We start from the raw sequence: 72,089 nt of genomic DNA, 5'->3' as shown, positions 1-72,089 counted from the left end.
TGCGTTCGGAGTACGTACCTTGAGGGGGGGGTTATGTCACGTTCCTGACCTGTTTTCTGTTAGTTTTTGTATGTGTTAGCTGGTCAGGACGTGAGTTTGGGTGGGCAGTCTATGTTTTCTGTTTCTATGTTGGTTTGGGTACCTAATATGGTTCTCAATTAGAGGCAGGCGGTTTTCATCTCCTCTGATTGAGAATCATATTATTAAGGTAGGTGGGGTCACATTGTTTGTTTGTGGGTGGTTGTCTCCTGTGTCAGTGTCTGTGTATGTTACGCCACACGGGACTGTTTCGGTTTGGTTTGGTTTTGTTCGTTCGGTTTATGTAGTCTGTTTTCCCTGTTCGTGCGTTCTTCGTGTTTCATGTAAGTTCGTAGTTCAGGTCTGTCTTCATTCGTTTTGTTATTTTGTGTAGTATCAAGTTTAGTTCGTTTTTGTCTTGTTAATAAATATCATGTCTAAGTATCACGCTGCGTCTTGGTTCAATCCATGCTCCTCCTCTTCGGATGAAGAGGAAGAGGAGAACCGTTACAATAATCAAAGTAACACTGGACTAGCGCACTTGCCAGTATTTAGTGTGTCCATCCAATTGACAACAGATTTTCATGGGAATATTCTAACGTCTTCATAAAACAATATACAATTTCAGAGTTTGCTTTACGAAAATGTGTCGACGGACAACATGACCGGGAACATTTTAATTTACCGGACATTTGAGACATTTTATGGACATCTTTATGCATTCAGATCCAACCTGGTGCAGCAAGCGCGATCAAGAAACGAGGGATGTTGGCCAAATTAGCCACATTTACGTCATTAAAAACAGGGTTAGGCTACTTTCCTAAAACAATAATTGTCCACCTCACAGTTCAGCTGTAAGAGATTTGAGCACTAAATATTTCAGGGCATTGACCTATGGGCTTCGACCCGGGTGGCGCAGTGGTCTAGGGCACTGCATCGCAGTGCTAGCTGCGCCATCCAGAGTCTCTGGGTTCGCGCCCAGGCTGGGCTGGGTTCGCGCCCAGGCTCTGTCGCAGCCGGCCGCAACCGGGAGATCCGTGGGGCGACGCACAATTGGCATAGCGTCGTCCGGGTTAGGGAGGGTTTGGCCGGTAGGGAGGGTTTGGCCGGTAGGGATATCCTTGTCTCAGTATGTAAAAAAATGTAATAAAATGTATGCACTCTACTGTAAGTCGCTCTGGATAAGAGCGTCTGCTAAATGACTAAAATGTAAAAAAAAATGGGCTTAGGTGTCGACTGTATCTTACATTTTACATTCTGTAAGACTTTCCCTTGAACTGCAAAAACACTTTTTTCAGCTTGTGCAAACAGGTTGATATGGGGACAGATTACATTTAGTTGTCAACTCTGCATTATATACAGTACCAGTCAAACGTTTGGACATACCTACTCATTCAAGGGTTTTTCCTTATTTGACTATTTTCTACATTGTAGAGTAATAGTGAAGACATTAAAACTATTAAATAACACATATAGAATCATGTAGCAACCAAATATTTTATATTTGAGATTCTTCAAAGCAGTCACCCTTTGCCTTGATGACAGCTTTGCACACTCTTGGCTTTCTCTCAACCAGCTTCATGAGGAATGCTTTTCCAACAGTCCTGAAGGGGTTCCAATTGCTGAGCACTTGTTGGTTGCTTTTCCTTCACTCTGCGGTCCAACTCATCCCAAACCATCTCAATTGGGTTGAGGTCGGGTGATTGTGGAGGCCAGGTCATCTGATGCAGCACTCCATCACTCTCCTTCTTGGTCAAATAGCCCTTACACAGCCTGGAGGTGTGTTGGGTCATTGTCCTGTTGAAAAACAAATGCTAGTCCCACTAAGCCCAAACCAGATGGGATGGCGTATCGCTGCAGAATGCTGTGGTAGCCATGCTGGTTAATAAGTGTGCCATGAATTCTAAACAAATCACTAACAGTGTCACCAGCAAAGCACCCCCACACCATCACACCTCCTCATCCATGCTTTACGGTGGGAACCGCACATACGGAGATCATCTGTTCACCTACTCTGCGTCTTACAAAGACACAGCGGTTGGAACCAAAACTCTCAAATTTGGACTCATTAGAGTGTGTGGTTTGAGAAACAAACGCCTCACATGGCCTCAACTGGCAGCGTCATTAAATACTACCCGCAATGCACCAGTCTCAATGTCAACAGTGAAGGGGTGACTCCGGGATGCTGGTCTTCTAGGCAGAGTTGCAAAGAAAGAGCCATATCTCAGACAGGCCAATAAAAATTAAAGATTAAGATGGGCAAAAGAACACAGACACTGGGCAGAGGAACTCTGCCTAGAAGGCCAGCATTCCTGAGTCGTCTCTTCACTGTTGACGTTGAGACTGGTGTTTTGCGGGAACTATTTAATGAAGATGCCAGTTGAGGACTTGTGAGGCGTTTGTTTCTCAAACTAGACACTCTAATGTACTAGTCCTCTTGATCAGTTGTGCACCGGGGTCTCCCACTACTCTTTTTATTCTGGTTAGCGCCAGTTTGCTCTGTTCTTTGAAGGGAGTAGTACACAGCATTGTACGAGATCTTCAGTTTCTTTGCAATTTCTCGCATGGAATAGCCTTCATTTCTCAGAACAAGAATAGACTGACGAGTTTCAGAAGAAAGATTTTTGTTTCTGGCCATTTTGAGCCTGTAATTGAACCCACAAATGCTGATGCTCCAGATACGCAACTAATCTAAAGAAGGCCAGTTTTATTGCTTCTTTAATCAAGACAACAGTTTTCAGCTGCGCTAACATATATGCAAAATGGTTTTCTAATGATCAATTTGCCTTTTAAAATTATAAACTTGGATTAGCTAACACAACGTGCCATTGGGGTTGCTGATAATGGGCCTCTGTATGCCTATGTAGATATTCCATAAAAAATCATCCGTCTCCAGCTACAATAGTCATTTACAACATTAACAATGTCTACACTGTCACGCCCTGGCCTTAGTATTCTTTGTTTTCTTTATTATTTTAGTTAGGTCAGGGTGTGACATGGGGAATGTATGTGTTTTTGGATTGTCTAGGGGATTGTATGTTAAATGGGTCAGTGTCTTGTCTTGGTGTTTGTATGTCTATGGCTGCCTAGATTGGTTCTCAATTAGAGGCAGCTGTGGTTCATTGTCTCTGATTGAGAGCCATATTTAAGGCAGCCATAGGCATTGGGTTTTGTGGGTAATTGTCTATGTAGAACGTTTGTAGCTTTTGTTGTGCACTTACGTTTGTAGCTTCACGGTCGTTTGTTGTTTTGTTTCGTTTTGTTATAAGTGTTCGTTTCGTGTTTCTCTCGTCTCTAAATAAAAGAGAATGTATTTTTCACACGCTGCGCCTTGGTCCACTCCTTATCCTTTTCTCAATATAGGGGGTGCTGTTTCAACGTTACCATTTATCGTTCCCAAATTAAACTGCCTCGTACTCAATTCTTGCTCGTACAATATGCATATTATTATTACTATTGGATAGACAACACTCTCTAGTTTCTAAAACCGTTTGAATTATTTCTCTGAGTGAAACAGAACTCGTTTGGCAGCGAAATTCCTGACGGGTACTGCAAAATCTGAAAATGTTGACCCTGTTCTAGGATCAGTTTAAAACTCTGTATGTATCCTATGGGTCGACATGAACTGCACGCGCCTTCCCCTGGATGTCAGTAACCAATGAGAATTGGAATGGAGTTTCTAGGCAGATCTGAGACCATATAAAAGGCCATGGCATGGGGGGTTGCACTCTTTTCATTGTTCATCATTGCGCAGAGCAGGACCTCAGCATGGCGTTCGGAAAAGCTCAAGTTATCGGCCTTAGATATATCCGTCTGTGATTTAATTCGATATAGGTGTTAGAAACATCATAACGAAGTTATTTTAAACCGAGTTATATCAGTTTATGCGAGTATATTGCGATTTTCGGAATTTCCTTAGTATTGCGTTTTGAAGATTTGGGCATGTCTGCGCCACATAGCTAACGTTAGCTGCTATTTCCAAAGTTGAAGAGGACGTTTTACAACCGAGCAACGATTCTTTTGGACAAAGGACAACTTGCCCAAGATTCTGATGGAAGCTCGTCCAAAAGTAAGAGCTATTTATGATTGAATTCGTATTTATGTGGAAAAATGTAAAAGGATTTGTCCGCCATTAATTTCGGCACTGGTCTGGCTGTAACGCACACTGCATGTCTAGTAACGTTAATTTTAAAAATCTAACACAGCGGTTGCATTAATAACTAATGCATCTTTCATTTGCTGTCCAACCTGTATTTTTTAGTCAAGTTTACGATTATTTATCGATTAGATTAGGTGCCTCTCCAAGATGGCGCCGGCCAGAATGCCTGAAATGTTGCTACTGATCACATTGTATAACCACGATTTGTGCTGCTAAATATGCACATTTTCGAACAAAACCTATATGCATTGTGTAATATGATGTTACAGGACTGTCATCTGATGAAGTTTATCAAGGTTAGTCAAATTATATATCTTTTGCTGGATTGTTACGATCGCTAACCTTTGCTGCTGGTAAATGCGGTTGTGTTTCTGGCTATTGTGGTAAGCTAATATAATGCTATATTGTGTTTTCGCTGTAAAACACTTAAAAAATCTGACATATTGTCACGGTTCATGAATCCACTGCCTCCCTCTCTCTTTCTCTTTCTCTTTTTCTCTCTCTCTCTCTCTCTCTCTCTCTCTCTCCCGTGTTTGTGTGGGCGTGGTTCCCAATCTCGGCCTGATTGTCTGCGCCAGCTGGAATCACTTATCTTCCCTTTATATGTTCTGTAACCAGTGTTTCTTGTTGTCAGATCGTTGTTACTTCCCTGAGGTTGTGTCGTGTGTCCGTGCTCATTCTCTCGCCGCCCTTGTGTGGATTATCTTCTGTGCTCCTTCCTACCCATCCGGACACACTCCCCTGGATTTCTCAGCACGCTATCATCGGAAGATGCGCCCTAGTCCCTGGGTCGGATTCCGTCTGAGTACAGTCTGTCTGTCCTGTTGCTGCTGTAAACTGTATTCATTAAACCATCGTTGCTTGCATCTTGCATCCGCCTCTGTATTGTCACAGAACGATCTGACCAGACCATGGATGCAGCGAGTTCAACGAGTCTGACCGAATTCATTTCCCGCAGTATCACGAGAATGGATCAACAAGAGGAGAACATCTCCAGCACAGGTCGGGCAGTACAAGCCCTTGCGACGCAGGTATCCCAGCTGACCCAACAATTACAACATCTGAGGGGTCTCGCTGCGCCACCTACACCGGCAGTTCAACCCGCCCCGCCAGAGCCGGATTCCCAGCTAGAGCCACGGCTACCGACACCAGAGGGTTATTCAGGTGATCCTGACTATTGCAGAGCTTTTCTTACGAGATGTTCCATGCATTTCTCGTTGCAGCCACGGACCTTCAACCGTGAACAGTCTAAGGTAGCATTCGTACTCACACTGCTATCAGGCAAAGCGGCTCTTTGGGGAACGGCGGTGTGGGCGAACCAGGACCCATGCTGCACCTCTTTCCAGACACTCTCCGAGGAGATGAGAAGGGTCTTCGATCGGGCCGTGGCGGGTAGGGAGGCGGCCAGACTACTCGCTGACCTTCGCCAAGGAGACCGTTCAGTATCGGAATACTCCATCCAATTCCGCACTCTGGCCGCAGAGTGTCAGTGGAACGAGGAGGCGCAGTGGGACATGTTCCTGCATGGGCTGGAGGACCGGATCCAGAAGGAGATTTATGTTCTGGACCTTCCCAGGAGTTTAAATGGACTAGTGGAACTAGCCTTGAGGGTCGACGCTCGTCTGAGTCGTATTGGCCGCCGAGCATGCCCTAACAGACCGTATAACGACACGGAGGGCTGGCATGCCAGCGGCGGGAACACGGCCAGTTCAGCCTCCGCTCACGAACCCATGCAGCTGGGGAGAGCTCGCCTCTCCCGGGAAGAGAGGGAGAGGCGGAGATCCCAAGGACTCTGTCTCTACTGTGGTAGAGCGGGCCACTTTATCCACTCCTGCCCGGTAAAAGATCAGGCCCGGTAGTAAGTATGAGGCTACTATCGGGTGGTGTCACCACAGAGAAGACCTCATCATCTACTCTCCTCCCGGTAAGACTAAGATGGGCCACCCACACGCACGACACCCAAGCCTTACTGGACTCAGGAGCAGAGGGTAATTTTATGGACTTCAAGCTCGCTCACAAACTCCAGATTCCTATCACCTCACTCACGCACAAGATATCCGTCAACGCTCTCAATGGTCAAGAACTCCCCAACATTTCTCACACCACTGAACCTATCACACTCATCACTTCTGGCAATCACACTGAGACACTATCATTTCTACTCATGGACTCACCCCTTGCACCATTAGTTCTCGGCCACCCTTGGCTCACCCAACACAACCCCAGAGTTGACTGGGGTCATAACTCTATATCCATGTGGAGTAACAAGTGTCTTGAGTCCTGTTTAGTGTCTTCTTGTTCATCTGTGTCTGATTCTGTGTTTCTAGAGGAGGCAGTGGATTTGTCTAACGTGCCCGTTGAATACCTCGACCTGAAGGAGGTGTTCAGTAAGTCCCGTGCTGCTTCTCTTCCTCCGCATCGTCCCTATGACTGTGCAATAGAATTATTGCCAGGTGAGTCTCCGCCTAAAGGCAAGTTATATTCACTCTCTGTTCCTGAGAGGGAGGCTATGGAGAGATACATCTCTGATTCTCTGGCCTCTGGATTCATTCGTCCTTCCTCTTCTCCAGCGGGGGCGGGGTTCTTCTTTGTGGGGAAGAAGGACGGATCTCTGCGTCCTTGCATTGATTACCGTGGGTTGAATAACATCACAGTGAAGAATACCTATCCCTTACCGTTGATGTCCTCAGCCTTTGAAAGGTTACAGGGAGCATCCGTGTTCACTAAGTTGGATTTACGTAATGCATATCATTTGGTTCGCATAAGGAGGGGGGACGAATGGAAGACCGCGTTTAACACCCCCAGAGGGCACTTCGAATATTTGGTCATGCCTTTTGGGCTATCCAACTCCCCAGCGGTTTTCCAGGCACTCGTCAATGACGTGCTGAGAGATATGATTGATCAGTTCATATATGTTTACCTGGATGACATACTGATTTTTTCTTCTTCTCTCCAGGAACACGTTCAGCACGTCAGACGAGTGCTTCAGAGGTTGTTGGAGAATGGACTTTTTGTCAAGGCGGAGAAATGCATTTTTCATGCACAATCCGTTCCATTCCTAGGTTACATCGTCTCGACTGAAGGTATTCGCATGGATCCTGACAAGGTTAAGGCTGTGGTGGATTGGCCAAGCCCAGATTCCCGTAAGGCCCTACAGAGGTTTCTGGGATTCGCCAATTTCTACCGGCGTTTCGTTCGCAACTTTAGCCAGATAGTCGCTTCTCTTACCGCCTTAACCTCCCCGAGAGTGACGTTCAGGTGGTCCGATACAGCCGAGGCTGCATTCGCCAAACTCAAGAGCCGCTTTGTTTCGGCCCCCATCCTCATAGCTCCCGATCCCTCGCGTCAGTTCGTGGTGGAGGTGGACGCTTCAGAGGTGGGGGTAGGTGCGGTACTTTCCCAACGTTCCTCTTCTGACGACAAGATGCACCCTTGCGCGTTCCTGTCCCATCGGTTATCACCTGCGGAACGCAATTACGACATTGGCAACAGAGAGTTGTTGGCAGTGAAGTTAGCACTGGAGGAGTGGCGCCATTGGTTAGAGGGTTCGGGGGTACCTTTTATAGTTTGGACCGACCACAAAAATTTGGAATATATCAGAACCGCCAAGCGACTCAACTCCAGGCAGGCGCGGTGGGCACTCTTTTTCGGACGTTTTGACTTCTCTCTCTCGTATCGCCTGGGTTCCAAGAATGTCAAACCCGATTCCCTTTCTCGCATTTTTGACCATTCCGAACGCCCATCCACTCCCGAGTGCATCCTACCCGGGACCCTAGTGGTCTCCACACTCACATGGGAGGTTGAATCGAGGGTCAAAACGGCCTTAGAAGGGGTAAAGCCTCCGCCCGGTTGCCCGCCTAATCGGTTGTTTGTGCCGGAGGGGTGTCGGTCCGATGTTATTCGGTGGGGGCATTGCTCCAACGTAGCGTGTCATCCAGGAGTCAGCCGCACTAGCTTTTTGGTTAAGCAACGCTTTTGGTGGCCACTGATGGCTCGTGACATTCACAGTTTTGTCTTGGCTTGCTCGGTTTGTGCCACTGGGAAGACTTCTAATCGACCTCCAGATGGGTTACTCCAACCGCTGTCGGTCCCTTCGAGACCCTGGTCCCACATCGCGCTAGATTTTGTTACCGCCCTCCCGCCCTCCCAGGGCAAGACGGTTGTTTTGACCGTGGTGGACCGGTTCTCGAAGGCGGCTCATTTTATTCCCTTGCCTAAATTACCATCTGCCAAGGAGACAGCGGTAACTGTCGTGGATCACGTCTTTCGCTTACATGGCCTGCCGATGGACGTAGTTTCTGACAGGGGGCCCCAATTTGTGTCCAAGTTTTGGCAAGAGTTTTGTAGGTTACTGGGAGCGAGTGTCAGTCTGTCTTCAGGGTTTCATCCCCAGAGCAACGGTCAAACGGAGAGGGCCAACCAAGATTTGGAGAGAGTGTTGCGATGTTTGGTTTCTAAGAATCCCTCTTCCTGGAGTCAACAACTCTCTATGGTTGAGTACGCTCACAATTCGTTGCCAGTGGCAGCCACGGGTCTCTCTCCGTTTGAGTGTAGTTTAGGTTACCAGCCACCTATCTTTCCCAGTACGGAGTCCGAGGTCACTGTTCCCTCCGCTCACGCTTTCATCCAGAGGTGCCGTCACGCATGGAGCAGAGCCCGTGAGACTCTTCTCCGGGTGGGGGCGCGCACCAAGGCTAAGGCCGATCGCCGCCGGTCGAAGCCTCCGGTATACGTCGTTGGCCAAGGAGTGTGGCTTTCTACTAAGAACATTCCACTCCGATCCGTTTCGAACAAGCTTGCCCCCAAATTTATCGGCCCGTTCAAAGTCACCAGGATCATTAGTCCGGTGGCGGTCCGGCTCAAGCTTCCTCCGGCGTATAGGAGAATTCATCCTACCTTTCATGTGTCTAAAATAAAACCTGTGTTTCAGGCACGCATTAACCCGCCGGTCCCGGTTCCCCCGCCGCCACGACTTGTTGATGGGGAACCCACCTTTTCTGTCAATCGTATTTTGGACTCTAGAAGGAGGGGACGCGGATTCCAGTACCTGGTGGACTGGGAGGGTTACGGTCCGGAGGAGAGAAGTTGGGTACCTGCTAGGGACATTCTGGATCACTCCCTTATCGATGATTTCAATCGACAGGTAAATTCGCCTGGGAACGCCAAGAGAGGTTCCTAGGGGGGGGGGTATTGTCACGGTTCATGAATCCACTGCCTCCCTCTCTCTTTCTCTTTCTCTTTTTCTCTCTCTCTCTCTCTCTCTCTCTCCCGTGTTTGTGTGGGCGTGGTTCCCAATCTCGGCCTGATTGTCTGCGCCAGCTGGAATCACTTATCTTCCCTTTATATGTTCTGTAACCAGTGTTTCTTGTTGTCAGATCGTTGTTACTTCCCTGAGGTTGTGTCGTGTGTCCGTGCTCATTCTCTCGCCGCCCTTGTGTGGATTATCTTCTGTGCTCCTTCCTACCCATCCGGACACACTCCCCTGGATTTCTCAGCACGCTATCATCGGAAGATGCGCCCTAGTCCCTGGGTCGGATTCCGTCTGAGTACAGTCTGTCTGTCCTGTTGCTGCTGTAAACTGTATTCATTAAACCATCGTTGCTTGCATCTTGCATCCGCCTCTGTATTGTCACACATATTGGCTGGATTCACAAGATGTTGGGCTTTCATTTGCTGTACGCTGTGTATTTTTCAGAAATGATTTATGATGAGTAATTAGGTATTTGACGTTGGTCTCTGTAATTATTCTGGCTGCATCGACGCTATTTCAGATTGCAGCTGCAATGTAGAACTGTGATTTATACCTGAAATATGCAAATTTTTCTAACAAAACATATGCTATACAATAAATATGTTATCAGACTGTCATCTGATGAAGTTATTTCTTGGTTAGTGACTATTTATATCTTTATTTGGTCGAAATTGTGATAGCTACCTATGCAGGAAAAAAATGGTGGGGAAAAAAAGTTGTGTCTTTTGCTATCGTGGTTAGCTAATAGATTTACATATTGTGTCTTCCCTGTAAAACATTTTAAAAATCAGAAACGATGGCTGGATTCACAAGATCTGTATCTTTCATCTGCTGTCTTGGACTTGTGATTTAATGATATTTAGATGCTAGTATTTACTTGTGGCGCTATGCTAGGCTATGCTAGTCAGCTTTTTTTACTGATGGGGGTGCTCCCGGATCTGGGATGCGTAGCAAGTAGAAGTTAACCTCAAGACGATCGTGACAGAATTACCCACCAAACCGGGACCAAGCAGCGTGTCAAGCGGCAGCAGGAACATACACAGGATTTATGGCAATGGGAGCAGGATCTGGACTATACTACGTGGGAGGAGATCGACAGGTGGGCGATCGACAGGTGGGCGAATGCCGGAGCCCGCCTGGGATTCTCTGGAACAGTGCGAGGAGGGATACCGGCGTATGGAGGCAGCACGACGACGCGGGAGGAAGCCTGTGAGTCAGCCCAAAAAATGTCTTGGGGGGGGCTACAAGGGAGTGTGGCGAAGTCAGGTAGGAGACCTGCGCCAACTCCCCGAGCTTACCGTGGAGCGCGAAAGTACGGGCAGACACCGTGTTATGCGGTAGAGCGCACGGTGTCTCCTGTACGTGTGCATAGCCCGGTGCGGGTTATTCCACCTCCCCGCACTGGCAGGGCTAGATTGGGCATTGAGCCAGGTGCCATGAAGCCGGCTCAACGCGTCTGGTCTCCAGAGCGTCTCCTCGGGCCGGCATACATGGCACCAGCCTTACGCATGGTGTCCCCGGTTCGCCTACACAGCCCAGTGCGGGTTATTCCACCTCCCCGCACTGGTCGGGCTACGGGGAGCATACAACCAGGTAAGGTTGGGCAGGCTCAGTGCTCAAGGGAGCCAGTACGCCTGCACGGTCCGGTATTTCCAGCGCCACCTCCCCGCCCCAGCCCAGTACCACCAGTGCCTACACCACGCACCAGGCTTCCTGTGCGTCTCCAGAGCCCTGTTCCTCCTCCACGCACTAGCCCTGTGGTGCGTGTCTCCAGCCTATTACCACCAGTGCCTACACCACGCACCAAGCCTCCTGAGCGTCTCCAGAGTCCTGTGCATCCTGTTGCTGCTCCCCGCACTAGCCCTGAGATGCGTGTCCCCAGCCCGGTACCATCAGTGCCAGCACCACGCACCAGGCCTAATGTGCGTCTCCAGGGTCCAGTATGCCCTGTTCCTGCTCCCCGCACTAGCCCTGAGGGGCGTGTCCCCAGCCCGCTACCACCAGTTCCGGCACCACGCACTAGGCCTAATGTGCGTCTCCAGGGTCCAGTATGCCCTGTTCCTTCTCCCCGCACTAGCCTTCAGGTGCGTGTCCCCAGCCCGGTACCTCCAGTTCCGGTACCACGCACCAAGCCTCCTGTGCGTCTCCGGAGCCCTGTACGCACTGTTCCTTCTCCCCGCACTCGCCCTGAGGTGCGTGCCCTCAGCCCGGTACCACCAGTTCCGGTACCACGCACCAGGCCTATAGTGCGCCTCGAGAATTCAGTGTGCCCTGTTCCTGCTCCCCGCACTAGCCTTGAGGTGCGTGTCTCCAGTCCGGTACCACCAGTTCCGGCACCACACACCAGGCCTACTGTGCGCCTCAGCAGGTCAGAGTCGGCCGTCTGCCCAACGCCGCCTGCACTGCTCGTCTGCCCAGCGCCGTCTGAGCTGTCTGCCTGCCCAGCGCCGTCTGAGCCATCCGTCTGCCCAGCGCCGTCTGAGCCATCCGTCTGCCCAGCGCCATCTGAGCCATCCGTCTGCCCAGCGCCATCTGAGCCATCCGTCTGCCCAGCGCCATCTGAGCCATCCGTCTGCCCAGCGCCATCTGAGCCATCCGTCTGCCCAGAGCCATTAGAGCCGCCCGTCTGTCCCAAGCCGTCAGAGCCGTTCATCAGTCAGGAGCCGCTAGAGCCGCCAGTCAGCCAGGATCTGCCAGAGCCGCCAACCAGCCAGGATCTTCCAGAGCCGCCAGTCAGCCAGGATCTGCCAGAGCCGCCAGTCAGCCAGGATCTGCCAGAGCCACCAGTCAGCCAGGATCTGCCAGAGCCGCCAGTCAGCCAGGATCTGCCAGAGCCGCCAATCAGCCAGGATCTGCCAGAGCCGCCAGCCAGCCATGAGCAGCCAGAGTCGCCAGCCAGCCATGAGCAGCCAGAGTCGCCAGCCAGCCATGAGCAGCCAGAGTCGCCAGCCAGCCATGAGCAGCCAGAGTCGCCAGCCAGCCATGAGCAGCCAGAGTCGCCAGCCAGCCATGAGCAGCCAGAGTCGCCAGCCAGCCATGAGCAGCCAGAGTCGCCAGCCAGCCATGAGCAGCCAGAGTCGCCAGCCAGCCAGAATCTACCAGAGACACCAAAGCTGGTATTGACAATGGTGGAGTGGGGGTCACGTCCCGCACCCGAGCCGCCGCCATAGGAAGGCCCACCCCGGACCCTCCCCTTCTGTGTTAGGTTTTGCGGCCGGAGTCCGCACCTTTGGGGGGGGGTACTGTCACGCCCTGGCCTTAGTATTCTTTGTTTTCTTTATTATTTTAGTTAGGTCAGGGTGTGACATGGGGAATGTATGTGTTTTTGGATTGTCTAGGGGTTTGTATGTTAAATGGGTCAGTGTCTTGTCTAGGTGTTTGTATGTCTATGGCTGCCTAGATTGGTTCTCAATTAGAGGCAGCTGTGGTTCATTGTCTCTGATTGAGAGCCATATTTAAGGCAGCCATAGGCATTGGGTTTTGTGGGTAATTGTCTATGTAGAACGTTTGTAGCTTTTGTAGTGCACTCCGATCCGTTTCGAACAAGCTTGCCCCCAAATTTATCGGCCCGTTCAAAGTCACGGTCGTTTGTTGTTTTGTTTCGTTTTGTTATATATCAAATCAAATCAAGTTTATTTTATATAGCCCTTCGTACATCAGCTAATATCTCGAAGTGCTGTACAGACACCCAGCCTAAAACCCCAAACAGCAAGCAATGCAGGTGTAGAAGCACGGTGGCTAGGAAAAACTCCCTAGAAAGGCCAAAACCTAGGAAGAAACCTAGAGAGGAACCAGGCTATGAGGGGTGGCCAGTCCTCTTCTGGCTGTGCTGGGTGGAGATTATAACAGAACTATGCCAAGATGTTCAAAATGTTCATAAGTGACAAGCATGGTCAAATAATAATCATGAATAATTTTCAGTTGGCTTTTCAGAGCCGATCATCAAGAGTTGAAAATAGCAGGTCCGGGACAGGTGGCGGTTCCATAACCGCAGGCAGAACAGCTGAAACTGGAATAGCAGCAAGGCCAGGTGGACTGGGGACAGCAAGGGGACTGCTACAGGTTATAAGTGTTCGTTTCGTGTTTCTCTCGTCTCTAAATAAAATAATGTATTTTTCACACGCTGCGCCTTCGTCCACTCCTTATCCTCAGGACGATCGTGACATACACTGTATTTCTGATCGATTTTATGTTATTTTAATGGACAAAAAAAAGCTTTTCTTTCAAAAACAAGGACATTTCTAAGTGACCCCAAACTTTTGAACGGTGGTGTAGCTCCATTCTACCGAACTGCTAAGCTGCTTGTCTTATTCCCATTTTAGATTTTGACAACAAACGGCTCCATTCACTCTCACTCTACTTATTCAAGTCTTTTCACGTTGATCTGGATCACTTGTTACTAATAATAGGTGCAAATCCACCACCCAGTTGGCCAAAGTTCATTGAAAGGAGCCTCAGAGAGAGAGTAGGTCAGGTTTCCATTTCAGTCCAGGGCTTTGATTAACCTACTTATGAGTAAATCTGTTGTGCCAATTATCGGCTGCAGTTGCTCTGCTAGCAAGGCTAATACTTACTGGAAATGGTGAGGCTGACGCTGCTTAATGCTATTGTTATATTAAAATCGACCCAATTTCAAGGCAGTGAGTTCGGGGTATTCCTATATGTCTAATCTCCTGGGTCTCCTCTGTTAACCTTTAAGCTGCCTGCAACTAGATGAGATTGCTTCCTGTTGGCACCAACTAAGGTGGGTTAGAATCTAAACAGTTTCGAAGAATTGTACTGTGGTAACACCTTTGGTTATATAATGTTATGTAATGGGGATTATAGGCCCTGACATTTGTTTTCTCAAACAACAGCTGGGTCTACTGAAGCCAACGTACAATGTCTTAGCCACCCCCTAAAAAACAGACCAGACTGCTACAGGTTATCCTCTTAGGTTATCCTCAAAGAGTCGGTTGTCTTAATCTGCCCGTGCAGAGTTGTATAACTATGTTAATTTTGACTGTTTGTGATTGTGAGAGAGTTCACAAGACTCTGGCTATGGGTGCATTCACACTGGGTTCGCATGGTTTCATTTTGTTTCAACAGGTATAATGCATAATGATGTTGTTATAATGTGGAAGACATCATGAGCATGTGACATTTTTCTAATACCCTACTAGTATCATTACCCTCATCATAATACATTATAAGCACATTTGTAATGCCTTGAGCTATACATAATGCATTATAATGTATTATAACTCACTTAATAAGGAAACAAATTGTTAGGCATGTTATGTAATCCGTAAACATTTGATCAATCAATCAATCAAATGTATTCATAAAGCCCCTTTAACATCAGCAGATGTCACAAAGTGCTATACAGAAACCGTGCCTAAAACCCCAATCAGCAAGCAATGCTGATGTAGAAGCACGGTGGCTAGAAAAAACTCCCTAGAAAAGCAGGAACCTAGGAAGAAACCTAGAGAGGAACCAGGCTCTGAACCAGGCTCTGAGGGATGGCCAGTCCTCTTCTGGCTGTACATGGCCATTAAGGCCAGATTGTTCTTCAAGATGTTCAAATGTTAATAGTTGACCAGCAGGGTCAAATAATAATCACAATGGTTTTAGAGTGGGCCACAGATCACTACCTTAGGAGTAAATGTCAGTTGGCTTTTCATAGCCAACCATTCAGAGGTCGAGACAGCAGGTGCGGTAGAGAGAGAAAGAGTCGAAACAGCAGGTCCGGGACAAGTAAGCACGTCCGGGTTTACAGGTCAGGGTTCCATAGCCGCAGGCAGAACAGTTGCAACTGGAGCAGCAGCACGGCCAGGTGGACTGGGGACAGCCAGGAGTCATCAGGCCAGGTAGTCCTGAGTCATGGTCCGATACTCCCGGTCAGGGCCAACCAGGCAGGACCAGGCAGGATAAAACCCCACCCACTTTGCCAAAGCACAGACCTCACCACTAGAGGGATATCAACAGACCACCAACTTACTATCCTGAGACAAGGCTGAGTATAGCCCACAAAGATCTCCTCCACCGCACAAGCCTGAGGGGACGCAAAACCGGACAGGAAGACAATGTCAGTGACTCAAACCACTCAAGTGACGCACCCCTCCCAGGGACGTTATGGAAGAGCACTAGTAAGCCAGTGACTCAGCCCCCGTAATAAGGTCAGAGGCAGAGAATCCCAGTAGAGTTAGGGGAGCCGGCCAGGCAGAGACAGTAGCCAACAGTAGCCTATGTACTTTATTACTGAATGTTAGCAAAGTACTACTATAGTTTACATATTAATACACAGTGTAAACTTGTGTATTATCTCGTGTCAAATGTTTTAATTCCCCCAGTTGGCTTTGAGCGTGAGAAATATTTTCTAATGTCTTTGATGTGTTTCAAACCTCCATGAAACTATTATGTTAGAGTGATTTCCCAACCATTATTATTGCATAATCAAAACAAGCTCCAACCCTGATTACGGGTAGACCAAGTATGTGTTTCTGTCTATTACAATGCCAAGGAGAGGCATTCATGATTTGCAGACCGTTTTTATTTAAAAACTTCAGACGGAAAAGTCTTGTGCTGAAACCACTGTGGTTTGTAATAAGCTTTGTAGCCTACTTTCACTTCATGACCAGCAACAGTTGTTCTCTATGCAATCAGGTTTCTTAGAGCCCCTTGCAAACACAGGCAACACAGCAATGTCAACACTGGCACCACACCAGTGCCATGTCAAACACTTGGCATCAACTTTTATTAACAAAATGAAATCAATGTGCTGTGCGGTAACACATTGTGCAATGCACAAGGCCAACAAGCATGTCACATGAATACCATGGATGTCTTAACCTGGGGTTTTAGTGATAAAATTGACAAAGACATCTTACTATAGTAGTGACTCATTTACTTTTGCCATAAGCATCAGAACTTGAGGCGTGACACTCTCTTCCTTATAAACAATATATTAATTACTGTAAATCCAAAGATAAAAACATCATGTGACGTTAAGCAGACAACAACAATTATACTTTATTTGATGATAAATGTGGTACGAAATGTATTTTTAATTCTCTCCATCAATCAATGCGATATATAAAGTTACATGTCCCTCAGTGCCCAAGACTCACTGCTTTGCCATTATGGGGAAAGACAATCTACCAACGATAATGTCAAATGGGTGGTTTGGTGAATCACGCTTGTGTGATGACTAACAGTGCCTGAGACCTGAAGACTTGCGGTAGTTCTCAGAGCTAATGCCAAGGCTAATGCCTTAGTGCCTCAGCTGCAAGACTGCAACATAATGTTTTCCAGAACCTGCAACACAATGTTTTCCAGAACCTGCAACATAATGTTTTCCAGAACCTGCAACACAATGTTTTCCAGAACCTGCAACACAATGTTTTCCAGAACCTGCAACATAATGTTTTCCAGAACCTGCAACACAATGTTTTCCAGAACCTGCAACACAATGTTTTCCAGAACCTGCAACATAATGTTTTCCAGAACCTGCAACACAATGTTTTCCAGAACCTGCAACACAATGTTTTCCAGAACCTGCAACATAATGTTTTCCAGAACCTGCAACACAATGTTTTCCAGAACCTGCAACACAATGTTTTCCAGAACCTGCAACATAATGTTTTCCAGAACCTGCAACACAATGTTTTCCAGAACCTGCAACACAATGTTTTCCAGAACCTGCAACACAATGTTTTCCAGAATCTGCAACACAATGTTTTCCAGAACCTGCAACACAATGTTTTCCAGAATCTGCAACACAATGTTTTCCAGAACCTGCAACACAATGTTTTCCAGAACCTGCAACATAATGTTTTCCAGAACCTGCAACACAATGTTTTCCAGAACCTGCAACACAATGTTTTCCAGAACCTGCAACACAATGTTTTCCAGAATCTGCAACACAATGTTTTCCAGAACCTGCAACACAATGTTTTCCAGAACCTGCAACACAATGTTTTCCAGAACCTGCAACACAATGTTTCCAGAACCTGCAACACAATGTTTTCCAGAACCTGCAACACAATGTTTTCCAGAACCTGCAACACAATGTTTTCCAGAACCTGCAACACAATGTTTTCCAGAACCTGCAACACAATGTTTTCCAGAACCTGCAACATAATGTTTTCCAGAACCTGCAACATAATGTTTTCCAGAACCTGCAACACAATGTTTTCCAGAACCTGCAACACAATGTTTTCCAGAACCTGCAACACAATGTTTTCCAGAACCTGCAACATAATGTTTTCCAGAACCTGCAACATAATGTTTTCCAGAATGAGGAAGGGAGTCTATACAGCCCTCAGATGTATCGATGTACTTTCTGTGTCTCCTATATAACTGAGTCATACACTCTGCAATACTCAATCTCCTCCACTTGATGGGGTGGATTTCATTAGAAATGAGGCAATATGCAGTTGCTACAATCATTGTTTTACTTATAAATGAATTATGTATACTAATTGATTCTTGAAGAATATCACTTAGAAATGTCTCATGAGCTTAGTTCAACTGTCAAACTCCATCAAAACCCAAAATATTTGCTTGTTTTACTCCAGTGTTTGTAAATATTGTAAATATAAACAAACATTGTAGAGCCTCAAAACAATGTTTTCCAGAACCTGCAACATAATGTTTTCCAGAACCTGCAACACAATGTTTTCCAGAACCTGCAACACAATGTTTTCCAGAACCTGCAACATAATGTTTTCCAGAACCTGCAACACAATGTTTTCCAGAACCTGCAACACAATGTTTTCCAGAACCTGCAACATAATGTTTTCCAGAACCTGCAACACAATGTTTTCCAGAACCTGCAACACAATGTTTTCCAGAACCTGCAACATAATGTTTTCCAGAACCTGCAACACAATGTTTTCCAGAACCTGCAACACAATGTTTTCCAGAACCTGCAACACAATGTTTTCCAGAACCTGCAACACAATGTTTTCCAGAATCTGCAACACAATGTTTTCCAGAACCTGCAACACAATGTTTTCCAGAATCTGCAACACAATGTTTTCCAGAACCTGCAACACAATGTTTTCCAGAACCTGCAACATAATGTTTTCCAGAACCTGCAACACAATGTTTTCCAGAACCTGCAACACAATGTTTTCCAGAACCTGCAACACAATGTTTTCCAGAATCTGCAACACAATGTTTTCCAGAACCTGCAACACAATGTTTTCCAGAACCTGCAACACAATGTTTTCCAGAACCTGCAACACAATGTTTCCAGAACCTGCAACACAATGTTTTCCAGAACCTGCAACACAATGTTTTCCAGAACCTGCAACACAATGTTTTCCAGAACCTGCAACACAATGTTTTCCAGAACCTGCAACACAATGTTTTCCAGAACCTGCAACATAATGTTTTCCAGAACCTGCAACATAATGTTTTCCAGAACCTGCAACACAATGTTTTCCAGAACCTGCAACATAATGTTTTCCAGAACCTGCAACACAATGTTTTCCAGAACCTGCAACACAATGTTTTCCAGAACCTGCAACACAATGTTTTCCAGAACCTGCAACACAATGTTTTCCAGAACCTGCAACATAATGTTTTCCAGAACCTGCAACATAATGTTTTCCAGAATCTGCAACACAATGTTTTCCAGAACCTGCAACACAATGTTTTCCAGAACCTGCACCCCAAGTTTTTCCAGAACCTGCAACATAATGTTTTCCAGAACCTGCAACACAATGTTTTCCAGAACCTGCAACACAATGTTTTCCAGAACCTGCAACATAATGTTTTCCAGAACCTGCAACACAATGTTTTCCAGAACCTGCAACACAATGTTTTCCAGAACCTGCAACACAATGTTTTCCAGAACCTGCAACACAATGTTTTCCAGAACCTGCAACATAATGTTTTCCAGAACCTGCAACACAATGTTTTCCAGAACCTGCAACACAATGTTTTCCAGAACCTGCAACACAATGTTTTCCAGAACCTGCAACATAATGTTTTCCAGAACCTGCAACATAATGTTTTCCAGAATGAGGAAGGGAGTCTATACAGCCCTCAGATGTATCGATGTACTTTCTGTGTCTCCTATATAACTGAGTCATACACTCTGCAATACTCAATCTCCTCCACTTGATGGGGTGGATTTCATTAGAAATGAGGCAATATGCAGTTGCTACAATCATTGTTTTACTTATAAATGAATTATGTATACTAATTGATTCTTGAAGAATATCACTTAGAAATGTCTCATGAGCTTAGTTCAACTGTCAAACTCCATCAAAACCCAAAATATTTGCTTGTTTTACTCCAGTGTTTGTAAATATTGTAAATATAAACAAACATTGTAGAGCCTCAAAACATGCTTAAAATTATACTTGTTATATATTGGATGGTCAGTCCTTGCATCTATAGCTGTCTATGAATTTGAGAGTGGTTACATTTCTCCAGGCCCATCCCTCAGTGTTTTACCAAAACATTTACATGTTAGTCATTTAGCAGATGCTCTTATCCAGAGCGACTTACAGTTATGTCTTAAGATCGCTAGGTGGGACAGTCACATATCTCAGTCATTGTAAGTATATTTGTCCTCAGTAAAATAGCTATCAACCAAGTCAGTGACAGTAGTGGGGGGAAAGTCAAGTGCGAGTCTATTTGGATAGTCCATCTGTAGATGCTCTACAGACTGTGGGATTGTTTAAGATACAATTTGAAGAGGTAGGGTTTCAGATGTTTTCGGGAGATGGTAAGGGAATCTGCTGTCCTATCTTCAGGGGGAAGATGGTTCCACTATTGTGGGTGCCAGGACAGAGAAGAGCTTTGACTGGGCTGAGCGGGAGCTGCCGTAGGCCAAGAGACCAGAGGTGGCTGAACGGAGTACTCTGGTTTGTTTGTAGAGTTTGAGCGTAGCCTGAAGGTAGAGATGGGCAGTTCCTACTTCTGCTCCGTAGGCAAGTACCATGGTCTTGTAGTGGATGCGAGCTTTGACTGGAAGCCAGTGGAGTGTGCAGAGGAGTGGGGTGACATAGGTGAACTTGGAAAGATTGAACACCAGGCGGGCTGCAGGGGTTTGATGGCACAAGCATGGAGCCCAGCCAACAGCGAGTTGCAGTAGTCCAGATGGGAGATGACAAGGGCCTGGATTAGGAGCTGTGCCACTTGCTGTGTGAGGTAGGGCGTACTTTGTGGATGTTGTAGAGCATGAACCTGCAGGGACAAGTCAGTGCTTTGATGTTGCAGAGAACGACAGGGTGTTGTCCAGGGTCACGCCAAGGATCTTTGCACTCTGGGATTTATCAATCTAGATGGAAAGGTCTTGGAGCGGGCAGGCCTTTCCCGGTAGGAAGAGCAGCTCTGTCTTGTCGAGGTTGATCGTGTTGTGGTGGCCGACATCCAAGCTGAGATATCTTCCAGGCACGCAGATATGCGTGTCACCACCTGGGTTTTAGAAGAGGGGATTTATAAAAGTAGTTGAGTGTCATCCACATAGCAATGATAGGAGAGACCATGTGAGGATATGACAGAGCCGAGTGACTTGGTGTATAGAGAGAAGAGGAGAGGGCCTAGAACCGAGCCCTGTGGGACACCAGAGTGAGAGTACGTGGTGCAGACACAGATCCTCTAGGAGCGGCCTGCCAAGTAGGATGCAATCCAAGAGTGTGCAGAGCCTGAGACGCTCAGCCCTGAGAGGGTGGAGAGGAGGATTTGATGGTTCAGGGTGTTCGAAGGCAGTGGATAGATCTAGGAAGATTAGAACAGAGGAGAGAGAGTCAGCTTTAGCAGTGCAAAGAGCCGCCGTGACACAGAGCAGAGCAGTCTTGGTTGAGTGACCCATCTTGAAGCCTGACTGGTTAGGGTCAAGAAGATAGTTCTGAAAGAGATAGCGAGAGAGTTGGTCAGAGAAAGCACGCTCAATTGTTTTGGAAAGAAAAGAAAGAAGGGATACCGGACTGTAGTTTTTGACATCAGAGGGGTCAGGTGTTAGTTTCATGAGGAGGGGAGCGACTCTGGCCATTTTGAAGTAAGAGAGAACACTGCCAGTGGTCAGGGATGAGTTGATGAGGGAAGTGAGGAATGGGAGAAGGTCTCTAGAGATGGTTTGGAGAAGGGAGGAGGAGATAGGGTAAAACGGGCAGGTTGTCAAGCGGCTGGACATCCCTAGTGGCAGGATTTAATCTAGAGAGATAAGCGAGAAAGAGGCCAAGACGTAGGGTAGTTCTGTGGGAGTGGGACCAGTCAATAGGCTGAGTGAATGAGGAGAGGATGACGTCAACCTTGTTTTCAAAGTGGTTGACAAAGTCATCCACTGAGAGGGAGGAGGGAGGGGGTGGAAGATTAAGGAGGGAGGAGAAGGTGACAGACGGGTTCGAGGCAGAATATTTAAATTTAAAGTGATAGAAAGTGGCTTTAGCAGTGCGTACAGAGGCAGAAAAAGGTAGAGATGAGGGAGTGAAAGGATGATAGGTCCTCCTGAAGTTTTCCTCCATTTTCTCACAGCTGCCCGCAGCCTAGTTCTGTAAGCTCGCAATGAGTCACTCAGCCACAAAGCAGGAGGGGCGGGCCGAGCCGGCCGGTAGGAAAGGGGACAGTGAGAGTCATAGGATGTGGAAAGGGAGGAAAGTAGGGTCAAAGAGGCAGAATCAGGAGACAGGAGGAAGAAGTATTTAGCAGAAGGAAGAGATGATAGGATAGAAGAGGAGAAAGTAATGGGTGAGAGAGAGCGAAGATTGGGTAGGAGCTGAGTGGCTAGGGTTGGAGGAGACAGAAAAGGAAACAAAGTAGTGATCAGAGACCTGAAGGAAGGTTGCAGTGAGATTAGTAGGTGAACAGTCTCTAGTAAAGATGAGGTCAATCGCATTGCCTGCCTTGTAAGTGTTAGGTGACTGGGAAAGGGTGAGGTCAAAAGAGGAAAGGAGTGGAAAGAAAGAAAGAAAGAAAGAGATGGAAGACAACAATGTTAAGCTTGACTGGACAAGTGACAGTGACAGTATGGAATTCAAATGAGGAGATGGACAAGTGATTGAGGGAGAAAAGAGAAAATCTCCAGTTAGGAGAAATTAGTATCCCTGTGCGACGACCAGATGCTCCCGGACTATGAGAAAACACATAGTCATAGAAAGAGAGAGCATCTGGAGTATCAGTGTTCTTTGGGATTATCCATGTCTCGGTCAGCACCGGAACAAAGGCGCGGTGCCTATTTGTTGTGGTTTCAACTAAGGATTATCGCTTTAAGTCATCATTAAATTTGATGGCGAAAACAAAAATGTGCACCCCTTTGTTTCTAAATTGTAATTCATGATTAACAAACACTGCTCTATACAATTACCTTACATTCTGCAGTTCTTTGGCCCCTCTATAAACTGGTGTTCTATGCAGCTGGTCTACATTCTCATCCAATGAAAGACCCCTAGCAACAATTAACATCAGTTGGGATTATTTATTTAAATCGGCAGCTAAATTGCATACATTTGGTTGTATGAAACTAGTCGGAGCGAACGCGAAGCGCTGCTTAGTGGAAACCAGTCATTTGTTCTATATCTATGGCGGCAATCCCACTTCTGACACTAGTGCAGCAAGTTTGGGTGGTATAGCCCGACCAGGACTCAGACCTGGGTTGCTGTGACTACCAGTCCAACAGCTTAGCCATTGCTCCAAGTGATCTGAACCTCTCAGTGGTCACAAGGTGTAGTAAAGTCGATACAATATTGACAAAGCTTTCTAAAGGATATTGTTGCAATAAAACAGTTATGATTATATTAATCTTATGGTGCCAATAAGTGAAGTGTGCTAGGGGCCACATATAACCTACTGAAGTTTTGTAAGAAATGTGAATTGTTTTTCAAATGAACATTTTCTAAACTGAATGATTTTTCAAATGAGGCTCATGTGAGCCATAAGATTACTTTGCCAAGGTGGGTAATATGAGAAAAAATATATATATTATACAACTTTTGATATGGTCATACCTATAAATTGTGATCGGTCAGAACCCCCTTCTCACCGGCTATATGACCATGACTTGCTTAACCACTGCATTTCCTATTGACTTTTATTGTACATTTGGACCAGTTTGACTTTACGACTTTAACTCCTCTACAATAAATCGATATGCTTCCATGCCTGACGTTCAAAGTCTAAACCCTTATGTGCCAGCATCTCGAATGTCGGTCTGTCAAGTTCCAACGATAAACTACATAGCGATGTGCCAACAGGGCAGTCTAACATGAGGCGTGGACAGGTATTTTCAGACAAATGGAAGTTATCATAATAAGGCTACTGTAGGCATATATGTATATGTTACATATAGTAATATTGGTTTCATTCACAACGTAAAGCGGAGTTTATCTCAATATTTTCATCGGAGCTGTCGAGGAGGACTGTATGATGGACGTTGGAGCTCAGCAGACTGACCGGAACGGTTCTTGTGGGCGGTACTTGAAGCAACTATAAAAATGGGTTTCCCTGTCAAAAAAAGCCACCAACTCACTATGATCTCGCAGTATCCGTTAATGCGCTCCCTATGATGTGTATATTTGGATACCATACCTATCATCAACAGAGCTCATAGCAGCCGTTTTATAAGGTTTAAGATTATTTTCCCTGCTTGGATACTAGGCTACTGACTAGGGCATTGGATATGTGCACACGGGATGATGAAAACCCCTTTCCTCCCCGCAGAAGTAAGATAAAATAGGGTTTCGCTTACATTGGATTTACTCCTCTCATTCCATATGAAGAAGCCAAAAGTAAGTTATCATCGAAATTGCATATTTTCTTACTCACTTTCTTGTTATAGGCTGTCTTTTATTTGCATATCTTTCTTGGATAAACGCCTATTACGCCTGGCGCGGTGTGCGTAATCCAGTGGCAAGTCAGAAGAAAACGAATGGTGTGAATTTGCTTATTTCTGTCCGCAGATTTTTTGAAAAGTATGCACACATGAGGAAAGTCATTCATTACTTACATTCCCCCTCTTTTAATGCGAAACACCATGATTGATGTCCGACCGCAGGGTACATTACATTCAATATCATTGACATGATGCCGAAGCACTATCCTTTAACGCTCAGCTTCTTTGGAAACGCTTGTCAAGTTACGCACCTTCCTCACTATTTTCCAATACGGCCAAACAGAATATGCCAACCAACGGGAATTGTGTGTGGGTGTCATCCTATGTTTTCTGACATACTGTATCATAATTAATAAGACACGATGGACATTTTGTGGCTGTTGTATTTGCCCATGTTGACTTTAATGACAGTACATCCCAATTATGTCCAATAATACAAAATATTTTCGCGCCTAATCGTTTTCTTTTCGTCATGAAAAGTGCTTTGACATGGTTGTTAATAAAATCATAAACAGTGATAAACATAGGATGATGTTAGTACATGTATTTTGATGTGTATGCCTATTGGTATACGGGGTATTGGATACTGAAAAATGAAAGGGGAAATAGGTTTTGGAAACAAATGATGGGGAACATCTTAAAGCTTCAGTAGTACACAGCCTCTTAAGATGTCATTTTGAATAGCATGTTCAGTTCGTGTATTTGTGTGTGTAGGCTAGGCCTATGTATAACATGTGTAATGTGCAATTTATGTATTATACTGAGTGTGCAATGTACATGTGTATATTTTGTATACAGCAGTACTGTGTGTCTAAGACACTTTTCCCCTTGGGGACATTAAATTTGATCCTATCTTATCTTATCCTATCTTATCCCATCCTATTTTCCTTTTATTCAGACTTCGGAAATAAGCGTAACTGAAATCAGGTGTTTCTCTTTTTTTTTTTTTTTTTTTTTTTTAATTGAACCTTTATTTAACTCAGCAAGTCAGTTATGAACAAATCCGTCCCAATCACGGCCGGATGTGATACAACCATGGATTTGAACCAGGGACTGTAGTGGCACCTCTTGCACTGAGAATGCAGTGCCATAGACCACTGCGCAACTCGGGAGCCCCATAGCCTACACCAGTGGAGGCTCCTCAGAGAAGGAAGGGGAGGACCATCCTCCTCAGTTAATTTCATTTATTTTTTTATTGTGAAACACAAAAAAAGTTATAATATTTAGATAAAACTATACTAAATATATTCACGTCACCAAATAATTGATTAAAAGAGACTGTTTTGCAATGAAGATCTACAGTAGCCTCAACAGCACTCTGTAAGGTAGCACCATGGTGTAGCCGGAGGACAGCTAGTTTCCGTCCTCCTCTGGGTACATTGACTTCAAAACCTAGGAGGCTCATGGTTCTTACCCCCTTCTATAGACTTACGCAGTTATTATGACAACTTTCAGAGGTCATCCTCCTACCATTAGAGCTCTTGCAGCATGAGCTGACATGTTGTCCACCCAATCAAAGGATCAGAGAATTAATCTAGTACTGAAAGCATAAGTTACAGCTAGCTAGCACTGCAGTGCATAAAATGTGGTGAGTAGTTGACTCAAAGAGAGAGAAAGACAGTAGTTGAACAGTTTCGCACAAATTAATTTCTAAAAAAATGAAGGAGAACCAAGAGAGAGATAGAGTGCTGGCTATATTTCGTTGTATTTTTTTCACTTTCACTTACTTAACTAGTGAATGCAGATAGCTAGTTTAGCCTACTCAAACACCCGGCTCAAACAGAAAGGGATGCTATGTTAGCTAACTGGCTATGGCTATCCAACACTGGAACTCTTCCATGTCAAGGTAAGCTTTTGGTTTTATTAATTTATTGCCACCAGGGCCCACCGGTGTAACTGCTAAACTACTTGCTCTAACTGTACACTCTACTGGATGATTGTAGTTGATTTACTAACCCGTTAGTTCTAGTAGCTATGTTGACTATGACGTTATTATAGTGACACCGATGTAGGCTGTGTGTAGCGGTTAACGGTTATGATGTGAAGGTTTGTCTTGGAACCTTTTTTTCGCCCGGTCACAGACAGCTGATCCGTTGTGTACTGAAGTCCACAAGCACAGAGAAAAGATGAGAGGAGGAGAGCGCTTAGATGCGAGAAGGAATTATACAATGATCAAAGGGATCATGCTGTTTGTACATGGCTGCTATGAAAGTGAAGCGTGTTTGTGTGAGATCAGGGGTGTATTCATTCCCCCAATTCTGTTGAACAACGTTTCTTAAACGGATGCAAACTGAACGAAATGGGGATAAGCATACCTGAATTTGTACAATAGAAACTCTTGTTTGGAACTGTTGGACTAATGATTACACCCTATATTAGCTAGATGCAGGCAAAAGTCTGCAAGGCGAAATTGAATGTGTCAATATCTGTCACCTGGAAGGCCAGGACTAAAAACAAACAAAATATAACTATTGTAAAATAGATTGTGTCCGTAAAATGTATATAGAATGTACAGTATAAACTGGAAGTAGAAGCCTAAGTGTTGTTGTCCATTAGTTTACTCTAATTAGGGAAGGGGTGGTAGGGTTTGCGGGACATTTTTAAAAATATGTATGTATGTATGTATGTATGTATGTATGTATGTATATATGTATGTATGTATATATATATTTTTTTTTTCTTCAGAATTACCTCGCCACTATGCACTATTTTATTACCTTACCTACCTCATCTTACCTCATTTGCACACACTGTATATAGACTTTTTCTATTGTATTATTGACTGTATGTTTGTTAATTCCATGTGTAACTCTGTGTTGTTGTATGTGTCAAACTGCTTTGCTTTATCATGGCCAGGTTGCAGTTGTAAATGAGAACTTGTTCTCAACTAGCCTACCTGGTTAAATAAAGGTGAAATAAAATGTAAATAAATATATGTACAGACGCCTCACAAGTCCTCAACTGGCAACTTCATTAAATAGTACCCGCAAAACACCAGTCTCAACGTCAACAATGAAGAGGCGACTCCGGGATGCTGGTCTTCTAGGCTGAGTTGCAAAGAAAAAGCCATATCTCAGACTGGCCAATAAAAAGAAAATATTAAGATGGGCAAAAGAACACAAACACTGGACAGAGGAACTCTGCTGAGAAGGCCAGCATCCCGGAGTCGCCTCTTCACTGTTTACGTTGAGACTGGTGTTTTGCGGGAACTATTTAATGAAGCTGCCAGTTGAGGAGTTGTGAGACGTCTGTTTCTCAAAGTAGACACTAATGTACTTGTCCTCTTGCTCAGTTGTACACCTGGGGCCTCCCACTCCTCTTTCTATTCTGGTTAGAGCCAGTTTGCGCTGTTCTGTGAAGGGAGTAGTACACAGCATTGTACGAGATCTTCAGTTTCTTTGCAATTTCTCGCTTGGAATAGCCTTCATTTCTCAGAACAAGAATAGACTGACGAGTTTCAGAAGAAAGTTCTTTGTTTTGAGCCTGTAATCAAACCCACAAATGCTGATACTCCAGATACTCAACTAGTCTAAAGAAGACCAGTTTTATTGCTTCTTTAATCAGGACAACCGTTTTCAGCTGTGCTAACATAATAGCAAAAGGGTTTTCTAATGATCAACTAGCCTATTAAAATTATAAACTTGGATTAGCTAACGCAACGTGCCATTGGAACACAGGAGTGATGGTTGCTGATAATGGGTTTCTGTACGCCTATGTATGTCACGGCCGTTGACTGAAGTAGACCAAAGCGCAGCATGGTAAGCGTACATTTCTGTTTATTTAGGTAAATGTCTCCAACAAAACAACAAAACAATGAAACGACCGTGAAGCTTAACATAGGCTATGATGCCTCTAACAAAGTCAACCTCCCACAACGAAAGGAGGGAAAAAGGGCTACCTAAGTATGGTTCTCAATCAGAGACAACGATAGACAGCTGTCCCTGATTGAGAACCCTACCCGGCCAAAACATAGAAATAACAATAATAGAACTAAAGAACATAGAAGGCCCACCCCAAGTCACACCCTGACCAAACCAAATAGAAACATAAAAAGGCTCTCTAAGGTCAGGGCGTGACAATGTAGATATTCCATAAAAAATATGCCGTTTCACGCTACAATAGTCATTTACAACATTAACAATGTCTACACTGTATTTCTGATCAATTTGATGTTATTTTAATGGACAAAAAAGTTGCTTTTCTTTCAAAAACAAGGACATTTCTAAGTGACCCCAAACTTTTGAACGGTAGTGTATGTGTATATGTATGCATGTTTATATGTATATGTGTATGTATGTATATACAGTGGGGAGAACAAGTATTTGATACACTGACAATTTTGCAGGTTTTCCTACTTACAAAGCATGTAGAGGTCTGTAATTTTTATCATAGGTACACTTCAACTGTGAGAGAAGGAATCTAAAACAAAAATCCAGAAAATCACATTGTATGATTTTTAAGTAATTAATTTGCATTTTATTGCATGACATAAGTATTTGATACATCAGAAAAGCAGAACTGAATATTTGGTACAGAAACCTTAGTTTGCAATTACAGAGATCATACGTTTCCTGTAGTTCTTGACCAGGTTTGCACACACTGCAGCAGGGATTTTGGCCCACTCCTCCATACAGACCTTCTCCAGATCCTTCAGGTTTCGGGGCTGTCGCTGGGCAATACGGACTTTCGGCTCCCTCCAAAGATTTTCTATTGGGTTCAGGTCTGGAGACTGGCTAGGCCACTCCAGGACCTTGAGATGCTTCTTACGGAGCCACTCCTTAGTTGCCCTGGCTGTGTGTTTCGGGTCGTTGTCATGCTGGAAGACCCAGCCACGACCCATCTTCAATGCTCTTACTGAGGGAAGGAGGTTGTTGGTCAAGATCTCGCGATACATGGCCCCATCCATCCTCCCCTCAATACGGTGCAGTCGTCCTGTCCCCTTTGCAGAAAAGCATCCCCAAAGAATGATGTTTCCACCTCCATGCTTCACGGTTGGGATGGTGTTCTTGGGGTTGTACTCATCCTTCTATTCCTCCAAACACGGCGAGTGGAGTTTAGAGCAAAAAGCTCTATTTTTGTCTCATCAGACCACATGACCTTCTCCCATTCCTCCTCTGGATCATCCAGATGGTCATTGGCAAACTTCAGACGGGCCTGGACATGCGCTGGCTTGAGCAGGGGGACCTTGCGTGCGCTGCAGGATTTTAATCCATGACGGCGTAGTGTGTTACTAATGGTTTTCTTTGAGACTGTGGTCCCAGCTCTCTTCAGGTCATTGACCAGGTCCTGCCGTGTAGTTCTGGGCTGATCCCTCACATTCCTCATGATCATTGATGCCCCACGAGGTGAGATCTTGCATGGAGCCCCAGACCGAGGGTGATTGACCGTCATCTTGAACTTCTTCCATTTTCTAATAATTGTGCCAACAGTTGTTGCCTTCTCACCAAGCTGCTTGGCTATTGTCCTGTAGCCCATCCCAGCCTTGTACAGGTCTACAATTTATCCCTGATGTCCTTACACAGCTCTCTGGTCTTGGCCATTGTGGAGAGGTTGGAGTCTGTTTGATTGAGTGTGTGAACAGGTGTCTTTTATACAGGTAACGAGTTCAAACAGGTGCAGTTAATACAGGTAATGAGTGGAGAACAGGAGGGCTTCTTAAAGAAAAACTAACAGGTCTGTGAGAGCCGGAATTCTTACTGGTTGGTAGGTGATCAAATACTTATGTCATGCAATAAAATGCAAATTAATTACTTAAAAATCATACAATGTGATTTTCTGGATTTTTGTTTTAGATTCCGTCTCTCACAGTTGAAGTGTACCTATGATAAAAATGACAGACCTCTACATGCTTTGTAAGTAGGAAAACCTGCAAAATCGGCAGTGTATCAAATACTTGTTCTCCCCACTGTATATATATAAATATATATATTTACCCCAAAAATATATGGGTGATTGGAAATGATGCAGACAATTACATTGATGGAAACTACAGTCTGTCTGCAATATTAAAGCTGATCCACCCCCTGTCACCTTGATTACTAAAATTTCTCTTGACTTGTGCACCACCTACGTTGTAAACTTTCATTCACAGAAAGCAACCTCATGATGGGTATAGGTAAAATTTGAGTATCATGTAGTGGCCTAAACCTATTGATGTTACATTGAACTGGGTGAATGGAATATGAATGACTGTCACCCAATATGATGTAACAGAAATAAGGCCATGCTCATTAAAAAAATAATTGTCCTCCCTCATCTTAAACGGCACCAATCGCCACTGGCCTACAATGTGGACTTAGTGTGGACTTAACTGTAGCCTAATCTTTCTTTGAGCCAGTAAAACTTTTCCCTAACCCAGTTAGTATAATTGAACTTCTTACATCTAGACTAGCCTACCTGTTTCTGCACACAGAAAATTCTGCTCAGCAACTGACAAATACATTGTGCATACTATCTGTGAAAATGTGCACCCTTTGGTATGCCTGTGATATACAGCCTACAGTACCCAGTGTTTCTCAATAACTTGCATGGTTATATTAAATCATTAAATACATCCTGGGAATATATTGTAACAAAGCTTTATTGACTACAATAAGTCACTCATAGTTTTGGCAGATGTATGGTACCTGACAGAAAACAGGAACCATTCCATTCTTTCATTTGCCTTCCTTATTTTTTATCACGTCAACTAATAATCACTTATTTAAAAAAAAATACATATTGCGCAATAGTCTGCAGCTGCTGCAATAGAAACATTGAACATAGCTATAAAAGGATAATAAGATGCAGGATGTGTGCAATGTGCATATTATTCTGTTTGGCTGTCAAGAAAATAATGTGGTGTGAGGTAAGGTGCGTAACTTTGAGCGTTTCCCAACAAAAAAAGCACCATTGACATTCGACAGATACTGTAAATGCTACACATACATCCTAGGTTGTTTTTATGTGTGCTCAGAAACCTCCTCAAAGGTCCCCAATGCCTCAGCAGTCAAGTTTTCCCAGACCACAAAAAGGCTGGGTATATCAGTTTACTTTCTTTCGTGCTCCTAACCCCCAGATCCATACCCATTCTCCCAGCTTACACGCTTCCTTAGAATTTGGTGCCCTGTGGGCCCGTGGAGACACTGGGGGTGCATAGAGAGGTCACATGCTGACAGTCCGTTCACATCTCTGCTTTACGATGCGCCCCCTGAAGAGAGCCGGGTGGGCACGTTCAGGAAGAGTTAGTAGTCCAGCCAGAGAGTTAACGAGGCAATGAATTGAGTGAGATATGTCCAAAGTAGTGTACTATTAAAGGGAGCAGGGTGCCATTTCAGACACAGTCAACGTCTCCTGAGCTCTAGACTCCACATGCCTGAGAATGCTAGTCAAATAGGTTAGACTGGATGATCTGTAAGCAGCTCAGGTATGCTAATTCAACCTGTGGCCCTGCTGAGACTAATAGCATTATTGTCATGACTTTTGACCAACTTTAAACTTATATAGACTGGTGTTAGAGAGGCTTATTGTGCTAAAGTAACTCTTCGACCAGACTTGAAGTACGTGAGAAGCACCGGCACTAAGTTAAATATTAGTTGTTTCTTAAGGTAAAACAAAAACTTGACTGACCAAGCAGCACGTTTGTAGGAGCCTGTAATGCCCTGCCAAAGCCAGGGGGATAGCCTCTAAGAATCTCCTATTGTGTTAGTGCTACATCAGAGGAGGCTGGTGGGAGGAGCTATAGAAGGACAGGCTCATCGTAAATACTGGAATGGAATTAATGGAACGGTATGGAACAGATGAAACCACGTTTGACTCACATGTTCCATATATTATATTCCAGCCATTACAATGAGCCCGTCCGCCTATAGCTCCTCCCACCAGCCTCCTCAGTGCTATACATAGGTCCTACCTGTGTAGAATACAGTAGGTTTGCTTGGTTTAGTTATTTTTTACATCCTCTCACCAGTAGCGCTCTGATCACTGTGAACTTATTTTGGCGTTGTTTATAGCACTAAGTCCATACTCAGACAACCTCGATGGCTGTTGGCAGTAAATGCAGTAGCTCAGACTAAAGGCTAAAGCGCTTATCAGTCCAAAATTGGTACGCGTCCACACAGCAGTGTTCTAGAATATTGGACCATTGGCTTTCATACTTTAAGAATTTGCAGCACAACTCAAGCAATTTCTCCAACTGTCACCACATTCAAATGAATGGAGCGGCGTAGGTTGGTGCGTGGTTGGGGTGTACGGTGGTCTCAGAGCTGTGTATCGCGGCTCCGTGACTTTAAACTCTGAAATATGCGTAATATTGTACCATGAGAATAGTAGACCCTATGGTTATCAAAGTTTTTATTAACTTCCTGATAATAGTTTGTTTATTGCTGCAGCTGCAGATATCAAGGGTTACTTAAGAGCAATAGAGTAGTGCTCTGCCTCATTGAGTTTTGAGTTTGTTCCAATATATTTCAGATCCATATCTCTTACAATCTCTTAGCACTGGGTTGGGCTGCCTCTGTTTTCAGGAAGGGAAAACAACATTGTCAGTCACAGCGAAAAGTCTCGTTATGAGGAACGCAAAAGGGGAAGACGATTAACGTCACACCGTTTTAGAACCAGACTGATAGTTCAAACAACACAAATTTAACACTATAGTCCCTTCAAAACTCGTCATTAAGCTCGAGACCCTGGGTCTCGACCCCTCCCTGTGCAACTGGGTCCTGGACTTCCTGATGGGCCACCCCCAGGTGGTGAAGGTAGGAATCAACATCTCCACCCCGCTGATCCTCCCCCACAAGGCTGCCTGCTCAGCCCTCTCCTGTACTCCCTGTTCACCCATGACTGCGTGGCCATGCACGCCTCCAACTCAATCATCACTCAGGCTCTGGGTGTAGTTAATCCGACACCTCTCTGCGTAGTCATCGCCATTTTACCTGCTGTTAGCTGATTAGCTGCTGTTGTCTCACCTGTTGTCTTAGCTAGCTCTAACCAAACAATACCTGTTATTACTTTATGCCTCGCTGTATGTCTCTCTCGAATGTCAATATGCCTTGTATACTGTTGTTCAGGTTAGTTATCATTGTTTTAGTTTACAATGGAGCCCCTAGTTCCACTCTTCATACCTCTGACACCTCCTTTGTCCCACCACCCACTCATGCGGTGACATCACCCATTATAACCAGCATGTCCAGAGATACAATCTCTCTTATCATCACCCGGTGCCTGGGCTTACCTCCGCTGTACCCGCACCCCACCATACCCCTGTCTGCACATTATGCCCTGAATCTATTCTACCACGGCCAGAAATCTGCTCCTTTTATTCTTTGTCCCCAACGCTCTAGGCGACCAGTTTTGATAGCCTTTAGCCGTACCCTCATCCTACTCCTCCCCTGTTCCTCGGGTGATGTGGAGGTAAACCCAGGCCCTGCATGTCCCCAGGCACCCTCATTTGTTGACTTCTGTGATCGAAAAAGCCTTGGTTTCATGCATGTCAACATCAGAAGCCTCCTCCCTAAGTTTGTTTTACTCACTGCTTTAGCACACTCTGCCAACCCTGATGTCCTTGCCGTGTCTGAATCCTGGCTTAGGAAGGCCACCAAAAATTCTGAGATTTCCATACCCAACTATAACATTTTCCGCCAAGATAGAATTGCCAAAGGGGGAGGAGTTGCAATCTACTGCAGAGATAGCCTGCAAAGTAATGTCATACTTTCCAGGTCCATTCCCAAACAGTTGGAACTTCTAATTAAAAAAATGAATCTCTCCAGAAATAAGTCTCTCACTGTTGCCGCCTGCTACCGACCCCCCTCAGCTCCCAGCTGTGCCCTGGACACCATTTGTGAATTGATCGCCCCCCATCTAGCTTTAGAGTTTGCTAGGTGACCTAAACTGGGATATGCTCAATACCCCGGCAGTCCTACAATCTAAGCTAGATGCCCTCAATCTCACACAAATCATCAAGGAACCCACCAGGTACAACCCTAAATCCGTAAACATGGGCACCCTCATAGACATTATCCTGACCAACTTGCCCTCCAAATACACCTCTGCTGTCTTCAATCAAGATCTCAGCGATCGCTGCCTCATTGCCTGTATCCGCTACGGGTCCACGGTCAAATACCACCCCTCATCACTGTCAAACGCTCCCTAAAACACTTCTGCGAGCAGGCCTTTCTAATTGACCTGGCCCGGGTATCCTGGAAGGATATTGACCTCATCACGTCAGTTGAGGATGCCTGGTCATTCTTTAAAAGTAACTTCATCACCATCTTAGATAAGCATGCCCTGTTCAAAAAATGCAGAACTAAGAACAGATATAGCCCTTGGTTCACTCCAGACCTGACTGCCCTCGACCAGCACAAAAACATCCTGTGGCGGACTGCAATAGCATCGAATAGTCCCAGCGATATGCAACTGTTCAGGGAAGTCAGGAACCAATACACGCAGTCAGTCAGGAAAGCAAAGGCTAGCTTTTTCAAGCAGAAATTTGCATCCTGTAGCTCTAACTCCAAAACGTTCTGGGACACTGTAAAGTCCATGGAGAACAAGAGCACTTCCTCCCAGCTGCCCACTGCACTGAGGCTAGGTAACACGGTCACCACCGATAAATCCATGATAATCGAAAACTTCAACAAGCATTTCTCAACGGCTGGCCATGCCTTCCACCTGGCTAGTCCAACCTCGACCAACAGCTCCGGCCCCCCCGCAGCTACTCGCCCAAGCGTCCCCAGCTTCTCCTTTACCCAAATCCAGATAGCAGATGTCCTGAAAGAGCTGCAAAACCTGGACCCATACAAATCAGCTGGGCTTGACAATCTAGACCCTCTATTTCTGAAACTATCCGCCGCCATTGTCGCAACCCCTATTACCAGCCTGTTCAACCTGTCTTTCATATTGTCTGAGATCCCCAAGGATTGGAAAGCTGCCGCGGTCATCCCCCTCTTCAAAGGGGGAGACACCCTGGATCCAAACTGTTACAGACCTATATCCATCCTGCCCTGCCTATCTAAAGGTCTTCGAAAGCCAAGTTAATAAACAGATCACTGACCATCTCGAATCCCATCGTACCTTCTCCGCTGTGCAATCCGGTTTCCGAGCCGGTCACGGGTGCACCTCAGCCACGCTCAAGGTACTAAACGATATCATAACCGCCATTGATAAAAGACAGTACTGTGCAGCCGTCTTCATCGACCTGGCCAAGGCTTTCGACTCAGTCAATCACCATATTCTTATCGGCAGACTCAGTAGGCTCGGTTTTTCTGATGACTGCCTTGCCTGGTTCACCAACTACTTTGCAGACAGAGTTCAGTGTGTCAAATCGGAAGGCATGTTGTCCGGTCCTCTGGCAGTCTCTATGGGGGTACCACAGGGTTCAATTCTCGGGCCGACTCTTTTCTCTGTATATATCAATGATGTTGCTCTTGCTGCGGCCGATTCCCTGATCCACCTCTACGCAGACGACACCATTCTGTATACTTCTGGCCCTTCCTTGGACACTGTGCTATCTAACCTCCAAACAAGCTTCAATACCATACAGCACTCCTTCCGTGGCCTCCAACTGCTCTTAAACGCTAGTAAAACCAAATGCATGCTTTTCAACCGTTCGCTGCCTGCACCCGCCAGCCCGACTAGCATCACCACCCTGGACGGTTCCGACCTAGAATATGTGGACATCTATAAATACCTAGGTGTCTGGCTAGACTGTAAACTCTCCTTCCAGACACATATTAAACATCTCCAATCCAAAATCAAATCAAGAATCGGCTTTCTATTTTGCAACAAAGCCTCCTTCACTCACGCCGCGAAACTCACCCTAGTAAAACTGACTATCCTACCGATCCTCGACTTCGGCGATGTCATCTACAAAATAGCTTCCAATACTCTACTCAGCAAACTAGATGCAGTTTATCATAGTGCCATCCGTTTTGTTACTAAAACACCTTATACCACCCACCACTGCGACCTGTATGCTCTAGTCGGCTGGCCCTCGCTACATATTCGTCGCCAGACCCACTGGCTCCAGGTCATCTATAAGTCCATGCTAGGTAAAGCTCCGCCTTATCTCAGTTCACTGGTCACGATATCAACACCCACCCGTAGCACGCGCTCCAGCAGGTATATCTCACTGATCAGCCCAAAAGCCAACACCTCATTTGGCCGCCTGTCCTTCCAGTTCTCTGCTGCCTGTGACTGGAACGAATTGCAAAAATCGCTGAAGTTGGAGACTTTTATTTCCCTCACCAACTTTAAACATCTGCTATCTGAGCAGCTAACCGATCGCTACTGCTGTACATAGTCCATCTGTAAACAACCCACCCAATTTACCTACCTCAACCCCTTACTGTTTTTATTTATTTATTTTTCTGCTCTTTTGCACACCAGTATCTCTACTTGCTCATGATCATCTGATGATTTATCACTCCAGTGTTAATCTGCTAAATTGTAATTATTCGCTCCTATGGCCTATTTATTGCCTACCTCATGCCTTTTGCACACAATGTATATAGACTCATTTTGGTTTTTTTCCTACTGTGTTATTGACTTGTTTATTGTTTACTCCATGTATAACTCTGTGTTGTTGTCTGTTCACACTGCTATGCTTTATCTTGGCCAGGTCGCAGTTGTAAATGAGAACTTGTTCTCAACTAGCCTACCTGGTTAAATAAAGGTGAAATAAAAAAGATATTTAAAAAAATCTAGTTTGCAGACGACACTACAGTGGTAGGCTTGATTACCAACAACGACGAGACGGCCTACAGGGAGGAGGTGAGGGCCCTCGGAGTGTGCTGTCAGGAAAATAACCTCACACTCAACGTCAACAAAACAAAGAGATGATCGTGGACTTCAGGAAACAGCAGAGGGAGCACCCCCCTATCCACATCGACGGGACAGTAGTGGAGAAGGTGGAAAGTTTTAAGTTCCTCGGCGTACACATCACGGACAAACTGAAATGGTCCACCCACACAGACAGCGTGGTAAAGAAGGCGCAACAGCGCCTCAGGAGGCTGAAGAAATGTGGCTTGTCACCAAAAACCCTCACAAAATTTTACAGATGCACAATCGAGAGCATCCTGTCGGGCTGTTTCACCACCTGGTATGGCAACTGCTCCGCCCATAACCGTAAGGCTCTCCAGAGGGTAGTGAGGTCTGCACAACGCATCACCGGGAGCAAACTACCTGCCCTCCAGGACACCTACAGCACCCGATGTCACAGAAAGGCCAAAAAGATCATCAAGGACAACATTCACCCGAGCCACTGCCTGTTCACCCCGTTATCATCCAGAAGGCAGGTCAGTACAGGTGCATCAAAGCTGGGACCGAGAGACTGAAAAACAGCTTCTATCTCAAGGCCATCAGACTGTTAAACAGCCATCACTAACATTGAGTGGCTGCTGCCAACATACTGACTCGAATCTCTAACCACTTTAATAATTAAAATGTGGATGTAATAAATGTATCACTAGTCACTTTAAACAATGCCACTTTTTAATGTTTACATACCCTACATTACTCATCTCATATGTATATACTGTACTCTATACCATCTACTGCATCTTGCCTATGCCGTTCGGCCATCGCTCATCCATATATTTATATGTACATATTCTTGTTCATTCCTTTACACTTGTGTGTATTACGAACACACGGCCTGTCTGTATGCAGGATGCACTGCAGTCTAGGGCAAGTATGGGTAACTGCAGCCCAATATGGCAACAGGAGTATGTCTGAGTGGGTGTGTCAAACGAATCAGCTAATTGCGCTGATTGGACTGCAGGACAAGTCAATAAGCCGGCGACTATTATTTTATTTCAAGCATGATAGCAGCCTAAACAAGAAATAACCAATATTGGTAACCATCTAGATGTCACCTTGATGCATACAATACATACAGTCTACTACTCAATGAGGAGGGCATGAAAGGCAACAACACTGGGACACAGTACACTTCACTCTAGCTTGCCAAACACCCCACTGAGCACAGACATCAAGTCCACATTAGTTCAATGTAATTTCATTGAAATGACGTGGAAACAACATTGATACAACCAGTGTGCCCAGTGGGACTACTGTCCGACAACGGCATGGGAAGTATCAGGGTGACAGTCACAGTAAGCACTCGTATATAACGCAAGAAGCAAGAGTACACCCATCATCAGTACTTTTAAATAAAAATAAACAATCTTCAGTTTTATAACTGAAAATGTACAATTATTTGTGTAAAACTAACAGTAAAATACGACTGACTTCTCCTCTGGCTGAAAAACAGAAGTAGTTACGTGGTAAGAAATGGAAGAAAAAAAACAGCTCAATCCAAAATGTCTAACCTATAGCAGAGCACTTGACACACCCACTCCTTTCCACATGCCCACTACTTTCCTTTCAACACACCCACTCCTTTCCACATGCCTACTACTTTCCTTTCGACTCACCCACTCCTTTCCACATGCCCACTACTTTCCTTTCGACTCACCCACTTCTTTCCTTTCGACTCACCCACTCCTTTCCACATGCCCACTACTTTCCTTTCAACACACCCACTCCTTTCCACATGCCCACTACTTTCCTTTCGACTCACCCACTCCTTTCCATATGCCTACTACTTTCCTTTCGACTCACCCACTCCTTTCCACATGCCCACTACTTTCCTTTCAACACACCCACTCCTTTCCACATGCCCACTACTTTCCTTTCGACTCACCCACTCCTTTCCATATGCCTACTACTTTCCTTTCGACTCACCCACTCCTTTCCATATGCCTACTACTTTCCTTTCGACTCACCCACTCCTTTCCACATGCCCACTACTTTCCTTTCGACTCACCCACTCCTTTCCACATGCCCACTACTTTCCTTTCAACACACCCACTCCTTTCCATATGCCCACTACTTTCCTTTCGACTCACCCACTTCTTTCCACATGCCCACTCCTTTCCTTTCGACTCACCCACTCCTTTCCACATGCCCACTACTTTCCTTTCGACTCACCCACTCCTTTCCACATGCCCACTCCTTTCCTTTCGACTCACCCACTCCTTTCCACATGCCCACTCCTTTCCTTTCGACTCACCCACTCCTTTCCACATGCCCACTACTTTCCTTTCAACGCACCCACTCCTTTCCACATGCCCACTACTTTCCTTTTGACTCACCCACTCCTTTCCACATGCCCACTACTTTCCTTTCGACTCACCCACTCCTTTCCACATGCCCACTCCTTTCCTTTCGACTCACTCACTCCTTTCCACATGCCCACTCCTTTCCTTTCGACTCACCCACTCCTTTCCACATGCCCACTACTTTCCTTTCGACACACCCACTCCTTTCCACATGCCTACTACTTTCCTTTCGACTCACCAACTCCTTTCCACATGCCCACTACTTTCCTTTCGACTCACCCACTCCTTTCCATATGCCTACTACTTTCCTTTCAACACACCCACTCCTTTCCACATGCCCACTACTTTCCTTTCGACTCACCCACTCCTTTCCACATGCCCACTACTTTCCTTTCGACTCACCCACTCCTTTCCATATGCCCACTACTTTCCTTTCGACTCACCCACTCCTTTCCACATGCCCACTACTTTCCTTTCGACTCACCCACTCCTTTCCACATGCCCACTACTTTCCTTTCGACTCACCCACTCCTTTCCACATGCCCACTACTTTCCTTTCGACTCACCCACTTCTTTCCTTTCGACTCACCCACTCCTTTCCACATGCCCACTACTTTCCTTTCAACACACCCACTCCTTTCCACATGCCCACTACTTTCCTTTCGACTCACCCACTCCTTTCCATATGCCTACTACTTTCCTTTCGACTCACCCACTCCTTTCCACATGCCCACTACTTTCCTTTCAACACACCCACTCCTTTCCACATGCCCACTACTTTCCTTTCGACTCACCCACTCCTTTCCATATGCCTACTACTTTCCTTTCGACTCACCCACTCCTTTCCATATGCCTACTACTTTCCTTTCGACTCACCCACTCCTTTCCACATGCCCACTCCTTTCCTTTCGACTCACCCACTCCTTTCCACATGCCCACTCCTTTCCTTTCGACTCACCCACTCCTTTCCACATGCCCACTACTTTCCTTTCAACACACCCACTCCTTTCCACATGCCCACTACTTTCCTTTTGACTCACCCACTCCTTTCCACATGCCCACTACTTTCCTTTCGACTCACCCACTCCTTTCCACATGCCCACTCCTTTCCTTTCGACTCACTCACTCCTTTCCACATGCCCACTCCTTTCCTTTCGACTCACCCACTCCTTTCCACATGCCCACTACTTTCCTTTCGACACACCCACTCCTTTCCACATGCCTACTACTTTCCTTTCGACTCACCAACTCCTTTCCACATGCCCACTACTTTCCTTTCGACTCACCCACTCCTTTCCATATGCCTACTACTTTCCTTTCAACACACCCACTCCTTTCCACATGCCCACTACTTTCCTTTCGACTCACCCACTCCTTTCCACATGCCCACTACTTTCCTTTCGACTCACCCACTCCTTTCCATATGCCCACTACTTTCCTTTCGACTCACCCACTCCTTTCCACATGCCCACTACTTTCCTTTCGACTCACCCACTCCTTTCCACATGCCCACTACTTTCCTTTCGACTCACCCACTCCTTTCCACATGCCCACTACTTTCCTTTCCACATGCCTACTACTTTCCTTTCGACTCACCCACTCCTTTCCACATGTCCACTACTTTCCTTTCGACTCACCCACTCCTTTCCACATGCCCACTACTTTCCTTTCGACATGCCCACTCGCCCATACTCCGGTCGCCATATTGGGCTGGAGCTACCCCTTTTAGTCTAGGGAAGGAGTGTCATCAACGAGACACCTTAAAGGGTTTTCTAAACAGTCTCTGGGTTGTAAACTGGGATTAGCTCCAATCGCTTTCCTTTCCCTTGCTCACATTGTTAGCACTTATTATTTAAATTTAAATTTTATTTAACATTTATTTAACTAGACAAGTCAGTTAAGAACAGATTCTTATTTAGAATGCCTGCCTACCAGAATGCAAAAGGCCTCCTGCGGGGATGGGGGCTCGGATGAGAAATTTACAAAATATACATCACGACAAGAGAAACACCACAACACTACATAAAGTTAGAGCTACCTTCTAATCTGCTGTTGTGGAGTGACAACAGCGAAAAATATCTGTCCTGACTCACTGACTGGTTTAAAAAGGCTAAGATAAACTGCTTTCACCTGGAAGTGGAATTTAGAAGGCAGTGCCCAGAGACATATAGTTACAGTATACTGTATTTACAGGGTTATTAAGTAGAGCAGTAAATTAAGTGTTTAACCAATGGGATTCAGCTCCTACTGTGGATGGACAGACATGTCAGTGAGTCTGCCGAGTGTAAGCTATCTGAATAAGTGAAGGCTGGTAGGCATGTTGAGAGGTACTTACAGTAGCACAGATACATTTGCATACCCAAACAAAACTATAGCTTCAATGCATGAGTGGTGCTTAAACATTTATATACTCGTCATGTATAGTAGGCCTACTGTATTTAATTTACATTTTGTTATCAGCATTAAAGATACACTATGCAGAAATCGCTCTGCCATTTCCTGGTCGCTAACATTCTAATAGTTTGCCTAATTACCGTTTATGTGACAAAACAAGCAAGTATAGTGTAGAGAATCATTGTACCATTTAAACCACTGTGGAATATCTTTTCCATAACAAAAAATATAGTATTTTCAGCTGTTTGAAGCAGTGGTGGACAGTACCCAATTGTCATACTTGAGTAAAAGTAAAGATACCTTAATAGAAAATGACTCAAGTTAAAGTGAAAGTCACCCAGTAAAATACTACTGAGTAAAAGTCTAAAAGTATTTGGTTTTAAATATACTTAAGTATCAAAAGTAAAAGTATAAATAATTGAAATCCCTTATATTACGCAATCCAGATGGCACCATTTTCTTGTTATTTTAATGTACGGATAGCCAGTGGCACACTCCAACACTCAGACATCATTTACAAACAAAGCATGTGTGTTTAGTGAGTCTGCCAGATCAGAGACAGTAGGATGACCAGGGATATTTACTTGATAAGTGCATGAATTGGACCATTTTCCTGTCCTGCTAAGCATTCAAAATGTAACAAGTAATAAGTGAAAAGTACATTATTTTCTTCAGGAATGTAGTGAAGTAAAAGTAAAAGTTGTCAAAAATACCCGAAAAACTACTTAAGTAGCACTTTCAATTATTTTTACTTAACTACTTAACACCACTGGTTTGAAGCTGATGTACAAAACCAAAATTAAAAGACGCAAAAACTAAACTTAAAGATGCAATACGCTGAAATTGCTCCGCCATTTCCTGGTTAGTAAAATTCTAATAGTTCGCCTAATTTCAGTTTATGAGACAAAACAGTCAGTCATTTTGTAGAAAATCATTGTACCATCTAAAACGCTGTGAAATATATTTTCCATAACCAAAAATCTTGTATTTTCATCTGTTTGAAGCTGGTGTACAAAACCGAAAGAAAAGGACGCAAAAACGAAGTCCCACACTGTCTACGACACAGCTAATTCGTGAATTTAGATTTTCAAGGAAATGTTGGAGGGTGTTCCATGTGTTGGATTTTCTGAGGATGAGTCAGAACTGAAGACACCAAGGGGCATAAAACAGTTAGATGGGAACACAGATTGTGCAAATAAACAGTTGACAGACTTCAAGGTTATAAAAGTGTAAAGGTGAAACCTGGCCAATGTGATAACAAGGCAGCAACACAGCAATATGCTTTTTACCTTTAGCTATAAGCAGTTTCACGACTAATTTGTCTTGCTCAGAGGTACTCTCTTAGTACAGAGATGCTCTTGGGAAAGTATATTCTGATTAACTGAAAATACTGAATTTCTTTGCCATTCATAATAATGTGTTGCAGAAGTTCTTACAATGATACCCATTTTTGTATACATTTTGGTCACTGTTTTGGGTATAACTGATGTTGTGAATGGAGCCTCGTGATATTTATAGTTAGTCAGCATTATTAAGACTTTGGAGAAGACTGGGCCTCACAAGCAATTTTTTTGTTAGGGAGAGAGAGCGAGAAACCCCCCTAAAAATATTCCTCCAGAACCATGTCCAACGTATCTGTCCTTGGCAGTGTTCGACACAGATACAGCTGAATTGGCTTAGTGATCAGATTTGTGCAAAACCATATTTTAAATGTTCACATGTCCAAAATTACAGCTCATTTTAGGCATTACCATGATGTTGATCAACTCACAACATGTGCTATCATATCATAACATTGAGACTGTTGAGAAGATATGAGTGCAGTGTACCATGTTCAGACTACCCCTGTTCCACACACACAAACAGACCTGTTTTAACCCCTCACACACTTAGTCACAGACACGTGTATGGTTTGTCATCGAACGCAAGTGAGATACTGATATTTTTACATGTTAAATGAAGAGTTTTTAGTCCGCTCCCTTGTTTCTTTAACACCATTTGCGACACTGACATGCACTTTTCCCTCACAAGCTTCAAAAGACTTTGCAACCCTGATATGTTATTCAATCTTTCACCATCTCTGTGCTTTCTATTATCTTTAACTGAACTGGTTGATCTCTAGAGTGAACGTGACGCAGAGGGAAAACAAATGTTTTTATTGGCCAGTAGCATGTTGGGTCAATCGTGGATGTACATGACCTCATACTGTTAATATCACGAGTCTCTTCCATGTTCACCCAAATTGGATTCCTAAAAGTTTGGTGCACTTCCAGTTATTTTTTTATTTTATGTCTTGAAGGGATGATATGGGAATAATTAAGGAATGTTCTTCTTTTCCAAGTAAAACAAATGTCTGCTGATACCATTTCAACCAGTTTCGAAAATCTGCTAATCTGCCAAGGCTGACCTCATTACTCTCGTGTAACTTCTGGTATTACCTGGCCTTCAAATTTACTCCAAAAGACTACAACAACGTTTACAATAGCTTTTCAAGTTTTGTGTTACACTCATGCTAACGTCAAACCATAGGGCAGAGCTAACAACTTTCATTATCCTGTCTAAGTGATATAGAACCATAAAGATAACATGAATCACCATGCACCCTCATCAGGACAGATCGATGGAGTCTTGAGGTCATCAATGATTGACTGATTTGAAGTAGTCTCTCCATGTCAACACCGTAGTAGTAATAGTAGTAGTAATAGTAGTAGTAATAGTAGTAGTAATAGTAGTAGTAATAGTAGTAGTAGTAATAGTAGTAGTAATAGTAGTAGTAATAGTAGTAGTAGTAGTAGTAGCAGTAATAGTAGTAGCAATAGTAGTAGTAATAGTAGTAGTAATAGTAGTAGTAGTAGTAGTAGTAGTAGTAGTAGTAGTAGTAGTAGTAGTAGTAGTAGTAGCAATAGTAGTAGTAATAGTAGTAGTAATAGTAGTAGTAATAGTAGTAGTAATAGTAGCAGTAATAGTAGTAGTAATAGTAGTAGTAGTAGTAGTAATAGTAGTAGTAATAGTAGTAGTAATAGTAGTTGTAGTAGTAGTAGTAATAGTAGTAGTAATAGTAGTAGTAATAGTAGTAGTAATAGAATAAGTACTTTATTGATCCCAAGATGTACTACTCAATGTAGTTATCAAGCAATGTATTTTCCGGCACTCAATCTATGTGCTCTTCAGTTGACCACATGACATTGAATGAGCCTCTATATCTTTATAATCCCCATGGTATTTGTTTCAGTGTTTACTTTGTTAACATGGACCTCTGTAAGTGCATTTGAGTGGACAGAGAAAGGAAGAATGTCATTTGTAGATGCAAATTAAATTCATACATGTTTTGAGTAGTCGCTGGTCCATTTTCTGAATCACTCCGGGAATAGATCAATCGCGTTTCCTGTTTTTCCTTTTCCTGATGCTTTCACTTTTACCCACTCTCAGTTGTAGGCCTGTGTTCTATTTTGGGTTATCGTCAGATATGATGGAACTATTATTTTAAACAAATGTTCTAAATTCTATGTTTACACTGCCATTCTTGGATCAAAAGTGTTTTGGATTTCCATTACGTATGATTTCAGCAATACCTGGGAAAACTACCCAGAATGTTTTTGTTTGTTTATCAGACAGGTTACTATACCCAGTAGAAGCCAGAAGCCTACAAAGATCAAGTCATTGTTGTTCCTTTCCAGCCAGTAAACAATGCACTAGTCTCTACAGCCTTGGTCATAGACCTTAAGTCCACTGGAAAACAATAGTCATTTCTTCCATCTTATATGAGACCGCATTTAGGCTTTGAAAACAGATTTGATCTGCAATCCAGTCTATTTTTTATTCCTTCATAATGGAACCGTGTTTATTAAAACAGAAAGCGCACTGGCAGAGATGATGCATTGTCATTAGACCAAAATCATTTTGATGAGATTAGGAACAGGGTCTTGACTGTGCAAAACTGATGGCCTATAAGATGCCATGTGGCACTAATGTTATGCATGGCGCTGTGTTTTTGTACAATGAGATTACTGTATGTGCTGAAGACGGCTAGAGAGGAGGGCACTGGTCTGGTTTTCTAGAGGGCCTGTTGGGTCTGATTGGTTAATGATACGTCAGGATCAAAGAAGCTGTAGAGGATGAGGACATGGTAATCATCATTTTCAGGCAGTGCAGTGTGACCAACACAACATATCTCAAGACCATCCAACAAAGAGGGAACACAGGCCTTTTAAGTTATTTGTTCTTTTTCCACTAAAATGTGCTATGATTTACTGAGAGAAACCAGGAAGCACTGCTTTGAGTTCTTTATGAAAATGGGTGTTTGATTAGATTTTAATTTAATACAAATTGAAATGTAATTGAATCTCTAATTACTATTACTTCCCTCTCTTCCTTGCTTTACTTTTGATCAAAGGAAAGGCCTGTTAAAGGTGGCAGTGAACTGATCAAAATGTACAATACTATATAAATGTCTTTACTTTTAGCATTGTCTATAGTGACTGCTTGCCAATGCTCTGTCCTAAAATGTTTATAGCTTTTATGATACTAAGTGGGGGAGACAGAACCTTGAGACCAGATTCAGTGGGAGAGCTCAACAAGCTGGGGCAGTACAAAGAAATACTTCCTGGCACAATTTTGGTTTATTACTGTATAATTATTGTTAATTTATTTATGCAACAAATAGGCGTACTTATGCGTACTTTAGTATTGTTCTTGGATGCCAGCTAGGTCATAAGATACAGAAGTGCTGAGAGATTTGCAACATAAACTGGTTAATGCCATCACTCAAAACAACCTTGCTTAGCTATGGCAGATGTATTGGCTGGTTAACAAGCTGGCATTGGGCATAAACTTGACGTGTTATACATAATATGCAAATCTCCTCAGGAAAAACAAATTGTCCCATTATTTTGCATAAATTATTTGCATTTTAACAGCCCGCTGTCTCGTTGATTTAATATCCTAAACAGGATATACTGTACCTCTATTACCTAAATATACCTGCTATACCTCTCCAACTGTTGCTGCATTTTACAAGAGTTTGATTGTATTTTTATTTGTTCTAGAAGTATGAAAATGCAGGGATATCGTTGGGCTTTAAGGTCAGCTTGATGTTTCAAACATGTGGGTAATCTCTTGTGGACAGACTACGAGCAAATTACGTGAGATTTTAGTATTGGGTTAACCGAGACTAACATGTGGGGAATAATGAACAAAAACCTTGACGTTATCCGTGAAAAGATCTATGGATATCCATCCATGTTCGAGCACATTGTATCTTATTTTCATAATGGAACCGCACCGTTTCGAGTTCAAATACATAGATAGTTCAGGAAAGTGCCTCTGGTACTGCTGTGGTACTGGTACTGGTACTCTGGTACTGCTGTGGTACTGGTACTGGTACTCTGGTACTGCTGTGGTACTGGTACTGGTACTCTGGTACTGCTGTGGTACTGGTACTGGTACTCTGGTACTGCTGTGGTACTGGTACTGGTACTCTGGTACTGCTGTGTTTTGTCTCCTTTACTGTGGACAGAACTACACTGCTGTTTTCCAGACTCCCATGGCAATTGGTAACTATCCCAGCCGTGACATCACCAGGGGAACAGTCTCAGTGAACTGATCTGGCTTTAGTCTGCTAGTGTACTGTAGGTCTGACAGCATGATAACATCCACTTCTAACCATAGTTGTTAATAACAAGTTATTTCTAAGTTGTTATAGATTGGACATACAAATACAAGTATTTTTTATAACCAATGTTATTGATGAACAAACACAGTAAACACAGCCAACGCACTGTAATATTTCTAAATGCATGTCGTACGTGGTAGCTCACTGCAATAATGATATTATTACCAGATAGAATTTGGTCATAACATGAATAACCGATATGTTAGATACAACTGGAGTATATTCATTTATTTATCGTTTTCCCTTTTTCTCGTATTTATTGAAGAAAATATGACCTGAGTTTGACTGGCGTTTGGCCGCTCTCCAACCACTTCTTTGATTTCAGGGGTCATGATTCTGTCTCATAAAGAGCTAGGAAGCACAGCTTCTTTCCATGGTTGCATGTTAGTGTCTCCTCACCTGCCGTGCTTATTACTTTGCCAGTTTGACCATGTTAAATTCCAAGGCAGTGCTTTGTTTGTGTGTGTGTGTGTGTGTGTGTGTGTGTGTGTGTGTGTGTGTGTGTGTGTGTGTGTGTGTGTGTGTGTGTGTGTGTGTGTGTGTGTGTGTGTGTGTGTGTGTGTGTGTGTGTGTGTGTGTGTGTGTGTGTGTGTGTGTGTGTGTGTGTGTGTGTGTGTGTGTGTGTGTGTGTGTGTGTTTGTCTGTGTGAAATGCACACTTCATGTGAATTGAGCTCCTTTATCTTTGATACATTTTATAATGTAATGTTAATGTTTTATAGATACATTACATAGGAAGAATCATATCAAATCAGAATTGAATTTAGACAGTATTTATGTGGACTTGATGCTCACTCTAAGTTGAGGGAATAAGAATAGTTTGAAAAGTGATTAAACAAGAACGTAAGTTAAAAAGGAAATTCAAAAGGAGTTTAATTGAATCTGAAATTAGTAAATTATTTAACATAATCGGATCCCATTATATGTAGGGAGTGAGGTGAAGTATGTTTTACCATATTTTTTGCAGTACTTTCCAAATGAGTCATAAATGTCATAGAGGTGTTTGCAGAATTGAATGTGAGGTGTCATTACAAACTCATTAAAGAAATGGTAAATGTAGTCAAATGTGGTAGTCCTACACTGTAATTATACTACATCTGTCTATGTTGCTAAGTGCCTAGTTTGAAGCTTTCATTTTGGACCCAACCCTGGGGTGTGTGTGTGTGTTTGTGCTCCCATTGTGGCTAGTCAGATGCACAGTCATACAGACACTTTAATGTCTGTAAACTACTGATATGTCTTGTTTAAGAATGTCATCCAGAAAATGCTAATTAGGGCTCCGATCACTAAGGCCACTTCAAACCAACAGTTACCAGAAACAAATTAAGATCATAAATCTGTAGCCCTCATAACATTCCTTACAAGACCCTGACATAATTATGTTATCTCTGTTTAACCAAAGACAGATTCCAAAGACAGATGTCAAAGCCACTGTATAATGGTATTAAACCCGTTTCCAAATGTTTAAATTGTTTACCAGTGACAGTTTACCACTGTCCAAATGTGCCCCTGTGAATAGTCCCCAGGGATCTATGAAACAATGGCTGGTCCACCAGGACCTAGCATTTTTATCTGCCTCACACTGCATGTTTCAAGACCAAGTAGGACACCAACGGTGACCCGTTTGAACTTTTGCTGAATTGTGGTCTAGCTAGTCATTTTCTTAATTTATTTAAAGCATAGCAGTGCAGCCCAGTCAAAGTGTACTATTTTGTCATTGACTGAATTGACTTTCAGATGTCAAATTTTGACAATTGGAGGTCTTATGGTGGCTCAAGCCCCTGCCAGACAAACCTTTTGAGTGTATCCGACAAAAACTGTAAAATGGTTTTTCGACTGAGCGTAATTTGTTAGGTACATGCATCAATAGTTGAAATAAGTTAAATGTTTGACAGATACACAGATGTGTAATGCATTCTTCATGCATTTTATGTGTCTCTGTGATTTGATTTGCCACTGTTCATATCATGCAATTGTATCCACACTGTGACCGTACCAGACTGTTACCTGCATGGCCACTTTGGACTCTGATGACCTCCAAGGGAGGAAACGTGACATTCTAAATTCAATACCATCTTCCATGGACCTATGATCTATCACCTCCTTCCATCCCTGCCTATCTCTCTCCTCACTCCCTCCCCTGTAACCTACATCTGACTTCAGTCTTGTGTCCGTCACAGACATCTCCCCTCATATAAAGATGATTTTGTTTAGATTAATTAAACAGAGTTATGTGGAATTGAATTAGGCTCCGTCCGCTCTTTAATTTAGGTTATCTTCATTTTCCCCCTTGTCTCATTGGTTGTTCTTTGTATTCTGTACCTCTTCCAGCTGTCGTATGAGGAAAGAGACGACAGTGCAGGGGCACAGAGGATATTATCTATGGCTGAGTCCCGAATGGCACCCTCTGTCATACATAGTGCATTTCTTTTGACCAGAGCCCTATGTGTCCTGGTCAAAGGTATAGTGCACTATATAGACAATAGGGTGAATTTGGGATGCAGACAATGTGTTGTTGAGCTCCTTTACACAGCACTCATGGTTAACAGAGTGTCTGAATTGCCCCCAGCTCTCAGTGGCTGCCAGTCAGTAAGCTCTTCTCTCATATTTTTCCCCCTGGAGGCATTTTTCATCTTCCTAGCTTCATTTCAATCTTTGACATAAACCTCCTTGCAAACTTTTTGTGTGGAATCCACTTTAGTTCCTGTTCCTAATCTGGGCTAAGAGGGAAGTTTGGGGGAAGGTGGGTCGGGTCGGACTGTTGCATAACATGCTCAGACTGGCATGGGGATGGGGGTGGAGGGGGTGACAGGGGCGAGGGAATATCTGCAGAGTGGCAGACAGACATTAGTCACACAGGCCTCCCTGAAACTCTACAGGCATTAGTCATTAGACCATGAAAGGCCTGGTCTTGATACCAAGGCTGCAATTCAGCTGATTGAAGAAGCCAATTAAATGATAACAAAAGAGAAGCAACCCAGTTGATTGATGACCACCACGTCATCCCAAACTATGTCTAGAAAGGACTGGAGCACTAAGGGTCTGTCACCGCCTATTTTACGGACCCTAGTGTTTGAAGACAGACTTTTTCTAAGGGAACAGTGTCATCACCATGGTGAAAATAAAGTTGTCTGGATATGTGCTCTAGGATGCTATTCAAGTGTCAGGTTGCTACCTTTGATCAACCAAGATAGGCCTAAGGGGTCAACTTTAAGGGATTATGTATAATTGTAGGCTACAGATAGTTACTCTAATGGAATATTAATCTGTAGAAATGTCTCATAATGTTGTGTGTTTGTCTTTCTTGGTTTTCAGATTTGGATACGCATCTGTGTCCATTTATTGCTGTGCATCACACTTGGAGTCCAGTCAAGTGAATTTGGAAACACTGTGACAGATGACATCACAAGCATTTCACTATTGGTAAAAAGTCCTTGGAAGTACTTATTTCTTCAAGCCACCAAAACTGCAAATCAAAAGCTCTTCCTGTATTTAACTGTCTCCATCCAGTTACTACCAGCATGGTGTTTCATTCTTATCCAGTTCTTAGAAAGGTGGATTGCACAATCCAATCCAATTCATTGTAATCCTCTCAAAATCAACCATTATGCTTATGCGTAACATAGCTGCAATGCCAGTTGCAAACAATTGCATTTCTAGACTTGAAAGTATACTTTGATACATTGATCCATCTAGAATCAGTCATTGTTTTCTAATACCACTGACGGGGATTGTCATGAGAGTCACACACAGTAGGACATCCTGCATTACCATTAGTGTAAACTAGTAGCTTCATCTCTGAGATTTGTTCTGGTAACAAACTCAAATGTTCCCAAAACATTTCTGCTAACATTTCATGATATTGTCTGTTTTTTAACAGAAACAAAATATACCTAAAGATTACAAGATTCCTGTGACATACGTTCCGAAAGAAGTGGTGAGAAGATGTTTTCTTCTTCTCATGATTACACTATTATTATAACTTAATATGTTTGTGTTACAAAATATTATTGAATGTCTGTGTTGCCTGACTTTTTTAGAGGGTGGACTATAATTTTTCTGTTGTGGTAAATTTCAAAACGGTATACACTACGGTTCTAAAGTTTGGGGTCACTTAGAAATGTCCTTGTTTTTGAAAGAAAAGCCAATTTTTTGGTCCATTAAAATAACATCAAATTGATCAGAAATACAGTGTAGACATTGTTAATGTTGTAAATAACTATTGTAGCTGGAAACGGCAGATTTTTTATGGGATATCTACATAGGCGTACAGAGGCCCATTATCAGCAACCATCACTCCTGTGTTCCAATGGCACGTTGTGTTAGCTAATCCAAGTTTCTAATTTTAAAAGGCTAATTGATCATTAGTAAACCCTTTTGCAATTATATTAGCACAGCTGAAAACTGTTGTTCTGATTAAGGAAGCAATAAAACTGGTCTTTTTTAGACTAGTTGAGTGTCTGGAACATCAGCATTTGTGGTTTTGATTACAGGCTCAAAATGACCAGAAACAAAGAACTTTCTTCTGAAACTAGTCAGTCTATTCTTGTGCTGAGAAATTAAGGCTATTCCAAGCGAGAAATTGCAAAGAAACTGAAGATCTCGTACAATGCTGTGTACTACTCCCTTCACAGAACAGCGCAAACTGGCTCTAACCAGAATAGAAAGAGGAGTGGGATGCCCCGGTGCACAACTGAGCAAGAGGACAAGTACATTAGAGTGTCTAGTTTGAGAAACAGACGCCTCACAAGCCCTCAAGGAATCTGTTTCACAAACTAGACACTCTAATGTACTTGTCCTCTTGCTCAGTTGTGCACTGGGGCCTCCCACTCCTCTTTCTATTCTGGTTAGAGCCAGTTTGCGCTGTTCTGTGAAGGGAGTAGTACACAGCATTGTACGAGATCTTCAGTTTCTTTGCAATTTCTCGCTTGGAATAGCCTTCATTTCTCAGAACAAGAATAGACTGACGAGTTTCAGAAAAAATGTATTTGTTTCTGGCCATTTTGAGCCTGTAATCAAACTCACAAATGTTGATGTTCCAGATACTCAACTAGTCTAAAGAAGGCCAGTTTTATTGCTTATTTAATCAGGATAACAGTTCCAGCTGTGCTAACATAATTGCAAAAGGCTTTTCTAATGATCAATTAGCCTTTTAAAATGATAAACTTGGATTAGCTAACACAACGTGTCATTGGAACACAGGAGTTATGGTTGCTTATAATGGGCCTCTGTACGCCTACGTACATATTCCATCGAAAATCATCCGTTTCCAGCTACAATAGTCATTTACGACATTAAGTGTCTACACTGTAATTCTGATCAATTTGATGTTATTTTAATGGACAAAAAATGTGCTTTTCTTTCAAAAACAAGGACATTTCTAAGTGATCCCAAACTTTAGAACCGTAGTGTATATCATAACTGTCCAGTACCCATGATTGTTATTTCCTGATATATTTTCTTTTTCAGGGTGGAATGTGTTGGGTAGCGCTAAACGTTTTCCACTTGGAACTCAGTTTACGAGGATTAGCAGACAAGTTTGGAAGCATTTCGTCCAACAAATATAATATCAGCATATTGATCGAAATGCTGAAAGAGACAAGATATCACATGAAGAACTTGGTACGTTTGCACCTTTGGTTCTAATACTAATATTGTAACTGTGATAGCTCTTATGACAGGTTTCTTTTGATGAGGACACATGTTAAAAAAAAAAAATTATGCGCCTTTGAAATGCATTACTGTACATAGAATATTTATCATATGGGGCCTCCCGAGTGACGCAGTGGTCTAAGGCACTGCATCACAGGGCTAGAGGCGTCACAACAGACCCGGGTTCGATCTCGGGCTGTATCACAACCGGCTGTGACCGGGAGTCCAATAGGGCGCCGCACAATTGGCCCAGCGTCGTCCTGGTAAGGGGAGGGTTTAGCCAGGGTGGCTTTACTTGGCTCATTGTGCTCTAGTGACTCCTTATGGCGGGACAGGTGTCTGCAGGCTGATCTTGGGTGGCAGTTGAACGGTATTTCCTCCAACACATTGGTGCGGCTGGCTTCCGGGTTAAGAGGGCGTGTGTTAAGAAGTGCAGTTAGGCGGATCATGTTTCGGAGGACGCATGACTCAACCTTCGCCTCCCGAGCCCGTTGGGGAGTTGCAGTGTTGAGACAAGATTGAAAAAGGGGGTAGAATACAAAAAATATATTTATTTTTTTATCATACCAATATGTCATTACCAATTACAATTATGACAATAAGAATACCACCCACAGTGCAACATGTCAGTTAAAGGCCTCAACTGATTCAAAACATTGAATGCTGAACTGGCAAAGGTCTTGTTGGATAGAGTCTTTGATTGGGAGTACTACCTAGCTGCCTCTGGTGGAGGTGGTCAATAACACATCCATTCATGCAATCCTTTCTGGCCCAATCACGCGAAATAGAATAAAACAAGATACTATAATAAAATAATAAACATGGTACACAAGTCGTGAGCACAAATAGACCAGTGACCGCATCATTTCACATCTGAGTTGTCTGCAATGATGTCTTGTGAGGACTGGATCATCTATCATCTATACCTGATCAGGTCAGATCAGGTATTCATAAAGGGACCTCTCTTAGTCTCATGAGAGTGAAGAAGTACAGTGCCTTGCAAAAGTATTCATCCCCCTTGGTGTTTTTCCTATTTTGTTGCATTACAACCTGTCATTTAAATTGATTTTTATTTGGATGTCATGTAATGGACATACACAAAATAGTCCAAACTGGTGAAGTGAAATGAAAGAAAAACTGAAAAGTGGTGCATGCATATGTATTCACCCCCTTTGCTATGAAGCCCCTAAATAAGATCTGGTGCAACCAATTACCTTCATAAGTCACATAATTATTTAAATAAAGCCCACCTGTGTGCAATCTAAGTGTCACATGATCTATCACATGATCTCTGTATATATACACCTGTTCTGAAAGGCCCCAGAGTCTGCAACACCACTAAGCAAGGGGCACCACCAAGCAAGCGGCACTATGAAGACCAAAGAGCTCTCCAAACAGGTCAGGGACAAAGTTGTGGAGAAGTACAGATCAGGGTTGGGTTATAAAAAAATATCCGAAACTTTGAACATCCCACGGAGCACCATTAAATCTATTATTAAAAAATGGAAAGAATATGGCACCACAATAAACCTGCCAAGAGAGTGCCACCCACCAAATCTCACGGACCAGGCAAGGAGGGCATTAATCAGAGAGGCAACAAAGAGACCAAAGATAACCCTGAAAGAGCTGCAAAGCTCCACAGCGGAGATTGGAGTATCTGTCCATAGGACCACTTTAAGCCGTACACTCCATAGAGTTGGGCTTTACAGAAGAGAAGCCAGAAAAAGCCATTGCTTAAAGAAAAAAATAAGCAAATACGTTTGGTGTTCGCCAAAAGGCATGTGGGAGACTCCCCAAACATATGAAAGAAGGTACTCTGGTCAGATGAGACTAAAATATCGCTTTTTGGCCATCAAGGAAAACGCTATGTCTGGCACAAACCCAACACCTCTTATCACCCCAAGAACACCATCCCCACAGTGAAGTGTGGTGGTGGCAGAATTGAAGGAATGATGGATGGCGCTAAACACAGGGAAATTCTTGAGGGAAACCTGTTTCAGTCTTCCAGAGATTTGAGACTGGGACAGAGGTTCACCTTCCAGCAGGACAATGACCCTAAGCATACTGTTAAAGCAACACTCAAGTGGTTTAAGGGGAAACATTTAAATGTCTTGGAATGGCTTAGTCAAAGCCCAGACCTCAATCCAATTGAGAATCTGTGGTATGACTTAAAGATTGCTGTACACCAGCGGAATCATCCAACTTGAAGGACCTGGAGCAGTTTTGCCTTGAAGAATGGGCAAAAATCCCAGTGGCTAGATGTGCCAAGCTTATAGAGACATACCACAATAGACTTGCAGTGTTAATTGCTGCAAAAAATATTTTGCATCTTCAAAGTGGTAGGCATGTTGTGTAAATCAAATGATACAAACCCCCAAATAATCAATTTTATTTCCAGGTTGTAAGGCAACAAAATAGGAAAAATGCCAAGGGGGTGAATACTTTCGCAAGCCACTGTACATCCATAATGTAGACCTAATAACTTCTTAAAGCATATTACTTGTATTATTCTGGCTAACTTTTCTGAATCCAACAGGGTTAATGAGGTTCTTCTTGTCCTGAATAAAGGGACAAGACTGAAGTTACTACATACAGTATAACGTCTTAAATCTGGGCTCAAACATATCTGTCCAGCTGTGTTCTTTGAACTATTTGCTGCATGGCTAAAGCCATGGGGGTATAAAAGCTAAAGTTAACGTTAAATGGTCTATCAACAGCTACAAACCATTATCATTTATGTTTTGAATTTCACATCATTGAGATAATTATTGCCCTTTTGTCTCCGCAGGAGGCGATCACGTATGATTTTGAGTGCCACTACAGAAATGAGCAATGGCAGACAGGACACTATTTTCATTTTGTCGAAGATTTTTTTAAAACGGCCCGTTTGAATAGAGATTTGCCAGAAGAATGTGATCCACCTCCCTGTCCCACAGCAACAATGGCTACAACAATAACAACACAATACCCCACATCAGGTAAATGTTGAGGTGTTTTTTAAAAGTGTAAATGTTATATATATATATTTTTTTTAAATTTAACTAGGCAAGTCAGTTAAGAACAAATTCGTATTTACAATGACCGCCTACCCCGGCCAAACCCAGACGACGCTGGATGTAATACAGCCTATCTAACGTCATTGTTGCGTTCGCTCATATTCAAATGCAAGATGGCGCCAACAGAGATGGTCGCCTCGCTTCGAGTCCTTAGGAAACTATGCAGTATTTCATTTTTGAATATATTATTTCTTACATTGTTAGCCCAGAAAATCTTAAATGTTATTACATACAGCCGGGAAGAACTATTGGATATAAGAGCGATGTCAACTTACCAACATTACGACCAGAATACGACTTTCCAGAAGCGGATCCTTTGTTCGGACCACCACCCAGGACAGTGGATCTAATCCCAAAAGCCGACCCAAAACAACGTTGCCCCATAAGAGGCAGATGGAGCGGCCTCCTGGTTAGGATCCGTAGGCGTGCACACAGCCCACCGCTTCTGAGTATATTACTCGCCAATATCCAGTCTCTTGACAACAAGGTAGACGAAATTAGAGCACGGGTTGCCTTCCAGAGAGACATCAGAGATTGTAACATTCTCTGTTTCACAGAAACATGGCTCTCTTGGGATACGTTGTCGGAGTTGGTTCAGCCACAGGGCTTCTTCATGCGTTGCGCTGACAGAGATAAACACCTCTCTGGGAAGAAGAAGGGTGGGGTGTATGCTTCATGATTAACGACTCATGGTGTAATCATAACAACATACAGGAACTCAAGTCCTTCTGCTCACCCGACCTAGAATTCCTTACAATCAAATGCCGGCCATATTATCTCCCAAGAGAATTCTCGTCAGTTATCATCACAGATGTGTATATACCCCTTCAAGCAGACATCCCGACAGCCCTCAAGGAACTTCACTGGACTTTGTAAACTGGAAACCATATTTCCTGAGGCTGCATTTATTGTAGCTGGGGATTTTAACACAGCAAATTTGAGAACAAGGCTACCCAAATGCTATCAGCATATTGATTGCAGTACTCGTGCGTGCAATACACTCGATCGTTGCTACTCTAACTTCCGCGATGCATACAAGGCCCTCCCTCGCCCTCCCTCCGGCAAATCCGACCACGACTCCATCTTGCTCCTACCGTTTTATAGGCAGAAACTCTAACAGGATGTACCCGTGACTAGAACCATTCAACGCTGGTCTAACCAATCGGAATCCATGCATCAAGATTGTTTTGATCACGCGGACTGCGAAATGTCCCGGGCAGCCTCAGAGAATAACATCGATCTATACGCTGACTCGGTCAAGGAGTTTATAAGGAAGTGCATTGGAGATGTTGTACCCACTGTGACTATTAAAACCTACCCTAACCAGAAACCATGGATGGATGGCAGCATTCGCGCAAAACTAAAAGCGCAAACCACCACATTTAACCTTTGAAAGAGGACTGGGAATATGGCCTAACATAAACAGTGTAGTTCTTCCCTCTGCAAGGCAATAAAACAAGTGAAATGTCATTATAGGGACGCACGTGGCAGGGTCTAAAGGAAATCACAGGCTACAAAAAGAAAACCAGCCACGTCACGCTTCCAGACAAACTAAACACCTTCTTTGCCCGCTTTGAGGACAGCACACTGCCACCGTCGCGGCCCACTAACAACTTGCCCAGATGGCATTTCTAGCCGCGTCCTCAGAGCATACGCAGACCAGCTGGCTGAATGACTACCGCCCCGTAGCACTCACTTCTGTCATCATGAAGTGCTTTGAGAGACTAGTCAAGGATCATATCCCCTCCACCTTACCTGCCACCCTAGACCCACTTCAGTTTGTTTACCGCCCCAACTGGTCCACAGACGATGCAGTCGCCATCACACTGCCCTATCCCATCTGGACAAGAGGAATACCTATGTAAGAATGCTGTTTATTGACTAAAGCTCAGCATTCAACACCATAGTACCCTCCAAACTCATCATTAAGCTTGAGACCCTGGGTCTTGACGCTGCCCTGTGCGACACAACAGTAGTGGGCTTGATTACCAACAACGACGGGACAGCCTACAGGGAGGAGGTGAGGGCCCTCGGAGTGTGGTGTCAGGAAAATAACCTCTCACTCAACGTCAAGCTGAAAAACAGCTTCTATCTCAAGGCCATCAGGCTGCTAAACAGCAATCACTAACTCAGACAGGCTGCTGCCAACATTGAGACTCAAATGACTGGCCACTTTAATAAATGGATCACTAGTCACTTTAAACAATGCCACTTTAATATTGTTACATATCTTACATGACTCATCTCATATGTATATACTGTACCTTATACCATCTATTGCACCTTGCCTATGCCGCTCGGCCATCGCTCATCCATATATTTATATGTACATATTCTTATTCCATCCCTTTAGATCTGTGTGTATTAGGTAGCTGTTGGGGAATTGTTAGATTACTTGTTAGATATTACTGCACTGTCGGAACTAGAAGCACAAGCATTTCGCTACACTCGCATTAACATAAGCTAACCATGTGTATGTGACCAATAACATTTAGATTTAATTTGATAGTGGTCAATTCTGATGCGCCATAGGAGTCGGCGCTCAGTTTAAACCTTGTTAGCTACTGTGGTATATCCTGTGGTGCTCATATGCTACGCCCATTATAAAACTATTATCTGTCTCGTTTGGTGTATGGGCATCGGTACCTCTCCATTAAACTATTCCTCTTGTGAACAGTCTTTTTTTTATAGGTGAGATCTTGTGTCGGTTTCGGTTGCGTGTCTTTTTATCTCTGTCCTACACAGAATCTTCTATCAATTTTTTTGTTCAAAGAACTTCACATGACAAAACATGGAATGTACCAGGTGTTTGGAAGGTCCATTGTGACATTAGTGATGCAGCTGAGTCACAGAACCAAAGAAAGATGTCCCCTGATGGACCCCATGAAAGGAAGAAAAGGACTGAAACCCCAATTGTGGAAGTGTTGATTACAGAGCAATCTTCAGATCTTCCCAAGCGCTTGGCCTTTCTTTCCTGATGCAGACAGATCTGATCTTTTGTCCGAAGGAAAGAAAAGGTGGCTGTGATGTGACTTTATAGGCGTCAACAATGAACTGTTTTCATCATTGGGCATTAACTCTCTCTCTCTCTATCTCTATCCAGTCAACTATCCTGCCATAGGAACAGAATTCAACATGTCAGCACCAGACTCCGAAACCTGTAAGTCAAAAAAAAGAAACTGTGGCACAGATTTAGTTGCTGAAAGTGTCCAAATAGTAGCAATGTAATGCAACCAGTCAAACTGGTGTAGGCCTACTAGCTGCATGGCTACTATTATTGACTGTTGCTCAACTGCAGAATAGCCTGGAGAGAGAGCATTCCCTTAAGGCCACCACAGGCTGAAATTACAGTTGGTCCATTAATTTTTGTATTTTCAAAAAGGAAACAAAAATCTCAATGAAAATGTATATTGTTTTTGTTTATCATACTACAGTCATCAACATTTCATGAATGATTTAAAAGCCACTTGGACTATATGTAGTAACATACTTTGAAGAGATTGTGATTGGGTGTAAATAGATGTTTGGTAGTCTAAATTCAGTGTACTTGTCTTAAACTGCCAATTCTGGAAAGTCAGACTCTTCCCACAAGCCAACTAATTTTCCTCAGCTTCAGAATCATCAAAATTCACCAAATGTTGTGTGGTTATCCTTAGACATATTATTGAGACTTGCCATGAGGGAATTGTTGATATGTTATACATTTTATATTCTATATAACATTTTCTTTGGAAAAATGGTTCAAAATATTTTTTGTATTTTATAGATAGAAAGGTGAAAAATTATATTTATCCACAATCTGCTCTGAGCAAGTCCGGTCCTGGAGTGTCTTAACTAAATGAAACCAAAATATTTAGGATGACTTAATTAAGTGTCCCAAAAAATGTATTTGCGGGATATGCAAATATGCACATATTAAATGAGTTATCACCTCATTTGCATATTTTTATTCAATATTTCCACCTTATGTTATTTTTTGTTATATTGATTACTGCATTGTTGGGTTTGGAGCTTGCAAGAAAGGTATTTGACTATACTTGTGCACGTGACATTACATTTAAGAAAATGTGTAATGCAAAAATATTTGTATCTACTTTTAACAGGCAAAAGTTGATTGTGAAATGATTAAGAGAAAAACAATATCTATACGGGTGTGGTGCCTGGCCTTAATTTGCTAATTGGTTAAAAGCCTTTGTCACTTGATTGATTTATGAAGAGGCTGCAGGGCAAATTGCATTCCTCCACATGACAGTTTGGGTTACAACTCATGTCTTGTTGTTCTACCAGAGCTGTTATGTGTCTCCCCTATCACTGACCAACACGATCTACTGTATCCAATCATTTTCCATGCATCAATCATAGCTACGGTATGAGACATACGATGGATAGGAGACATGTTTTGATATTGAGATAAAAACGGATACATTGAATCAATGCAGCCGTTTTTATCTCAATATCAAATCATTTCTGGGTAACAATGAAGTACCTTGCTGTGATTGTGTTAAATTAAAATGGTCAAAAAGATACAGAAATAGCTTCTTAGCGAAGAGCAATTTCTCAAACAAGAATTTTGCTAGGACTGTCTGGGAGTGGTCTGAGTGGGGAGGGGAAAACTGAAACTAAGCTGTTATTGGCAGAGATGTTTGGAACCCTCTTTCTTATTGGTCTATTAACTAATTTACCGCCTGGTGTTGTCACCAGCCAGGAAAAAACTCCATCCCACTAAAACAGGCTGAAATTTGAGGCAGTATTTTCAAGCAGCTCTTATACTAACAGGGCATTATCATAATTTGCATGGTTTCATTCCATATAAAACACAAGAAAATCATGTTTTTATTTTCCGTTAACATGTGGGGAAAACATCCCAGTCAGGCAAATATCTATGACATAAATGTTTAGTTCAGGGCAAAGTCCCAGACTGGGTCAGTAAAAAGTAGAGAGGGTTATATTACAATTATTAGCCAGCGTTCAAATACAAAAAGTTGTTATACAAACAATTTGAATTATATGATCACATATGATTTCTTTGTTTGCACCATTTCAATATTGGGTGCGTTCACAAATTCGCTCCGGCTATCTACTCCAATTTCAGAGCACTCTCGTCTGAGTGTGCCAGAGCAAAACAACTGATGAATTTACGAACGCTCAACACCCGTTGAATATGGCCGGTGTCAGTTAACGTCACCAACAATCGGAAAGATATTGTTGCCAGCAGCACAGTTACAGTCATCAACGCACTGGATAACATGTAAACAGCCTAACCAGCTCTGCTAGGGCGAGTAAAATGGTCAGATTGAGGTGTTCTCTCATTTGTGTCTGGAAGTAGCTAGCCAACGTTAACCAATTAGCTTGGGTGCTTGACTGCCGTTGAGGCCAGAACGCTCGCATCAACCCTACTCCTCGGCCAGAGCGTCCAGGGTGTGCTCCGAACGCTCCGAGAGCGAAACGCTCTGAATTTTACGAACAGACAATCTGACAACGCTCTGGATTTACAAACGCCCAGAGGGCACTCTGAGTGCACTCTGGCACTCCAGATTGAATTTACGAACACACCCATTATTCTTACTGACTAGAAACCTGTCTGTCCACACAGGGAACGAGCCTCTGAGATTCCTGCCAGAAGTAGTGGAGAGAAGCCTCCTGTCACTACTTGTCATTCCTATTGCAGCCGTTGTGTTTCTGTTTGCGTGGAAGGTGAGCTGTCCTTTGACCCAATCTACAACCTTAAAGTGTTCTATCTACAACCTAAAAGGGTTCTTCGGCTGTCCCCATAGGAGAATCCTTTGAAGAACCCTTTTTGGTTCCAAGTAGAACCTTTTTGGAACCCATTTTTCGAAGAGTGTAAGGATCTGCAACTTAAAACATGACTGGTGCCACTCTGTTAATAGATTGTTGTTTTGTCTGTGGACATTGTACTGTCTATGTTCATTGTTAATCTCTTTGATTGTAAGTCATTGTATTTCTTTTGTCTTTGATGGTTGTTTTGTCTTTGACCGTCTGTGAGTTTCTTTACCAGTATCTTCTACTTTGTTGTTTTGTATTTTTGTCAGAGAATTTTACTTTGTTTGTACTTGTTGGTTGACATGGGTTCCCTTGGTGTTTAACATTGTTACTCTCGGATCTTACAGGTGAAATCCAGGAGGAACCAACATCAGTCAGATGAACGGAACTCAGTGGAAGGAGGCCTTTTCACAGGACCAGAAGGGACTTTGGCACCTCCACTAGAGGAACCATCTGAAAAGTAAAGGCATTCACTCATATTTCATTTGATTTAATCTATCAATTCCTGCATATGAATATTATAAAATCATTCGTCTTAATATCAGACACAAAAATGTATCAAAGGTTTGCGTGTCTGAAAATAATCAAGGTGAGGTGAATTTGTATACATTTTTTAAATAGGTTTTTAATTATAATGGTTTTGTACATTACAGGAACAGATTGAACATCATTGAGACAGTGTAATTCTTCAAATCCTTGGAAATTGGTGAGATTTATATTTTTCTTCATATAATTTGTGACCTTGGACAGAGACAGAGAACCATCTTAGCCAACTCCTAATATTTATGGTTTGACAATGAAGAGTATGGCACTAGGACACATTGTTTTAGCTACCTGTATGTAAAGCGTAACAGAAATGTACTTCTTCTTTCTTTGTCTCTCTTAGGTGTACAGAGTAATCGTCTGAGAATGAGAAAGGAAACAAGCAAACATAAAACTGCATTTCTTATGGATTTTTGAGGTGAAAGACTTGCTTCTTTCCTGTCTAGAAATTGCCAGTCCTCACATACTAGAACCAGAGAATGACATTGCATAGAAAATCTTTGTTTTTCTTACAAGAATATTAACCCGTCGTCTACTATCACATTTTGTCCGAAGAAGCTGAAAAGGAGACCGGATTGTCATGGAAACATCTAGAGGCACCAATAACAGTGTAAATATGACTCTGATCACCCATAACTGCTGTAAAACACAGTAAACTTTACGGGACAAAGTTGGTTTCACAAGCACTCCCATTTGCACTTTGTGTGGGTTTGGCTGGAGTGTAGATACCAGATCTACTCAAGAATGGGCCAGAAAACAAACCCCTACAAATGGCTTTCTTTTTTTTCGAAGAACCCTTTTTGATTCCAGGTAGAACTCTTTTGGGTTCCATGTAGAACCCTTTCCACAGAGGACTGAAAAATAAATGACTACCTCTAGTCGCCCTCACTTTCCTCATCTTCTTCTCAGCAGCATTCTACTCCATTTCCATCTTCATCTGGGTCTTCATTGGACATTCCCTGAGAACAAATGTTGAAATTAGTTAGCTAGAAATATTCTCAGATCTAAGCATCTGTTTTGTTTCATGTTTTTGGCCGTGTATGTACCGAATGGATGAGGTTGTGTGATTTATTTATTTATTTACTCAGAATGCTGACAGCACCGTGTTGCTTCGGTTGAAAAAAACTAAACAGACAATGATTCAGCTTATCTATAAAAATACTAAATGAGCAGGAAAAGGTCTACAAGGGCGCATTATAACCCATTCTTCTGCCATGCATTAAGTCCTCATAAGCAGCACATAAGCATGTATGAACACGTGCATTATCTATATTATTAAGACAGCCATAGAGGGATGTACATATGAGTGTATGATGGTGTGGTTAATTGCTTATGAATGGGTTGTACAAAAGACTTTGGTTGGAGGTGTAAATGTACAAAAAAATTGCTGCTTTGACTAACTTACATTTTACCCATTATATACATTAAGAATTCTCCCTATAGCAATCAATGGTCAAGCAAGGGTAGATACTACATATCCATATTGATTTAGATAAAACGTTTAAGGGGTCTGATAACTCTCGGTGTTTCTATGCTCTCAATGCACAAGAAAGAGGTGGACTAGCAGTAAGTAAACCAGCACAGTATCAGATTCTGGAGACTGAGATTAACTACGTGTATCATCAATTACAGTATAACTCGGCTCTGGTATATTGCAGCTTAACCACCCATAAGGTATTTTCTGTATGTTGCATGTAAACAACTGTATTACAGTTCAACAACATGTTAAGGTGGCTCAAAGCTATGAATTCAAGGTGAGTTCAAACATGTTCTTTTTACTTTTCACTCCAAATCAAATGTTATTTTATTCGTCACATGCTTCGTAAACAACAGGTGTAGACAATCAGTGAAATGCTTACAGCTCGTCTTAGTGCCAGCAGCGGTTTATGGTGGTAAATAAACAGCTACGAAAATATAGAGCACCCTATTGAATTGTGTTTCAAATAGCTGTCAGTAGCCTATACAGCAAGGGAACTAAGAGATTCATTTCTCAAACAAGTCTAAATACAAAACCCTGAATATAACAACGTTTTTTGAGAGGACCGGCATCTAAAATGTACCATGATTTAGAAAAGTGATATGATCTGTGAGGAGAGTGTCTGACAATGAATCCAGAGAGGATGCATTCCATGATTCACAGATGTATCCCTGTAACTATTATAGAAATTAGAAGAGTACCTAGGAAATTATTGGCATTTTTGCACAATTCAGTTGCCATCTTAGGCATGATGAAAATTGCCCAATCCATGACATTATGCAATTGCATAAATGCAAGCTCTCAAATAAGCATGGACTGCTATTGTTGACATACTTTGGCAAAGAGAGAGAACTTAAACCTTGTGTATTAAGTTAGCCAATGCAAGCTTAACTGTACTTGTACCAATACATGCATTCCCTCACTTTCGCCATTTGGCGTTCTCACCCCTTGTACCTTGTACAATCGTGGTTTTGTGCCTTGTTTGGACTCCATCATGACTCCATCATGAATACAGGTGATACATTAAAATATATCATTATGCTGTTTGATCCAAGAGCAGTTAGATCATTGTTTTATGCACAGTATTTTGTGTATGACATTTCACAAACTCACCAGGAGACAACACAGTAATGGCGACAAACCACTGACTAAAAAACCAACATGGCGGACAAGAGACCATCTCATCAATAGGTGTTGGTTGTCTCTCAGTGACCATGAACCAATGGGATAGATAGACCAGTCTGCTAAAAAGTGTTGTAGACAAATCCTAGAGAAGAGTGTCGCATCATTGCCCAGCTGGTTATAATGATCTCCGACCAATGGAAATGACCTGGTACTCATGTTGTCTTTGTGGCACCTCTACGTTAACCCATTACCCTTATTCCAATACATAATTATCACTCTAATTCAAACAAATGGACCCTAAGCCTAAGTGAAAGCCATTTTAAATATCAGGACACACATTAGTTAGAGCAATAACCCTTTTCATTTGAACACTAATACTCCACAACACTAAGCTCTTATAAATCAATTCTACACTAAATAACATGTGACAGAAGAATGCATTCAAACTCCAAATTGCAATTCTGTCTGCATGTAATGTTTTAGGTGTTGTACTTTGTATAGGAAACGGTTCCACTGGTAAAAACCTGTTTACTTCATCAAGTGTATTTGGGGAATTTGCCTATTGGACTTTTCTCTTAGAAGAGTATTTATAGTGCAAAATGGAGTGAATGTTAAAAAAAATACCACATTGGTGTTCATATAGTTCTGAGCAAAAGTGTCAATTTCAGCATGAGTAGCTGAAAACGCTTGGTGTGATTAACTGTTGTTTTGTTGTATTAAAGCTTTAAGATAATTATTTTATCCCCAAAATAAATGACTTTGTATTAGGGCTGTCAGAGTTAATCACTTGACTTGAGTAAAAAAAATCTAATGTAAGCACAATTTGTTTTTAAATCATGATTAATCGCATTGTCAGTAATTATTCAGAATACAATGAAAACGTCCAAAATACATAATATATACAGCTAAAAACAAACAATGTGATGTCAAAACAAGTTGACAATGAGGTTAAAAGAAAGTGTGCTTTATCAAGTTACTTGATTTTTGCTAACCGTTATTTTGGACAAAATCAAGACGACAATGCTTTTTGTATAACAATTGAGCAAATTATGAATTTATGATTAATCACAGCAAATCCAGCGATTAACTTGATTTTTTATTTTTATCGTTTGACAGCCCTACTTTGTAATAAGCATCGTGATACATTGAAAAATGAAACATTTTTTATTGCCACAACAAAAACAGTATGTACGCTTCTAAAGAGTCAACTTCAGAAGTTTTGCGGGTGTTTTACATATTGTATGAATGTTGTGATGAGTTGAAACATGGTTTAAGCTGTGAACAGAAATGTGGTGGCATCCCCCATTTTCCTGTCTGTCTTTAGAGCCTATGAACACACAGAGATAGTCATTGTCCCAAATGGCACCCCATTACCCTATATAATTCACTACTTTTGACCAGGGCCCATAGGGCTCTGGCCAGGAGTAGTGAACTATATATGGAATAATAGGGTGCTACCATGTTGAAAAGAGAAAGAGCCCTGAAGAACTGTTCTGGTATCAGTTATATGTTGTTTTACTTATTTTGGTTGAAATTAGTTGATCCCTGAACAGTGGTTTTGGTCTCTAGCTTAGTGTCCCACTATAAAAATACGTGTAGGCAGGAAGTTAATCTGGGTGCCAAAAGAAAACATCATTCCGACCCAGGCAAACGCTGGGCAACACTACTGTATTTTTGTATAAATGTAAACAAATGTATATGATGAGATATGAATAAAGTACACATATCCAAATATGCAGCGTTGCAGAGCTGTGTTTTGTGATAATTATACAAAAGTTGATGGAAACAAATACCTTACACCAACGACACAGAAAATGATTCAAAAAAGGATCTGACTTCCCTTCCTCTAAAAAGGTATTTGATTTAAACAACTGTTCATTTGAGGGGTGATGCCATCATCTAACTTAAAGCATCTGAACTCATACCATTGTTTTCATCATGAGTAAATAGAGCCAACAAACATGTCAGTATGAATACACTATTGTGCTGCTGTGAACAGCAATATAGAACTGTACCTTTTCTGACAATGACTATCGAAGAAACGATTGACCTAAGTGACTTCAGGGTCAACACTCTTAGAAAAAAATATTATTTGGCTGTACCCATAGGAGAACCCTTTTTTGGTTCTAAATAGAATGCTCTGTGGTAAGGGTTATACATGGAACTCAAAATAGTTATACCTGGAACCAAAAAGGGTTCTCCTATAAGGACAGCGGAAGAACCCTGACTGACTAAATTTCTCCCGACACCAAGACCAGAGGTTGGGGTGTAGGGTTTGGGCATAGCCTGAAGGTTGGGAGGGGCAGTTCCTCTTGCTGCTCCGTAGGCGAGCTTCAACTGGAAGCCAGTGGAGTGTGTGGAGGAGCAGTGTGACATGAGAGAACTTGGGAAGGTTGAAAACCTGGTGGTACCTGCGGCGCTTCCTGTGTGAGGAAGGGTCGTACTCTAGGGATGTTGTAAAGCATGAACCTGCAGGAGCCAGTCACAGCTTTGATGTCTGCAGAGAACAACAGTGTGTTGTCCAGGGTCAAGGCCAAGGTACTTTGCACTCCGGGAGGGCAACACTGGAGTTGTCAACCGTGATGGAGAGCTGAGCGGGCAGGCCTTCCCTGGGAGGAAGAGCAGCTCCGTCTTGTTTGCAGAGTGACTTGGTGTATAGAGAAAAGAGGGCCTAGAACCAAGCCCTGGGGGACACCAGAAGTGAGTGTTCGTGGTGCAGACACTCCACGGCGCCTGGTAGGAGCGGCCTGTCAGGTAGAATGCAATCCAAAAGTGTGCAGAGCCTGATACGCCCAGCCCTGAGAGGGTGGACAGAAGGATCTGATGGTTCACAGTGTCAAAGGCAGCAGATATATCTAGGAGGATGAGAACAGAGGAGTGTCAGCTTTGGTAGTGCAGAGAGCCTCCATGCACAGAAGAGCAGTCTCGGTTGAGTGACAGTCTTGAAGCCTGACTGGTTAGGGTCAAGATCGTTCTGAGAGAAATAAGAGAGTTGAGAGACGGCACGCTCAAGTGTTTTGGAAAGAAGAGAGGGGGATACAGGTCCATAGTTTGACGTCAGATTAGCCTAATGTTGGTTAATTGAGGAGTGAAGCAACTCGGGACATTGTTAATTCTGAGGGGACAGCTAGGGGTCAGGGATGAGTTGATGAGGGAAGTGAGAAGTTCTCCAGAGATGGTCTGGAGAAGGGAGGAGGGGCTGGGGTCAAGCGGGCAGGTTGTCGGGCGGCAATACCTCAATAGTCGCAGGATTTCATCTGGTGAGAGAGGGAAGAGAGAGGACAAGGCATATGGTAGTTCTGTATGTTGAATTTAGTTTATTTTGGGTAACAGACATATACAACAAAATGTACAATGTGGACCCAGAGGATATCACTTGAAAGTATCAATTAAAATGCTTGTTTCCAAAGTGGTCCTCGATGGTAAAAATAATAACACATATAATGATTAAAAACAAGACAAAATTACAAACAACCATAAATACATTCATTTATATTGGCATCCTAAAAAGTGGCACTATTCACTGTACTTCTCCCTAACCTTAAATCAACCATTGATTTGTGAGTGGTACCAGTGGACTCAATACGCTGAGTGAATGAGGAGCGGATGCCGTCAACATTCTTTTAAAAGTGGTTGACAAAGTAATCCGTAGAGAGGGAGAAGGGGGGGCAGCATTAAGGAGGGAGGAGAAGGTGGAAAAGAGTTTAGGTTTAGAGTGATAGAAAGTGGCTTTAACAGCGGATACAGAGGAAGCCCTGTTCTGTAAGCTTGTAATGAGTCACTCAGCCACGGAGCAGGAGGGGAGGGCCGAGCCGGCCGGGAGGAAAGGGGACAGTGCGAGTCATAGAATGCAGAAAGGGAGGGGAGTAGGGTCAAAGAGGCAGAATCAGGAGACAGGAGGAAGAAGGATTTAGCAGAAGGGAGAGATAGGATTTAAGAGGAAAGAGACGTGGAAGAAAGCGATAAATTGTGACGGCGCATGACCATCTGGGTAGGGGCTGAGTGGCTAGGGTTGGAGGAGAGGGAGACAGACAAAGTGATCAGAAACTGGAGGGGGGTTGCAGTAAGATGAGTAGGTGAACAGCCTCTGCCTTGTGAGTTGGAGGGGATTGGGAAAGGGTGTGGTCGAAAGATGCAAGGAGGGGAAGAGAGTTGAAAAGAAATGATTGAAGGCAGACATAAGGAGGTTGAAGTTGCCAAGTACGAAGAGCGGTGAGCCATCGTCAGGAAATTAGCTTATCAAGGTGTCAAGCACATTGAAGAACTTTCCAAGGGCACCTGGTGGGTGATAGATGACAACAATGTTAAGCTTTAATGGACAAGTGACAGCATGGAATTCAAATGAGATGGACAGGTTATTGAGTGAGAAATTAGAAAATCTCCAGTTGTGTAGCCCTGTACCACCACCGCGACAACCAAATGCTCTCGGACTATGAGAGAAAAACATAGTCAGATGAAGAGAGAGCAGCTGGAGTAGCAGTGTTTTCTGGGGTGATCCATGTCTCCGTCAGGGCCAAAAGGTCAAGGGACTGAAGGGCAGCATAGGCTGAGATGAATGCTGCATTCTTGACTGCAGATCGGAAGATACAAACACTGCCAGAGACCCGGAATTCCATATGGGTTGTGCGCGCAGGGTAAACTAAATTAGAAGGATTGCAGCCAAGGGGTGGGGAGCATCTGTAAGGGCTACAGGGCGAGGAGTAAACAGGTATAGAAAACACACAGTTACCAAAGCTACAAAAGAGGAAAATGAGATCATCAGAAAATAACTATATAAGAAACTCAAGTGAGAGAGTGGTGTGAAGCCTACCTCTCTTTCCTCCCTCCAACAACTCGGCAGAACCATCTTTGTTTCAGCGAAGGTTTTAGTTTTGCAGACACGACCGGCGCTGACACAGCCACTGCTGAGAAACCAGGGGAGACTGAAGACCTAACACTAATTGCTAACTGCCTAGCAAAGGTGAAGATCACATTTCTCTGTACAAATTGCTGATTGCCTAGGAGAGTAGAAACCACTCCTCCTCCAATACAGCCACTGATTACCAAAACAAGTCACAAATTGCACTGCCCCTAAATCATAGTTGATGTGTCAACAATCATTTGCATGTTATGAGCAGTCAGCAGTTCACACACCAAGTAGGCTACTGGGAAGACAGGCAGCACTTAAAGTAGATGGCCCTAGCTAGCAAAAAGACAGTACTAGACCAAAACAGATAAGGACCAAAAAATATATACTCATCACTCCTGGAGATATCAGGAGTCCTCTAGCTATAGAATATGACAAGGTTTGAAAAGGAGTTGCCAGTAGATTGTCGACGTAAGTCATGATGAGTGCTTATTTAGCTTGCTAGCTAAGATTTAGAAAATATGACGATGACATAATCAGTCCAATCAAAGCTATGGGGGATATAACGTGATTTAACATCATTTTATCTGTGGCCAATGACCTTGAGCTTTTTTGGATGGGCACTTCTACTGTAAATCTATGGCAGCACCTCATGGGGGCATGAACTGCTATACAGAAATGAATGTGAGTAGACTGCTACAATAGACTAGCTTGTGTCTGGGATCTGCTATAGGATCTGACCGTAGCCCAGTCACCCTGGTGAATGCGAGAGCCAGGTCAGTTCTGTACAGGATATGAGTTGACCCAGCAGAAGCTCCCAGCCAGGGGATCATACCTCCATAAATACCCTGGGAGGAAGTAGACTCCCCCTGGGTTCAGTAAACATGACTGGAGGATCCTCTTCGACCTCTAGGGCTCTGTGCAGTATTATACTCCACAGTCAGGGTTGAAGCTGCTGCGTTCCCACCCTCTATGCACACGGACATACATGGACGCGCACGGACGCACAAGCGCGCACAAACACACAGATGGAACAAACACACACACAGACAGACTGACACCAGCTGCACAAATCGCCGCAGGAAGGAACCATGTATTTAGTTAGGAGGACGTAGGGATGGATGGTTCACTCTTTATGGAGTAACATGTAGTGTACTGTATGAACCTGATTGCAGATGAAGAAATCAATACAAAATGCACAATAATACGAGCTCAACTTTTACTAAATTCTAGCGTATAGTCTGTAGGGGCTGAAACACAGCAGTAATCTGTTAACAACCTCTCCCTCAACTTCAGTAAGACCAACAAGCTGATCGTGGACTACAGGAAACAGGAAACAGGATTGGGGGGGCTGGTACTGGAACTCACCCTGTATATAGCTTACTTACTTCTCGTGTTCTTCTTATTTCTTATATCTTGCATGTTTTTGTTCTACTTTATGTTATTTTACTATATTGATATTGATTACTGCATTGTTGGGTTTAGAGCTTGCAAGAAAGGCCTTTCACTGTACTTGAGAAAATGACATTAAAACTTATGGAGATAGCCAGCACGCGCAAATGAAGTATAACTTTGATTTATTCTTCGATTCTTAATGTCCATTGTAACTGCTGAGAATTGATGGATAATTCACTTGAGGGACTCGTCTCGAACTGCTCCAATAATGGCTGATAATTGTAAAGTCATTCCCTAAATTATGTCTGCTCTAATGGCTCATTTGAATATCGTGTGAACTCCAGCTGACAAGTTCAACCTTTTCAAAATGCTTACAGACTTGTTTTTTTTTGTTGTGCTGCCAGCTTTTCATGTCTCAGAGAAAGACTGTTGGATGTGAGCCAGATTTGATGCCTCAAAAATCTAACATTAGATAAGGTCACAAATAAAAGTAAGTTCAACCTCAGGAGGCTGAAGAAATGTGGCTTGTCGTCTAAAACACTCACAAACCTTTAGAGATGCACAATCGAGAGCATCCTGTCGGGCTGTATCACCGCCTGGTACGGTAACTGCACCACCCTCAACGACAAGGCTCTCCAGAGGGTAGTGCGGTCTGCACAACGCATTACCGGGGGAAAACTACCTGCCCTCCAGGACACCTACAGCACCCGATGTCACAGAAAGGCCAAAAAGATCATTAAGGACAACAACCACCAGAGCCACTGCCTGTTCACCCGCTATCATCCAGAAGGCGAGGTCAG

General features: G+C 43.2%; 1 protein-coding gene across 1 annotated transcript; it reads left to right on the top strand.

Moving 5' to 3' along the window:
* Nucleotides 1-23,867: 23,867 nt before the first annotated feature.
* kitlga (kit ligand a) lies at nucleotides 23,868-66,784 on the top strand. Its single transcript, XM_071416071.1, has 10 exons — nucleotides 23,868-24,151; nucleotides 50,730-50,837; nucleotides 51,295-51,351; nucleotides 52,884-53,036; nucleotides 55,855-56,044; nucleotides 59,226-59,282; nucleotides 61,716-61,816; nucleotides 62,251-62,363; nucleotides 62,557-62,609; nucleotides 62,790-66,784. Exons 1-9 carry the CDS (start codon nucleotides 24,137-24,139, stop codon nucleotides 62,585-62,587), a joined length of 825 nt encoding a protein of 274 aa, XP_071272172.1. The 5' UTR covers nucleotides 23,868-24,136; the 3' UTR covers nucleotides 62,588-62,609; nucleotides 62,790-66,784.
* The last annotated feature ends 5,305 nt before the right edge of the window (nucleotides 66,785-72,089 follow it).

The sequence above is a fragment of the Salvelinus alpinus genome, chromosome 9, assembly GCF_045679555.1.
Source record: "Salvelinus alpinus chromosome 9, SLU_Salpinus.1, whole genome shotgun sequence".
Lineage (NCBI taxonomy): Eukaryota > Metazoa > Chordata > Actinopteri > Salmoniformes > Salmonidae > Salvelinus > Salvelinus alpinus.
This window is presented reverse-complemented; position numbering and strand designations above follow the sequence as displayed.

What these genes read in the sequence shown, in the direction of transcription:
- kitlga (XM_071416071.1), top strand. An exon ending in GATATCACATGAAGAACTTG is followed by an intron (nt 53,037 to 55,854) that starts GTACGTTTGCAC and finishes TTGTCTCCGCAG; the next exon opens with GAGGCGATCACGTATGATTT. An exon ending in AGCACCAGACTCCGAAACCT is followed by an intron (nt 59,283 to 61,715) that starts GTAAGTCAAAAA and finishes CTGTCCACACAG; the next exon opens with GGAACGAGCCTCTGAGATTC.